Source organism: Amborella trichopoda, chromosome 4 (assembly GCF_054954075.1).
Source record: "Amborella trichopoda isolate Santa Cruz 75 chromosome 4, AtrichopodaSantaCruz75HAP2 v2.0, whole genome shotgun sequence".
In the NCBI taxonomy this organism is placed as follows: domain Eukaryota; kingdom Viridiplantae; phylum Streptophyta; class Magnoliopsida; order Amborellales; family Amborellaceae; genus Amborella; species Amborella trichopoda.
The window spans coordinates 48,018,474-48,090,562 of NC_142339.1; the positions used below are offsets into that span (position 1 = coordinate 48,018,474).

Sequence of the window (72,089 nt, forward strand, 5' to 3'; positions counted from 1 at the left end):
TCAAGGCTAACTTGAACTTAATCAATTCATGGCTCTGGATCTCATCCTGGATATCTTTGTCTGGCACTAACCTCTCTAGCACATCTAAGAACCCACCATTTATTACACGATCTGACTCAATGGATGGGTGCTTGTAGTGAAGAGATGGGTTTAGAAAATAACTAGTTGAATGGAGGTGCCTATGAAGCTGGGTATTCCATCTCTTATCAATAATTTTAAGTATAGCCTTGCGCATATTTTCTATTTTCATCATCCTTTAAAACATCTTTTATTTCAATTCTTTCCCTAGTCATTGCCTCATGTATGTAGCCCATGATGGGCTTCGCATCACCATCAACCAGTCGAAGCTCTCTTACTAAACGGCGAGCCACCTCCAATGCAAAAATTATTTGATTCCAAAAAGATGTATTCATAATATTTTTTTTAGCCTTTCTTCCATCCTTATGCTTTGACCATTTGCTTTGAATCCATTGCTCTAAAGCAAACATGGACCTCAAGGCACTTTTTTAATTGGCTAGGCTTCGAAGAGTGAGAAATGACGTGGCAAATCTAGTGATATCCGGTCTCACTAATTCTCTCTTCTTTGTAAAAGACCTCATCATGCCTAAGATTATGGTTTGATTGTAAATAAATTCAACAACAAACATAACTCTTGAAATCACTTCACTAAATAAAGATGTTGTACCCATTTCCTTAAGCATAAGATTAACACAGTGAGCTGTGCAATGAGTCCAAAACATATGCTTCCTTTTCAAAGTCAAGAAATGCCCAGCTGCAGCATAGTGGGCACCATTGTCAGTGATAATTTGTACCACATTTTGCTCCCCAGCAAAATCGACAATCTCATCCATCAAGCCACATAAGTATATACGCTCATGTGACTTGTCTGATGCATCAATAGACTTAACAAAAAAAGTACCTGTTGGGCAGTTAACCAAAAAATTAATGAATGCCCTTGATTTTCCTTTGGACCAACCATCTCACATAATAGTGGCCCCATATTTCTTCCACCCTTCTCTTAGAGAAATCAAAATTTTATTCACATCAAATACAACATCCTTCAATAAGGGTTCCCTAACCTAATGTAGTGAAGGAGGAATAAGTCTTGGGCCATATTGCCCAATTACCTGGACCATATATGCAAAACTATCCAGAGTTATAGTATTAAAAGGAACGTCAGCCATGTAAATCCACTGTGCAATCCACTTACATACCGACTTCTTTTGTTCTTTCTTATATTTATTTTCAAATGTGGTTTGTTTTGTTTTTTTTTTCTCTCCTGAATCACAATTTTGGGGCTAGGGGTGAAAAAAGAATCCATTAGCCCCTTAGAGAGAGGTGTTCTGCTCTCAGCACTACCACCAATATTTATAACCCTCTCTCTTGAGGTTGGAGTATGAGTATCCCTTTGCTTCATAGCAACTTCAGACATGTCATCATCATCATCATCATCATCATCAAATAATTGCATATCATCAAGTAATTCCTTTTTTTTTCTCTTTATCTTTTTTCAATTTATCCAAATACTCTCTAATATCTTTTTTTGTTATCATCTGTAGCTTGTGGGCATGCTCTTACATTTTCAGAAATTTCAGCTAAATGCTCTTTTTGTCGAAAAATACCACCTATATAAGTATTTCCATAGAGCAAGTATATCACACAATTTTTATCTTTCGGATTTTTTAGTTTAGCATATTTCCAAGCCGGATCCTTGTTATTAGAAGATTGGGAAGAAGACATTGCCCCAAAAATAAGTATAACAGTATTATTGTACAAGAAGGAATAAAAAGTTACAGACTCTGTGAAGTAGTGCTCGATTTCTTCACGGCCTCTAAAACCCCGAATTTCTTATCACAAATTCACCTTAACATCCCCAAATCAACAATCAAAGGCATCAAATGAACATCCAAGTATCAAACAACCGCCAAATCGAAGATTTGGATGAAAAAAAATTTTTCGCCAAATTTTTTTTTCCCTGGATTTGATGCAAAAAATGCCACAAAAGTGGCTGGAAATCTTCGTTTAGGGGGTATAATAACCCCCCAAACAGTTTCCCTAAACTTTGGAAGTTCAAAAATACCATTTTGCCCCTCTATGAGGGGCAAAATCGATAAATTTTTTCGCAGAAAACAGATGTGGCCATGATGCGGCGCATATGCTGCCGCATCTGTCAAAAGCGCATATGTGCCAGTTTGTGATGTGGATGCGAGTGCATCCCGCATGATGCGGCCGCATTTTAAAACACCGAGTTGGAGACTATTACTAATACATATCCTATTAGACTTTAAAATTTTGTATGGTTTGACATTTGAAATTTGAACAAATTTATTCCCAACATGCGATATGTCATATTTTTGTACATAAAAAAATGTTACAATATTTTCAAATGAAATAAATTCTAAAATTGACATAAATATATGTATATATACTGCATATCTATATAACTTGGACAACAGGTTGCCTAAGGTTCTGGACAACTGCCTAGGTGCCCGCCTGGGCGCCAAGCGGGCCGCCTAGCGTTTTTTGAAACCTTGGGCCAGGTAGCATACAAGTTAGACCTTGCAGACTCCAAAACTTATCTTGTTTTCCATGCATCTTGCCGCAAGAAGAAGCTGGGGCTGCATATTGAGAAGCATTAGGAATTTCCAGTAGTCTCAAAGGTGGCTATAGTACAACTTCAGCCACAAGCGATCCTTGATCAACGCATGGTATGACGCAACAATAGAGCTGTTTTATACAAGCTTCAAGAATGTTTCCAGATTTCCAACCTTGAGGGCAATGTTGGTTTGCAAGGAGGGTGTAATGTTGAGATAAAGAGGTGAAATAAGCAAGGATTTAAACTTTAAATTTAGGATAGATAGTTTGATAGTTTTCAGGAATTCAAATTTCAGATTTGATTTGTAGCGGGGAGAATAAAAATGTGTTTTGTGGGGGAGGAGCAGGTAGAGATTCTAGAGAAGAAAATTGTAGTGTTTAAAAGCACACAAGAGGACTTTCCCCCCAAAGTGGGCTGTTTGTTTTCTTTTTGCACATTTTAATTTCTTTTTTAATTTCACTCTTGACTGGTTCTTATCAATGGGTTCTTATTATCATTTATGGCTGATATTTTTTGCGATTCCGTGAGGAACCAGTGATAGCAGACACTTCTGATAAAACTACTAGAATCTCTTAAGTCAACTTTCTTTAAAAAAAAAAAAACGAGAATATCTTTAGTCTTTCCATTATTAAAAGGTGTGAAAAAAAAAAAAAACAAATGAAATCTGATCATTTCATGCTTATTATTCTCATCATTGGATAAGTTATTAGCATATAATAGTTTCCATTAATAAACTATTATATGCTTGTTATTCTTCATTTGGTGTACAAAATTTACCATAAACTATGTTGTACCAGGGATCAGTTAAGCAAATGCTAAGAGTTCAGTTAGTGTGTTTTCGAAGTATTTACTCGGGAATAGTTATGGCATGCAATCCTATCATCATCATCATCATCATCTAAGCCTTATTCCAACTATTTGGGGTCGGGCTACATGAATCTTGATTTGCCATTCTGCACATCGGTTCAGGATTCATGACAATATTTGGTAGAGTTTTGCGCTGGCTGCCTTGCCTAACCCTACCCTCCTCCTTTACCTGGGCTTGGGTCCAGCTTGGGGCTGGCTAAGGCAGAGTTATGGCATGAAATCCTATAATCTTACATTTTCTTATTGAAACATTTGTTCACCTCATTCTTGTGTGGGCACGCTCTTGAGAGATAGATGGAAGGGTTGGGCTTGAGTTGATTTGTCCACATTAGGACGCTTTCTTCGGTAGCTGAACTGTGAACTGTTGGTTGTATGACTTAAGTTGTTGCATCACTCCCCTTTGTTTTCTGGATTGTGTTTTGCTCCTGCTCTTTGAGCACCGGATGTCCTTATTGTCAGTTACAGTGTTAGGAATAGTCATTATTTTTTATATCTCTATTCCTTTTATAATTTCTTTTTTATTTTTCTTTTAATGTTCTTCCTCCTTTTTGTTCAATTCTTGCAGGTAGCTCAAGAAATAGAGACGGAGGCAAAGTTTCAGAATGATTTCATAAGCCAATTGGTAAAGTTTATTTAAAGTTTCATCCACGTAATTTGTCTTATATTTATAACGCAGTTGCGCTATGTGGAGTTAGGTCTGTTGTTTCCTTATTTTCTTCTGGTTGCAGTAAACTAAGGGGTATTTCATTATATGTTAATCCTTATTTTCAATATATGTTAATCCTGCCAGGAGGCCACTATATATTCATTCTCTTTCCTATTAGAAAAAACTTTATGAAGTGGAGTTGTAACTTTATTTGGGTAGAGACTTTAGGGGCTTTGGCTGACCATCAAAAGGAAAAGAGCGCGTATGAGCTCTCTGCAAGTGTAATGTTGAGACTAATTTTGGGCTTTCAACTAGTTTCATTTTCTATAAATATCAAAGGATTGCTACTTGACTTGACATGCATTTAAAAACACATAAGGTGTGAAGGTATTTGTATTGATGGATTATACGATTAAGGGTAAAATCTTAAGAGACCCATGCGCTAATTATCAAATATTTTCTTTAAGGTACTCATCGTCATCATCATCATCACCATCATAGCCTTTACTCAATTAATTGGGGTCTGCTACACAAATCCTGGTCCGCCTTTCTGTTCTATTAAATGCCATACCCTAAGTGAGGCCATAAGCCCTCATATCTTTCTGAACTACTTCCAACCATGTCCTTTTGGGCCTACCTTTTGCCATTTTAAGTTCTGCCACTTGAACTAACTCGTACCTCCTAATAGGTACTCGGATATTTCATATTAGAAAATAAAAAAAAAAATTCCTTAGTTAAAACAAGCTTGAACTTGTGGCTATAAAGGAAATTTGTATTTATTGTTAAAATGCAATTTTATCAAGAAAAAGAAATTGGCCCATCAATTCTAAATTTTTAGTGCAATTCGATACTGCTTCATAGACTCGTTTTTCCATCCAAAGCAAAGAATGAAGCTTGACAAAAACTTCAAATTTAGCTTGGGAAATGTATGATCAAGCTCTCAAATGCAATATTTCTAGTCGCAAAAAATAAATACTATATTTCAGGTTTTCATTTTTACAGTTTCTGTTGTCATAATTTTGTGGAATGGGTATGTCATTTTCTTGTTCATGCTGTACTGGATGAGCTTTCATGGTTTCTTGTACCTGCATCATATGGAACTCTTATTTTAAGTTTGGGAGATACTGTTGGCAGATTGCTATTGCGACTGTAGGAGTCCTCCTAAAGCGTATTATTTGCATTGCTAAATATTCTGTGGTGCCCTTTTGAGAACACCCTTTAGTTATGTTCATAACTAAAACTAGGAACTAGTGCAAGGCAGGACTTTTAGATGCCCTCAAGTCCAGGTGTTTTTTGTTCATTGTGACTGGCCTTTAGGTAAGGTGGTTGGTGTTCTAAATGAAATTAGGAACCATGTCTGCTGATACCAATAGGAAAAGTGAACCATAAGTAGCCGTTAAGTTCAGCTTTGGCAAAGGGGTTTGCTTGGTAGGCTGAGGAAAATTGTAACCTTAAAATCTTAGGGGTCTTTTCTGTTCGCAATAACAACTATGGGCAACACGTTATATTACCTTGATCAAGAACATGAGTGGTACCTTGAGCAAAAGAGACTCTTGGAGCTAGCTGAGCTTAATTTGCAACCTCATCGTTGAAGTTTGAAACGAATCCTAGAGGGTCGAATTTCTGATATTTTTTCTTTATAAGAGTTATGATGAAGAGAGTCAACCAAACAAACACTATAGCTAGAAGTATGAGTACCAAAGACGATCAAGAGTAGGATGTCCCAAGGAACGATAGATCAAATTCTATAAAGAATCTTGGATGCGGTAATCCGAGAAACCGGACTAGCACTACCAAGATGATGGAAGCAACCATATGCCTTTAGTTTTTGTGTGCAGCATTTACACCTGAGACATGGTGTGCCACTACCCAAATTTCTCTGACACATGAGTAGACTTCCGCGTACATGGAATATAATGCATTACAACAAGAATGGAGTCTGCTAATATTTTTTATTTTTTTGCATGAATTACTGTAAGTGCAGTCTGCAATATATATATATATATATATATATATATATATATATATATATATATATATATATATATATATATGTTAACTGAGTGGAGTCTGCAATTGGGGTTTGTTTGAGAAGCAAGAGTTGCCAATCAAGCGGTAGCAGCTGGGTTTTCATAGCACTACGCCTCAAGTTCCATTCCTATGTACCTTGTCCCAATTTTTTTTTTGTTTTTACTCCCTGCCCCATCTGGTTTAGATTTGTTTTTCTTTTTTAGAAATTAGAGGGAAAAGCATTTTTAACCAAAAAGATGGATGGTAAAAATGGAAAATGAGCCTGCCTAGGGGTGTATTCCTTGAAATGTGAGCATGACCAGACCTGGCATACTTATCAAGTAAAACGAGTTGTCTCAATGGCAATGAATCCATTGAGTTAATTTAAGAATTATTTTTGGAGTTGTTACTTTGCTAAGTTTTTCAAAGTAGTATTATTAATAGCTCTTACTTAATGCTGACAGTTGCTATATACTATAAGTTGGGTAGTTTAGACATCAACAATTGCTATTCTGTTTGGCTTTAAGCAACCTGGATTGTAATGTCCATGTTCTTGGTTCTTGAAAATTTGCCAATGACCTTATTAATGAATTGGGGGAATCACACTAAACCTTTTTCCTCAGCCAAATCATGCAAGTGTGTGCAGATTACACCCTTCACTAGCCCTTGATCTTTTGACCGCCTAGGCTGTACAGCCTGGATTAGGAATGTGATCAAATTTATTTCCTTTTCTAGTGATTTCTTACGTGATATTGAACTGTGTGGGAGTGACCAAGGTAGCCAATTGATTTGTTGGCTGTATAAATGGGAACACACTTGTCCCAGGCATATTATGAAACTTGTTTATCGAATTGGACCATCTCACAAAGCGGGAGAGTTCCAGTCTATGATATTTTTTTTTACCTTTCAAAAGGATATTGTTTCAACTGATGAAGGAGAAGACTTCCATCTTTTTGCTTAAGCAATTTGGAAATCGTAGTAACTCATGCATAGCTCCCAAATAAAATGTGATATTTATCAACTTATCTTTTGGACGTTTGTCTATGTATATTTTATTGAATTATCATTCCCGCTTATGCTGCATAAAAGTTACATTTATTTTCTGTTCTGTGATTTTTTAACATAGCAAACAACATTGATGAAAGCTCAAGCGGGGGTAAAGAACAACATGAGAAGATTGAACAAGAGTATTATTCAGCAAGGCTCAAACCATGTTTTCCATGTTGTTCTATTTGCATTTATATGTTTCTTTGTGTTCTATCTCTTGTCCAAATTTTCCAGGATGATGACACATGGCGAGACACTATGAGACATTGCGAGACTTGTAAGGATATATACCGATTATAATTGTTTATTTTGTATAGCCGGATGTATACCGATTATAATTTTTTATTTTGTGTAACCACTTTTGCTCAATGACTTGTAATTATCCCCATTCTGATTTATGTTTTCGCACTCATATATCTTGAATTCAAGAGTAACACGCAAGTAGGGCTGCCACCGGGGCAGCCCAAGTCTGAAAATGTTTCGGCCTGGACCAAAAAATACGGCTCAAAACGCATTAGGAAGCCTCTTATTTATTTTAATCTCGCCGATCAAGCTTTTCTTGTTTGTAGTAATCCAAAAAAAATATGCGCAAATATTTTTTAGAAACTTTTTTTGGGTTCTTAGAGAGTTTAGAGAGAAAGAGAGATTGGGTTTTTAGGGTTTTAGAGAGAAAAAGAGATTGGGTTTTTAGTGCGAGAGAAATTGGGTTTTTAGTAAGAGAATGGGTTTTTTTTAGATACAGAAAGAGAGAATGGGTTTTTAGAGAGAAGAAAAAGAGATTGGTTTTTTAGAGATAGAATGGGCTTTTTAAGAGAAAAAGATTGGGTTTTTAGAGAGAGAAAGAGATTGGGTTTTTAGAGTGAGAAAGAGAGATTGAGTTTGAAAAAGATATTGGATTTTTAGAGTGTGAAAGAAAGATTGAGTTTGTAGAGAGAATGAGTTTTTAGAGAGAGAGAGAGATTGGGTATAGAGAAAGTGGGTTTTAGAGAGAGAGATTGGGTTTTTTGATAGAATAGGTTTTTAGAGAGCGAGATTGGTTTAGAGAGAGAATGGGCTGTTAGAGAGAGAGATATTGGTTTAGAGAGAATGAGAAATTGGGTTTTTAGAAAGAATGGGTTTTTAGATAATGAAAGAGAGATCGGGAGAAAGAATGGGTTTTAGAGAGATTGGATTTATAGAGAAAATGGATTTTTAGAGAGAGATTGGATTTTTAGAGAAAATGGATTTTTAGAGAGAGATTGAGTTTTAGGATAGAATGAGTTTTAGAGAGAGAGTGGTTATTAGAAAGAGAAAGAGATTGAGTTTTAGAGAGAATAGGTTTTGAGAGAAAAAAAAAGATGGGGTTAGAGATGGGTTTTTAGATAAGGAAAAAGTATATAAGAGGTTGCATCTTTATACTATTGAAGTAAGGTGCATCTAAAAAATCCTATACTGGAGAGTGTTATGGCTTAGGAGAATCCTCTTAGTAATCATCACGACCTTGAGATGAATGGACATGAAGTAAAAAAAAAATTTCAAGTAAAAAAAATAATGTATTTTGTAACAAGTTGTTTGGACCCTCTATTTTCAAAATCACGATTTTGAAATGAATGGACATGAAGTAAAACAAAAAAAATTTCAAGTCCAAAAAATAGTGCATTTTGTAACAAGTTATCTGGACCATCTATTTTCAAGATTTTCAAATGTTTTTAGTTCGATTTATACCATTTTAAAAATTTTAAATTTTTAAATTTTATAATCGAGGATAACAAGATATTTTGAAGCCATTATAAAGTTTTCGACCCCTAAATAACATCTCCACCTAAATTTTATAGGTGCACCTTACTTGTACAGCATAAGGAGACAACCTTATACAAATCTCACCCTTTAGAGAACGAGAATTGGTTTTAAATTGTTTAAAAAATATTTTAGCATCTATTTATTTTTAAAAAAAGTATTGAATGAGATTATTTACCTTTCGTACAAGATGGTCATAATTAATCTTGACCATTAGATATAAAAGTGGGTGGCTTCACATTTATTCCAATGACAAAGGTCAAACTTCAAAAGAAATTTTCCCAAACTCTGTGACACATCCAAGCTATCAAATTTCACATTAGATGGTTGTAAGTAATTGTCACTACCTTGTATCAAAGGTAAATGATCTCATTGTATATAATCTTTTGTTTTTGGTTTACTACAAACAAAAAAAGTATGAAGAGTGAAGATTTAAAGAAAAGGCATCTCAAAGGGCCAGGCCAAAAACTCCTGGCTTAAGTTTTTGGGCCATTTTTGCTAAGCTCGATGAAGGATAATTTTTGTGGCCCGGCCAGGATTTAGGCCCGAATCCTGGCCCAGGCCATTGGCAGCCCTGCATGCAAGTGCTGATGTTATTATTCAAAACTAAAGGATTGGCTTGCGGTGTTCCTTGATAGCCTTTAGAGTCTACATGTTGATTGGAAAATGGCTCAAACAGATGTATACTAAGGGCTCGTTTGCCTCCATGGGTTAACAAACTTAGGTTTTGGATCAAAACCTTGTTATCTCAAACCTGGATTATGTTAAAACTATTTGGATAGCTTTGAATGGCACGCTGGTTACGCAAATCTCATGTTTAGATACTTTTTTGTATAACTTGGTTTGCTATTGCACATTGAGAGAGAACATATCAAACTTGAGATTTTAAAATAATTTTTCTCTTTAAAAAAATTGAGATAGTTTTTCTCTCTAAAAAATTGAAATTTCAGATAGTTGACAATTTCACTCCAAAACTTTTGAAATAGTTTCTATCGCTAAAAATATGCAAGTAGTTTCTCTCTCTAAAGTTTGATATAGTTTCTCTCACTAAAATTACAATACTTTACCTCTCTAAAACTCAAATTTTTTAGAGATAGTTTCTTTAAAACTTTTGAGATAGTTTCTCTCTCTTAATTTTTTTTTAGGTAATTTCTCTTTCTAAAATTTGATATAGTATCACTCTCTAAAATTTTAAGATACTTTCTCTTTTTAAAACTTGAAATTTGATATAGTTTATCTCTCTAAAAATTTTGAAATAGTTTTTTCTCTAAAATTTTTTAGGTAGTTTTTCTTTCTAAAATTTGATATAGTTTCACCGTCTAAAATTATAAAATACTTTTTTTTTTTTAAATTTGAAATTTGATATAGTTTTTTTCTCTAAAAATTTTGAGATAGTTCTCTCTCTAAATTTCGATATAGTTTCTCTTTCTAAACCTAAAATTTGATGCATAAGGGATGTTCTGGACACCACATGCACTGGTAATGGCGGGTGTGGCGATGCACCTACGCCGGCAACATCATATATCGTGGTGGCATGCTTCGTGCATTATGTGTACCTAAGCCACTTTCACCGTCTGGAAGTGGCACGCAGGTACCGTGGTGACATGGCTCGTGCATTTTGTGCCACTTTCACCGTGTGGGAATTTGTAGTGTTTTGAGCATGTATACGTAGTTGGACCGCCCGACTTGTAGCCCCATCATGCTGCACGGGTGGGTGGGATGTGCCCAATCACGACGTGCTTCCATGGTGAGTTTCGCTCTTGATCAGTGCTTTCTCACCCATGTTCACAACGCAAGATGCATCCGGCCGCACCGACCCCGTGCATTGCGTGGCCTCTTCCCGCACCCCACCCCGGTGCACGGGTGCCCGTCTCATCGACCCTTGTTGCCCCAAGAACTGTTCAGCCATGATGGTGCTACTACCATGACCGCCCTTAGCTGTGCTCGGCTTTCACCATGGCACCTTCGCTCCGCAATTACTCCTGCATGAGCAAGGCTCTGTGCGTGTATATATGTACATGTGGAAATAATTTTTTGAATGGCCCAGCACCTTAAAATGTAGTAGTACAGATATACCTCAAAAATCCATTAGTAAAGGTTGTTTTAATGTTGAAAAACAATCTAATTGATCATCGAGATGTATGAATACGAAAAAAGAAAAAAAAAAGATTTTGAATCTAAAAAATAGTGCATCTTGCAACACATTATCTGTATCATCCATTTTCAAGATTCTTATATGTTTAATAGATCTATTTGATTTAACCATTTTTTTAGTTTAAAATTTGATATGTACAAATAGATTTTTAGATAATCCTAAGAATTGTTTACACCAAAATTACATCTTATGACAAAGTTTGGGGTGCGCCTTAATTGGATTGTTTAATGTTGCAACCTTATAGAAACCACACCTTTTAAAGTATGGTATAGTATACAATAAGACGATCATTTACCTTTAGTACAAAGAGATCACAATTACTTATAAATACCCGATGTGAAATCTGATAGCTTGGATGAGTCGTAAAATTTGAGCAAATTCCTTTTGAACTTTGAGTTTGAGTTTGATCAATGCAATAAATACAGCCACCCAATCCACATCCAATGGTCAAGATTACTTGTGGCCACCTTATATCAATAGTAAATGGTCTCATCGTGCATTTGTATTTGAACAACATTGTGCAACTGCAGGCATGTACAAATGGTTTTTTCTTTATATATATATATATATATATATATATATATATTTATTGGGACTTATCTAGACTTGTCAAGGTATACAAACTTTAGACCATAAGCATTAGATACTCATGAAACATCCTCTAGCCTAGTCCCCCAATTTCACATGGATTCACGCATATATGATCTAGACCAATCGCCACCGTCCATTTACAATGCTTTGAATGCTCCTCGAATGTGTTTCCAAATGAGAAAAATGAACAGTATCCCATCCACATTATGTGCGTGGACGGATACAGAGGAAAGGTTGAGATTTCACAATGCCACATCCGATGGCCAAAAATCAATTTCAATATATATATATATATATTTTTTAAATATATTTCACTGAAATTTGAGGGTGGGTTTTTTTTTTGTTAAATATAACTAAATAAAAACACTAAAAGATAACTTAAATAAAAAAATAACTGAAATACTTGTAAATTTATTTTGATTAATCTTGACTAAGTTTTAATTGGATTTGGAGAATAATTTTGATTAAATTTTAATTAGATTTTGGCAGTTTGGAGAAGCCGATTATAAAAGCTACAATTTGGACTTGAAAAAACATGAGAGCTACAATTTCGACTTGGAAAAACATCTCTCTCTCTCTCTCACTACTATACCTGTTGTTCACAGAAGGTGAGACTGTGGGACGAGGCCACCCTAAAGGGCTACGCCCTTTCGACCCTTCCCTAACACCTCTCTCTCCTCCCTCCCTAAAAGCTCTTGGAGCCTCTCCTCTTTCTCTCTCTTCACCCAACAATACTCTCTCGCTCCTCCTCCCCCCATCGCCCCCACCCCATTTCTATACACAACCGCATGCACCACCCTCTCCATACTCCATCCCATCCACTCTCCCCCATAGAAGACTCTAGAACCTTCTCCACCCACGCCCCGAACCACCCCCCTGATGCTACACCACCCATCTCACCGGCCGTACAAATACCCCTCGCACGTGCCATTCGACGAACGCTCCGTCGGTGCGTGCCACGGGTTGTCGCAGTCGTAGTACGTGTCGCACACGTGCGTGAACCTGGGCAATAGAGCCGAGACACGTGGAAGTTAGCCGGGCCATGCGAGGGCGTAGGAGTTCTGTCCACCGTCGGATCTGTGGCGGCCCCTGATGCAGAGAACCCGACCGTTGGATCCCTCGATGGGAAGTGGAGAGACTCGGAACGGTGCCCCACATGTGTATCGTTCAGGGAGCTCATGAACCAGGTGTGGCCATCCATCGCTGTGTATTGGAATCTCAGGTCTTTTAAGGGAAGGAAGGTGACCGAGAAGAGGTCATCGAGGCGAGTCCTGCGTAAGGAAGCGGTCGAGTTGAGAAATAGGAGATGGGTTTTGAAGAGGAGGACGAGAGAGAAGAGGGTGTGGATTAGGGGAGGAGAGAGAGGACGGTTCCATTGCTCTTGTAAAATGTGAATGCTATCTTTCTTTCTCTTTTCTGCTGCACTCAAACGTACTGCGATCTTACACTCACATGTGCCGTGTTACGTTAATGTAAGAAGGGGAAATGGAAAGCCACAGTTCCACGAAAAGGTTGACTTCAATAAACAACTCAAATGAGAGAAAAAGACTTGCACAAAAAAACTCGGAAAAATCAGGGAAAAAAAAAAAGAGTGAAGGAGAAACGCAAAAGACGGGGCTTTTAGCCAGTGGCAGTCCGCCTGATCCACTTTGAACTTTCAAGCCTTACTCACCAACTCACCTCATTTTTATGCATTTATTTGTTAGTTTCGCTGAGGGATTGAAAAATCTACTTTCTTTCTACTTGGCCGAGTACAAACTTGTTCGCCCAGATACTCCGGCTTGGGTCTTTGTCACGCTTGAGTTGGTGTGATATTATAATTTTTGTTAAAAATTTTTTTATTGGGAATATTTTTTATGTTTTTTTTTATCATTTTGACAATGATTGGATAGTGTTTTGATCATATATACTTATTTTTACATTTTCTCATTTTTTTTGGATTGTATCAAAAATACGCTAGTCATAATTTGATTTTTTTTTTAAAATCTATTTTGTTACTACTTTTTTAATATCATTTTGAAGTTATTTGCCTAAAATTACTTTAAGGGTGTGGTTTCTGCAACCTTAAAACCTCCAAAATTTATTATAGCATGTAATTTTGGTGTAGAAAACTATTGGGATTATCTGAAAATCTATTTTTATATCTAATTATAAAAAATTTAATTCTAAAAATAGTTAAGATCAAGTATATCTATACATATATGAAAATCTTAGAAATGGACGGTCTAGATAAGGTGTTGCAAGATGCAACCTTATATAAACTTTTTTTTTACTTTAAATATATATTTTCTAATTATTTTAAATTTTTTATATTTTATAAATTAGTAATCTTTTTTTTATTGCTACAGTTCTCAAAACTAATCGGCCTAGTTACTCGGACTCGGACCGAGTAATCGGCTCAGGGTAGGACCGATTACTCGGCTCGAGTAGCACTTTCTAACATTGGTTCAGTGCATAGTTAGAAAGTTCGGGAATAAAAATATATGGGCAAATCGAAACATTCCCAAAAAAATTAGTTATATTTTAAAAATTCAAAAAAAAATGGGGTAAAAAATATAGATTGCTAAAAAATAAGATACGTTATAGAAATGTAAATATTTCGGATTTTGCTAAAAAAAACATAGCAAAAAAATTGAGTATGTAAAGATGACGTAATATAGGATTATGATAATTGTAAATCAATGTATAGGAATATTTTTCAATGAAAATAAATAAAAGTGACCCTCAATATATGATTGCAGTTAACTAAAACAAGATACCAAGGAAAATTGTTTCATGCGGGCTGGACCACATTTCTACATATACATTCCATAAAGTGTAAGCATCCATCTTAAAGATGGAGGCAAGTAGGTGTTCTATCTAAAACCAATAGAAACTAACGGTCCAAATGTTTTCTTACTAGAATTATTATTTCTAGTTTTTAATTTTTTTTTTTTTTATAGTCATGATCTCCATATTAGATATTAAATGTCCTGAAAAATTAAGTCTTAAAATATATCTCAAAAGTAGATTTATTAAAGGGCCCGCATTTCTACATATGCAAACTTGGCCGCATAGAAACAGGGTCTAAATACCAAAGACCCAAATATGCAAAATAGTGGTTCCTCCAAATGCTTCGTTGTATACACCAATATAAAAAATAAAAAATATGAAACTAATCTAGCTTCTCTTATTTATTTAAAAAGCACCAAAAATTTTAAGCAAATTCAAATCTCACTGAATTTTTTGCTGCCTCAATATAAAGTTAGGAAAGAAGTTTGTTTTTTTAAAAAGATAAATACAGGTTTTTATCTGTTACATTAAAAAAACACGATTTTTTAAACATTTTTTGAAAAACTTAGGGTCTTTAATAGATTTAAAAAAGTTAAAAAAATTTAAAAAATTATAAAAAATATACTTTAAGTTTGAGTTAATTAAAAAAATACCTCATTCTTTTCTTCACTTTTCATATTGTTCATTCTAAAATAGCTTTTACCTTTACCATACTTGAAAAAGTACGATAGTGAACTTTTAGATGTAGCACGGTACTGAACTGCCGTGATGAATAAAAGAGGTTTCACGGTACTTAAAAAAAGAAGTATAATAATCCTTGTATCCCATAAGTTGAAGAAGAGCTAGAAATCCAACAAACATAGAGAGAGAGAGAGAGAGTGAAATCGAATGGAAAGGTTACAATCGACCGAGTCGAGTGGATGGATCTTTGAGAAGTATTGCAGTTCAACGTGCGCACCCATTTGTTGCCCGGTAGATGGGTCCACTGGATCATCTCTCGCATTTGTCGCCCCCATTTAACTCTCTCTCTTCCAACCCATCTGCGCCCTCTCTCTCTCTCTCTCTCTCTCTCTCTGCCATTAACCCCACGCCATTTACGGCTCTCTTTCTCTCTCTACCATCGCATCTACGAATCCCTCTCTCTATTTTCGGAGTTGTTTCTAAAATTAGATCAAGGGATTTTATGTTGTATGAAATTACTCTTTGGGATATTACGATTACTTTACAGAGCTTAATTTTTGGTATGTGCCTCTATATCGACAAGGAGGCTGGGATCCGAGTCGTCCGCCAGTCACTTTCTCTCTCTATCTTTGTTGGATTTCTCTCTCTATCCCTCTCCTCCTCAACTCATGGCTGCATCCCACATAGACTGTTAGGGTTTTTAAATACCATGAAACCTCTCTCGGCCACCACGCACTTTTAGTACCATGACACCTCTTAAGTTTACTACTTAAGTTCATTATGGCATTTTAAGTACCATAAAGGTCAAGGCTATTTTAATTAAATAAATAAATAAATAAGGAGAAGAAAAAAAAAAAAAGTGCGGTTGAGGTTTAGAAAAGTATAATTTTTTTTTTTTTTTTCTAATTGACCGAAAATTTAGGTATATTTTCAATAATTTCTCATTTTTTTTTTAACAAAAAAAAGAAGCGTGTTTTAAGTGGAGACTTGCTAACTATAATTCAGAGAGGAATGTCCACCCGCTCAAAGTATGAATGAGATTTAAAATGTCAATGTCCTGCTACTTGGACAACCTTGTTGGATATTGTAATTATAAGTCACCCACACTAAAAAATCCCATATTATGTAGGCTTGACATTGATATTGATAAGTTTTCTAAAGGAAATAGAAATCCAATAAAATTTGGACTCTGTGATATATCTCTTTGTTATTGAGATATCTGTAACATCTATATGAATTTTTCAATTTGGTGTGGACTCTTAAACTTATATATATGGGATGAAAGTGCAGAGAGTTTGTATGCCCTATTTGGGTCACCATATGATAAATGTGACTTTCTCTAGAGAGAGAGGCAGGGGTCTCCTATGCATAAGAGGCAAGGCCTCCCCTTCAGAGAAAAGAGAGCTTCTTATGGAGAGAAACACCTCGATGTGCCTCCTATAGATTGAAAGGCTGATGTGCCTCCTATAGATTGAGAGGCTGGTTTCTTATAGTAAAGCGATTCTTATAAATATTTTGGTGGTTTTCCTTTTTAGAGAAAGAGAGCATCGGTTGATCTCAAGGTTCTTTTCTTGGACAGTGGTTTAGTTGTAGAATGAAGATTATCTCTTCTTAGATAGTGGTTTAGCTGTGAATTGGAGATGGTTTTTTCCTGGACAGTGGTTTAGTTGTGGAATGGAGATGGTCTCTTCCTGGACAATGGTTTAGCTGTGAAATAGAGATAGTAGTTTAATTGTGGAATAGAGATGAGAGATCGGCGGGTTGTGCCGATCAGGAAAATGGGTCTAAAAGGGTTTGCTCAACTGGGTTTTGTCAGGAGTTAGAGAGGCAACTCTCTGTCCCAAAATCTGTAATGTTAATTTCATTGCTACAGCAGATTCCAGTTTGTCGTACTCATGGATGTAGCATATTGGGATGAACCACATCAATCTTTGTGTTTTTGTGGCGTGCGTGTTTTATGTTTTATTTCTCATATTATGGCTCATTCTCTCACCAATTATCTTTTTAGCTGGATAAGTACACGATCTTGGTAGGATCCAATTTTTAGGATTATTGTTTCGGCATTTAAGGATGTTTTTAAATTCTAACAAGTAGTATCAGAGCGCCTGGTTCAATACAAGGCTAACGTTTGTGTATTCGGTTGAAGAAAAGCACATGATAAAAGTATGTGAGCGTTTTAATTGAGATGGAAAAATATGATAGCAAATATTATTTTTCAGCAATAATGATGAAGGGCTTTATTTGAAAAAAGGTGAAGAATTCATAAAGCTATACAATAGAAGTTGTCATGATGAGTAGGTGATTTTGATATCAAGGTGGAGATTGTTGGATATTGTGATTATCCAAAATCATGCACATAAGGAAATATCATATTATATAAGATTGAGATTGATATTGATAAATGTCCTAAAGGAAATAAAAATCCAACAAGATTAAGACTCTGGTATATATATCTTGGTTCTTGAGATATATGTAACACCTATTGGAAGTTTTCTATTTAGTGTAAACTCCTATCTTTATATATATATATATATATATATATATATATATATATATATATATATCTATAAGGAAAGTGAAAAGAATTTGTGTACCCTATTTGAGTCACCATATAGAAAAGGTGACTTCCTCTAGAGAGAGGGAGAGGCAGGGACCTCCTATGCACGAGAGGCAAGGCCTCTCCTTCAGAGAGAGGAGAGCTTCTTACGGAGAGAAACACCCCGATATGGCTCCTATAGATTAAGAGACTGGTTTCTTATAGAGAAGTGGTTCCCATAAATCTTTTAGGTAGTTTTCCCTTTTAGAGAGAGAACATCTCGGTTGCTTTTAAAGTTCTCTTCCAGGACAGTGGTTTAACTATAGAATGGAGATGGTTTCTTTTTAGACAGTGGTTTATCAGTGGAATAGAGATGAGAGATCGGCAGGTCGTGCCGATCAAGAGAACGGGTCTAAAAGGGTTTATTTGACTGGGTTTTGTCGAAAGTTAGAGAGATAACTCTTTATTCCAAAATCTGTAATATAACTTTCATTGCTATAGTAGATTTCAATTTGTCTTTTGTCGAAAGTTAGAGAGGTAACTCTCTATTCCAAAATCAACAATGTAACTTTCATTGCTATAGTAGATTTCAATTTGCCTCTTAGGGTGAACCACGTAAATCTTTGCGTTCTTATGACGTGTGTATTTCATATTTTATTTATCGTATTATGGCTCGTACACTCGTCAATTATCTTTCTAGCTGGATAAGTACATGATCTTAACAGGATCCAACTTTTGAGATTTTTGTTTCCGCATCTAAGAGGGTTCTTAAATTCTAACAAACCTATCATTGAGCCTACTTCAAAATCTGGTCACACCACGAAACCTCACTGGGAAACCCACATCTGTTGTCAACTAACCTTGTAATGGCATAATAATCCATTTCTGCATCTCAGTGTAGAATTTAAAGCTCTAAAAATAATACAGATATAGCGGATCTATGATGACCTAGATCTTCATAAAAACTGTTGTAAAAACATTGTTAGGGCTTAGGATTCATGTGCTTAAAGATTCATGCCTGTTTTCCTTTCTTTTTTATCACATGGTGGATGGGTTTCTAGTGCAAGATCTGATTTAGAATGGCGAGTTTTGAGGTGTCAATATATACAACATTGACTTTATAAAATACTTTTCCATTTAAATAAGGAAAGTCTTTCATGGAACCACTTTTTGAAGTCACACTTCAAATCTTGAAGGAAAATATAATTTTGACCTTCGAAAATCTTCAATTTGCCTATGGCCACCGCAATCATCATGTACCTAAAAGAATAGAATATGTTTTCTCCACTGTTCATTTCAAATCTTCACATGTCCACCAAATCTGCACGATTTTAAGACTTTGAATTATGAACACACGTGGAAATGGATTTACATGCCATTCGAATGGTTTCCAACTCGAGAACCCCTTTTTCTGGCGGGGTTGAGAGACAGCTTTACCCAATTTTGAAGTGTTTAAAAGCCGGTCATTATCGATCCGGATTGTTGATCCAAATGGAAATCAATCTGAGCCGAATTGGTTCTGGCATTTTTTCCTCTTCTTTCAAGCTTTTCTAATGTTTGTTAAGTTCATTTCAATCTCAACAACATAAACTCCTATTTTTATTTTTATTTTTTATCTTTGGTCTGCTTGTCCAAATCCGATCCAGATCGTTAATCCATAATCTGATACAAATTTGTGGGTGAATGATAGGTCCCACATATACAGGTTCTAGAACTCTAGATGTGGCTTTTGTCGACCTCAATTACCAAGTTGACATCCAAAGTTTCTTTGTACAGCCGTGGGCTACCATCGAATCTTGGCTTTTGTCAGCCTCAATTACCAAGTTGATATCCAAAGTTTCTTTGACCAGCCGTGGGCTACCATCAAATTTTGTTTTGAACTGCTTAAATTGGAACATGAGTTCTTCAGAGGGAGGTTCCTCATCTGCCTCTTGATTTTGTTGCTCTTGTTTTGAACTGCTTAACTTGGAACATGAGTTCTTCAGAGGGAGGTTCCTCATCTGCCTCTTGATTTTGGTGCTCTTGTTTGCCAGTGGCAGATGAGTCCTCGTCTTCCTTATTTTCTTGATCTTTGATGTCCTCAACCTGGCCGGAACTTTTATTGGGATTACTGAGGGTCTTATACCATATTTTCTACAAGAGGAAAAATTGTGCCTAGAGAAGATTGCGCAAGATGTCTGCATAGGCACCCTACTCTGACATGTTTTTTGGCATACGTATCTAAAAATGCTTCTGTAATCCCCTAAAGAATTCAATAGATAAAGGAGTGACATTCCACATATCCGCTTGCACTATTTTTAGAGTTTCAAATTTCATGTTCAAAAGGTCAAAATACATTTTCCGGCCACCATAGAAGCTTCCTATGAAAGAGATGCATTTTCTTGCAAGGTTTTGAGATGCACCTTGACTTATTGTCTGCAGTTGCCCTATAAGGGAAAGATTGTTAGTCTATAAAGTGGCAGACAAATGGCAGGGTATAAGATGAGCGAGAGAGAGAGAGAGAGAAGCAACGTGGGCTAAGAAGCTTTTCCATTCGCAACAGGCCCTCAAAGCATAAAAGCAATTGATAATATTAGGAAGACCAAACAAACACAAGCAACAGCCTATACATTCAGATTTACAAAAAGTAAAACCCAACTCTTGTTAGGTTAAAGAAGAGCCGAACAGTTGAAAGAAAGAATGCAACATCTTCAGCCCCCATTTAAAAGGAATGAGTCAGAAATTGCATCCTCCTGATTAGTCCACTTCACATATTAGCAGAGATTGTGAATGGTCATCACCGGTTAACCTTTGTCATGTGAGCCTTCCACCAAGTCATATATCATCTCTCTTGGTTATTGAGTCAGCAACCAACCTTTCAAAAAGCTGTACAGAGGTTAGTAGCTTTCATGTTAGAAGAGCATTCTTGCTCTATTGGACTGCAAACCCGGCTTCTCTTTGGTTCTGATATTCGAATGTGAGAAATGGCAGCAGCTAAAGCATCGACAATAATGCACTCTCCTTCCTCTTCTTCAGAGTCATCATTCAGGAAATTATCCAAACATGGCGGCTTAGAATCATCGAGAGAATTGCTTGATTCTCTGTCTCTCTCTGATAGCTCTTTTGGAGAGAGAACAGGGGTACGGGGCATAGGTCGTTCTGGGTTTTTAGTTTTTGACCGAACGGAGATTGGTCTAAGTGTGCGCTCTGTATAGAACAGAATCCATGGGTGCTCTGCAGAAAATCCATCAGGAACCATCAATATAGCTACAAGAAAGAGAAGAAACATTCCATCTGGTACACACAACAGATGAGAGAGCCAAGGAGAAATTAGATTTGAACTATAAATGTGCAGGTTCTGGAAAACCGGGACATGACTACTTGGAAGGGAACTCAGGTCCCCCACTCCCCCCCCCCAAATTTCCCACTGAACTGTAGGAATTCCTCGTCCCACTGTTGCATCTCTTTCCTCTTTGACAACTTCCCTCAAAAGAATTAAAAAATAAAATAAAAATAAATATATCTATATATATATATCGCATGTATTGGTGTTTGTTGCACACGTGCACAAACCAAGCCAAAATTGAAGCTTGCAAATCAATCTTAGAAAACGTTTTACTCACTTAGCACTTCATCAGCAGTTATCCTAGTCTCAACATCCCTTGTCAGCATCTTTCCAAGCAAATCACGAGCAGGCACTGACACTGAATCCCATTTGCCTACATGAAAATTGAGTTCCACCTTTTTTACAGCTTCAAAAATATCATCGACTGATTTGCCTTGAAAGGGAAGAGATCCAACTAACAGAGCATGGAGGAGGACTCCTGCACCCCAAATATCCACTTTTTCTGAGTAGCTGCCAAAGAGAACTTCTGGAGCTACATAAGCAGGGCTTCCAGCCACACCAGACAAGCTTTGACCTGAGGTAATCAACCCACACGAGAATTTAATTAAAATCTTTGTTTGGATTTCCAAATAGCATTTAATATGGTATATGTGGAAAGTAGAATGCATTTTGTGTGACAGCAGAGGATAATGAATAGGACAACATGAAAGGAAACTTAAGAAGGCAAAGCAGAAAGGATGTGAGCATGCGACACAAAAGCAGAATAAATAGAAGCCATATAAAAGCCACTCATGAAGTCATACAAGATTTGAACTAATTCCAAGTTCCAATGTCATGCATCTTGCAAAGCTAAAGTTGGATATCTCCGCCTAGATTGACTGTTGACCAAGTTTAGACAGTGAGCCTTGTGAGGGAAATGACAAATGGAGACCGTCTAAAAGCTTATAGAGAAGGCAGGCACCGCCAAATCTTAACCAGCTCAAAGTAATTGAACAAAATACACAAACATGTTTCTTTCCTATCACTGCCTATTATAGACATTTTTCTTCAACCATAGCCTAAGATCTTTTCCTTGCTAGTCATTTCACTATGATCTTATTGGCATTCTTCAAATATTTATCTTCAGTCCAACTCACTAGAGGCTAAATATTGGTCTAAACATTATCAAATGGGGACTCAGCAACATATATTAAAACGGGTGAACATTACCAACTGAAGGGGTACACATTATTGAGTAAAAAATGGGCATAGCATCACTCAAAGGGTGCACATGACTCCGGCTTCATGAAACCTTAAGCTCAATATGCCCTCCAGAGTCAAATAGTGTGATACATAGATCAAACTCCATGTCTAATCACTAACAACTTGCTTCAACTGGACTTTACAACTTGCTTCAACTGGTGTGGCCTTCCATATACAACACAAATTCAACTGCAAATAAAAGAAGGGGTAATCACCACATTCTCCTGCAGAGACAGATGTTAAAGCCCTGCAATCAATGAGTAGAATTTTAGTAGCAATCCTCGAAAAGAAGGAGAGATTCTACCAAGTGAGAGACACCAATGATATAATGGCTGGTAATTCCGGCTACGATGCTCGTTGACCTCAAACCGTTATGAGACGAAAGTTTTCAAGAAAAGTAAACCTGATTCTGAAATCCAAGCCCAATCTCTCTCAAAATAATGAACAAAATGAAACCCCAAAAGAGTACAAAAATACCCAAGACAACTGTATAAATCAGAAGAGCGTCCATCGTATCATCCCCCAAAGAGAAGGATCGCTAAACCTACGAAAATGGTATACCTCTCTTTAACCCAGTAGAAGATGGCCTCCAGAAATAGTAAGACGAGGAGAAAAAACTTAACCTAGGCAATAAAAGGTTCAAATTACAGAAACAAAAAGGGAGCTCAACGCCCAAACAGCATGGCCCATAGGAAACCAATGATCACATGCCACTCATTTGGCTCAGTGCAGTACATTTGATCCCTAGTGAATAAGGAAATAGATCAGCCTAACGGCTAGCCTCATTCATTCAGTTTCAGCCGAGCCCATAAGCGAGTTCTATGCAAACCGATTATCAAATGGAGATCTGAAAGTCATCATCAAAACTCAATTCCTTGACAACAAGTATGCCTTCACATCTTAAGAAGCCCAACATAGTTTCTGTAAAAACAATCATTTGAATAGATATACTGTTATGCTGTTTACACAAGGTTCAAGACTTTGATTCCACATTATTTTTCTGATATCAATGTTGGCCGACACTTTACAATACCCCTTGCAACTTGGGCATAGCTGGGGTCAGAGAATTATTTTGATCAAGTTATACTTGTATCACAATTATTCTTCCCTTCCCAAATCCTCCAGATGGTGGCCTAGAATGACAACCACCAACAGTCCTAATCTTGTTTACGCGTGCAGCCCAAAACTTACATTACAACAAGAACGTATGTATCCAGAAAACACTTCTGAAGTGTAGCTAAATTTGACCAAGAAATGGTCCAAATTTCCTTTACCAGGCCATTAATCTTAGTGCAGCTAAATTTGACCAAGAAATGGTCCACATTTGCTATAACCACCATGAATGAAACATGTCAGGCAAAGACAGACCTTTGATTACTAATGGTCAATGAAAAGAATTTTACTTTCAAGAGCTAACCAAGGTAAACAGGTCCAACATGGGCTTCGTTCCCCCAAAATCTAGTTTAAGAGGATGAAAATCTGGCCATTGCAGAAAGCGTTCTAGTTTTATACTCATAGATTAATTAACACACAATATACGAGTTTCAAACTCTAAACCATCGTATCAAGTTTCTACCTCTTCTCGAACAAATATATTTTGGTGGTGCCAATAGATTAACAAGTTAATCGGCCTTGGAAATCCATGCATGCCTCTTAACATCAAAAAATCCAGCCTATACCCTGCCATACTTCAACCTCCAATCTCACCTCAAATGCCATCTAAGGTTTCTCAGGTAGCATAAATACAAGCTACTCCCTTGTTTCTCTTCAATCTCCTTTACTTAGATTTATTTTGCCCTCAATCTTAAAGGGTTTCCTATAGACCTGGCTGCCTGCACCCAATATTTTTGTGATTTTTCTATCAATAATTATAATTACAGCAATGTTATCAAATTCGCTTCATTTCAGCCAAAGACACCAAAGCCTTCGGATTTTAGGTATAAATCGAAGAGAAGCGAAACCCAGGTGTTGTCGCTTCGGTGATTCAGATCGCTTCGGGCTGCTTCGGTCAAATTCGGACCGCTTTGGGTTTGCTTCGGGTATACTTCGGGTCTGCTTCGGCCAGCAAAGAAATAGCTATATAAATGTATGTTTTTAAAATTTTTTTATTTTTAATTTTTAATTTTTAGCATTATTTATATATTTTATATATAAATATCTAATTTATATTAAATTAAAAAAATCCGAAATGTTCCCCCGAATCGGCCGAAGCACCGAATTGCTTCATTTTTCTCACTAAACCAAAGAAGACTCCGAAGCGAATCTGACAACATTGGATTATAGCATTAAGCCATTGGACAAGCCCAATGCTCTAAAATTGGGTCGGGGACAGAAATTTGCCCGATACTGGTCCGACCAACACAAGCGAGTCAGAGTCGACTCACCCAAGTTCTTCCCAAGTCAACCAAAAATGCTGCAATTCCTCGAAATTTGGGAAATATTAATAATTCAGAAAAATCAGAAAAATAAAATATCATAAAAATATAAGAAGTATCCAATAATACCAGACATGGAAGATGATATGAATTTAGCTTGAACGGGCCAATACTCCAATAAGCCAACTAATTAAATTGAAAATTTGGAATTTACCCAAAAATTGGGCTGATCCTCCAAATTTAATCCTTAGTTTGAATTGAAGTTACCAGCCTTTGTCAAAGTTTCCTCACAAATTCCCCCAAATGAAAACCTCCAAACCAAATTTGGGACTTCAGATATAGGTGATCTGAGCTCGTGAAAATTTTGGGGGAATAATAGATTTGAAACAAAAATCTCCCAAACCTGAGAACTTTTAGTGTGTGTGTGTGTATATATATATATATGGAAGAGACTACAAAACGCCTATTGGCGAAAAATGAACAGTATTTTCACCCATAGGCTCGGCGCGGTCTGATTTTTTTGGACGGCGTGGATTAAAAACCGTCGCGGACATAGCATGCCCGTGGCGGTCCATCGCAGATATAGCATTGCTATGACGGAGATTTTTTTCACGCAAAATTGACGCAAAAAATATTCGGGAACCGCCACGACTCCCGTAGGACCATGGTGGTTTTCAGGTAAAACTGTCACAGACATAGCATGTCGGCAAAACACTGTAGCAATTCGCCTATAGGCGTTTTTATGACTTTTCCAATATATATATATATATATATATATATATATATATATATATATATATATATATTTATATATATATAACCCAAAAACAGTCTTAGAAGAACAAATTTCATCAAAACATTTGACCAACCGTTACAAAGATATCATAACTTTTTGAAATCGGATATCTTCCAACAAGATTAAATCCTCCTAATATCATGCAGTCCCACTCCTACCAGCAACCACAAATATTAACATGGGCACATCTACCCAAGGATAAGGTCCATCTCAAAAAATGATCCAAGATTCCAAATGACCAACCAGTGCTTGCAAAAGCGAATCGGACCGGTTAACCGAACATGGGCCTGGAAGCGGTTTAACCGGCCTAACCGGTAAACCGGCCGATTCAAGCGCTCTAACCGGGCAAGTCTCAGATGGTCAAAAAAGTGTTGAAAAAATAATAAAAAAATACAATAAAAATCTACTAAAATATGAAAAGCATATAAAGAATGATTAAAACAAAACACATTCAAATGAAGTTGAAAATTAATGAAAAAAAAGGATTTTAACCCATTTTCTATTTTTCAAGGGCTATTTTAAAAATTTTCTAAAAAAGATGGGAAAATATAAAAGTGAGTATTAATGACCAAAACAATTTTTAATCTTTACCATAATGTAAAGAATATTTAAAAACAAATCAAATTCATTATTTTTCAGAATATCTATACATTTTTTTTTAAAATACCGGTTGATCACCCTAACCGCCGAAAACCGGAATAGGCCACCCGCCAGCTTCGATCTAACCGGGCGGTTAGCGGTTAGCTCGGGCGATTTTGCGCACAATGTGACCAACATGACTTGAAAGAATACACCAACTTTGCTTTCAATTTCATCCAAGATATACCAAACGTGGCAAGGAAGTAAAGCCCAACTAGTTTATTTAACCTGCAATGTAGAACAAGATCATCAAGGGGCCCTTTGGCATTTTGAAATATGGAAGTTAGACATGAAAACCACTCATGAGGTTACCCACAATCAAAGTCCTGTCAACGGATGTGAAAAACCCAAAATCCTGGAGAAATGGAGTAGCCGAAACAAGTCAGCATCATAATTAATAAATGAGTTGTTTGGCTTCTTTCTTTCTTTCTTTTTGACAACCCCATCCCTAGTTGTTTGGCTTCTTTATATGACACCATGTAATATATTATAACTGTTGAAAAATAGTGAACAAGGTCTTTGATTGGACTCTTCAACATCTTGACATATGAATGCAAAGTTGAAGAAAACATCAGGCGGCATGTAAGCGGCTAGACAGGTGCCTTGAAATGAATATATGTGCTCCCCTAACTCACATATATGTATCTGTCCAAAACAAATGAACACGCAAGCACTAACACATGCGCACGCACACACACATATATAGGAAAAGTTCGCAATATGACAAACCATCTTTCTTTTGTACAAGATGGTTACAATCAATCATGGCCATTGGATGCAATGTTGTCGGGACCGAACATGTGAAGGCATCAATTCAGTTGGACGGGCCGAACCGGACCGGTCCATCGGTCGAACAGGTCTAGGAAATTAAATAATTGATATAAATAGTAAAATGAGGAAAACTTGGGAAAAAAAAAGAAAAATATGGAAAGAATTTTAAAAAATTTTAAAGAAATTTAAAAAATTAAAATTGGCATGATATATAAAGCAAATCAATATTATGACATATTCAAAAAAATAAAAAAAAGCAGATCAATATTGTGCATCAAAGTCCAATGCCCGTGATGGTCGCATGATGCTTTTCTTCCCAAGTTGTCCAGGGTTCAAGCCCTGCCTTGGTAGGATTCCTTTTCTAATTTTTTTCTTAAAGAAAGGCCATTGGACTATATTTGGATTGGCCAGTTCAATGCAGAACCAATGGACCGACCAGTTTAAAAGTTGGACTTATAGGTTTGTCCAGTTCATCGCTGGCTCCAAGGCCTCCCGGTTCATTAACTAGATCGAACAGGTCTTGTCGCCAGGTTCACCATGCGAACCGTCCGGTCAGATCCGATTCGATATCATTGATTGGATGTGAATTTCGACAGTTAGGGGTGTCTCATTAATGAGGTTCAAAGTCAAAATCTTTTGACTTTGAGACACACTCCAAGGTGTAGGATTTCACATGTAATGCCTATGAGTGATTGTGAACTCCTTACAATAAAGGTCAATTGTTACATATATATATATCAGTAAACCGAAGTACTCAAATAATGCCTCCATGTTAGGAAGAATACTCTAGGGTACTCACATACTGAAATACAAAACAACCACAAGTCCATAGTTCATAGACTCCATACACATTCCAAGACACTACATAGTGAAAAACAGAAAAACAAAATGATACAAAAGAAAGCAGTTAGTTTTCAATCTTCATCTTCTTTGTAATTGTTGGCTTCATCCCAAGCACCTCCATTTCAGTCTAGGCCATCATCATGAGAATCATCACCCTCTTCAACATAATGGCCTAACTCAATTCTTCCGAAGTGGCCTCCTACTCATGTATCTCTCTCCTTTGTGAACCAGGAGTAGTGGTCAAAACTTGCACTAAAGCCTCCTAAATCATATCCCAAGACAAAAGCTCACTGGGGAAGAACTCTTCAGTCGCACGTTCTTCAACCAACCACTCACTGGCAACATTCGTGTCATTAGATGCAATGGGATTCCTCTTCTCACGATAATTGAATTTTGAGAACTAGAGCAATATTGTAAATATATAATACTCATTGAGCGATTTATAACTCAAATGTCAATGTAAATTACAAACAAAGCATAAGTTATATACTTCTATAACTTATAATTTATAAACAACTAAACATATAGATGTAATGCATTATTATAAGTTCATAACCATATATCCATAACTAATAATATATTAACTTGATAATACTAGTACCATACCACCTCAAATGAACTCTAATTGCACTCGCACCCAGATGAGCTACATATTAAGCTCAATATCTAGATGCCCATCCTTTGTAAATCTGGACAACCACTCCCATGTTGGCTCCACCATTGGTTCATATAAAATCACTCTATGTCTATAACATCATATGAAACTCTAGAACTTGAAACTTGAAACAAATTATTAAAATTAGATCGATGACTTAAAATACATTTGGTCCTTTATGTCACCACCATTCCTTTCCTGATGATTTCAACTTATATCAAAACAATTATTTAGCAAGTATCTTATCGAAAAGTCTCTGAAGGCATCCATTAAAGCCATCCATAATTGCATCCTTCCCTCTCAATTTCTAGGTCAAAACAAAAGAAAACATTTGGTACAAACAGTACCTAGCTGCATGCAATGGTTGATGAAATGCCTTTCCCATTTTCCATCTTCAATCTACCATATTTCGCCACAATTGCTTTCATCATTTCCTAATGGCTCAGCCATCTCTCTCGTTGCACTACTGAATGCATCATATATACCACAGTTTCATAAAACAATATGTGGCCTGTAGGGGGCTAGCCTAGCGCCCAGGCTCTAGGAAGGTGCCTAAGGTGAAAAATTGCATGTGTCCAGTTAATTTTGCAATTTTTTGTAATTATATGTATTTTAACGAACTTTTTCATTGCAAATATATATGCATGAATGTTGAAACACATTCAAAACTTCAAATCATTAAAAATTTTGTGAAAAAAGTCAAAAACATAAACAAGTCCATGGTGTATTAACCTCCAACTATCCAATCCAAACTGAGTAAGGCATACTCCATTCTAACACATGCACACCATCACAACTAGACAAGATGAAATGCAAAAGAGGCGTATAAGCTTATGGATGAAATTCCAACAATGAAGAGTAAGGTTATGGATGCTTCTAGCAATCTAAGTTTTTTTTCTTTTTGGTTTACAGAGATCTCAAAATAAATTGATTTAGAGGCTTAGATTCCAATTTTTTTCACTTTGGGGGTTTAGGATACTCGCAATAGCCTTTTATGAAAAAATCATGGGTCAAAAATGACCCAAAGACACGTTATTCCCAAAAAAGGGGACAGGACCCAAGCGCATGCCTAGGATTGAGCGTGGGCACATGCCCAGGACTGAGAGTTGGGTGCGCACCTGGGCCGCTTGGGCGGGTGCCCATATACTAGTGCACAGGGAGGGCCACCAAGTCCTGGGCTTGAGGTCCTCCATGCACCTAGGTGCCGGGTGGATCATTTTTTGAAACAATGATAATATAAAGCCCATAACAAGGTCCACCTCACTGTCAACCTAACATCAAACAATGACCAGGGGCAAAGATACTTAGTACACTACCCAACTCAAAAAACACTTAAAAAAACTATACAATATATCTTCTTCTGCCTAGACTACTTGCATTATGCCATTTATATAAAGTGAACATAGATCTCAATTGGTTTCTTTTCTCCATTATGCTCCAAGACTTAGGAAAGAGGGGTTAAATCTCATGACCTTAGGCCGCACTAGATCCCTCTTCTTAGTATACTTACACATCATGCTACAGTATGGGTGTGATTGTAGATAAACATTTTTTTTTTTTTAATAATGTTAACCTTTTGTAGATAAACATTTTCGTGGCCTTAGCTTTACGTGTCCCCCTTGACATTTCTCCAATGGCCTCAAGCATGAGGTCAGTGCAATGTGTGGTGCATGGTGTCCAAACGATATGAGGCTGTATGGGGATTTTGGCAAAAAAATCAGCAATAGCCAGATTGGGCCCTTCAACCTTGGCGCTAAGTGGACAATTGCCTCCATCATTGAATGGAAGCTGCTCAACGAGTAGACTTAAAAGCAAAGCCCACCTGATACATCCACTAGGAAAACAGTTCACCACCATACTTACCCATATTTAAAATGGTGAACATTAATTGATTAGGGTCAATTTGAATAGCCCACTTGCTTGATGCATTTTCATCTCTCTGCCCCTTTTACTTGAAATAAGGGGAAAAGAATTTTATTGCATTTGTGTGGGACAAAGATAGCAGCCCATTTTGAGTAAGGGGAGCGGAGAAAGATGGCTTACTCCTAATTAACTGGTGCCGACCATAAATTTCCAGTAACTATGACATAGTAAGGAAATTACTCAAGTTGGTGTCCCATGCAAATTGGGCCTAAATGAGCTTTTTAACTTCATTGAATAATTTTTTTGATCTTTGTTATCATAAACTTCTCATACCATGAGATCTATTATAATTATTAGAGTTTACATGTCTACCATATAAGCATATGATCTTTCTCCAAAGGCATGTGTTTATGTTTGCCGACAAATTGTATACATGTGATAAGATAAGGCATGTTGAGGAAAGAGAAGATCTTTAGTACTTCTGAGTCTTATTCGTTAGAGTAATCCGAGTACACTAGTCGCATAATGTGTTATGTTTCCTTATGCGCATCGCCTCCACTTGCATATGCGGGAATTTGTGATGCGCCTACATATGTGGCGCATCAACGGCATATGCGTGCGCATCACATCAAGGGTGCTATCCCGCATATGTGCCTCTACTTGTGTGAAAATTTCCCCCCAAGTAGGGGCAAAATTGTAAACCCCCCCGCCCAAACAACCCCTTGAACCATACTTCCATGGTTCTAAGGTGGAGGTTGTTGAAACGCATTAATGTGGACCCTATTGTATTGGTTGAACCCGTGGGTACAAGTGGACAGTAGATCCACGCCACGATCAAATGGTGTTTGAGGGCAAGGACCTAACATGGCTTGCTGAACAAGTAGCAAGGCCTAGCACTAGATCACAAAGAAAGAGAGATGGGTCCACATCAACATTGGTTCCAGAGATTGAGGAGGGTAACTCGGAGGAGACAGAGGATAAAGAAGTGTGCGTGGGAGGAGAGTGATGATTCCCTTTCTTAAAACAATGATACTGATGATGACGACTCTTCAACCTCAGGTTTGGATGGGGGAGATGCACATGATGGATCGTCACATAACTTATTAGATTAAGACTTGACAGTTGGGCATTGGCTTATTAACTCATTGAGCTTGAGTTATATTTCTTAATTTTTATATTCTATATGTAATAGGTTTTTTATCTTTGGAGTTTTTAAGTTTTGTTTAGGCTGTGGCTGAGGTTGTGGACGTGAACTTCTAATTGGGAAGAATTTTTATTCTTTGGATGTTATATCAAATTGTTAATTCTTGTTACCATTGGGATGAAATGCATTGCTTTACATTACATGTACGACCACAAACTATGTTACTCTTCATCAAACTATGAGGCTTAGGTAACGCAAACAACTAACGTATTAGAGAGATGTACTAAATTAAAAATTCTACTATCACATAAATCACAAATTTGTGTTTTTCTATGCAGTCTTATATTTTTATGATTTTTCTAATTTTTTACATTTATTTACCACATTGCATGTGACGTGCCCGCCTCAGGACCACATCGACTCCACATCTTGCATTTGATAACATTATCACCCATAATGATATTTGACATGGCAGCAGTTGAGTAAGGTTTTGAAACATACAACTGACATAACATAAACAACATTATCATAATTTCAGTATTGGAGATCACATATGAGTTTAAAAAACAACACACTTAGAAAAAGGAAAAAAATAATCAAGGACCATTACCGGTGGTAATTCGGACAGCCAAACCAAAGTCAGCGAGCTTCATCTTCCCCGACATTGTAAGAAGAATGTTCTCGGGCTTTATGTCACGGTGCACAACCCCCATCTCATGACAATACTTGATAACCAAAACCAATTCTTTGATCAAAACTGCAGCCCTTTGCTCAGAGTAGCACCCCTTCGTCAACATTTCATCGAGCAAGCGACCACCTGAGCATAACTCCATAACGAGATGGAATGAATCTGCATCTTCATACACCGCTCTCAAAGTAACAACACTTGGGTGACCAGAAAGATGCTGCATTATCTCTACTTCTCTATGAGCAGTCTCTTCTCCTTTCTTTGGAAGAGATTTGCAAGCATACTCCACCCCACTAACTATATTCCTACACATTCTCACTGAACCAAATTTGCCTTGTCCAATTTGGGGCCCCAAGATGTATTCTTGCTCCAATTTCTTCTTCCTACCCATTTGGGTTGCCGATTCGATACACCCCAATTTCCTTTTTAGCCCTCTTCCATGAGGGTTTGAGAGAGAAATTCGATCCTTTCTACAATGTGGGACTGTGACAATTCCTGCAACTCTGCTGTTACAAGAAGTGCCATCTTCTTCTTCTGTTTGCTCCCTGCACTTCTTCGCTCGCCTTGAGATTTGTTCAAGCGATAAGTGCAATGAAGCATTATCATTCAAGGATAAAGCCCTAAGAAGGTCACCACGCTCTATAGATCCACAACCTTTCCTCTTCCTCCTTATTGACTCCATTAATTTGATACAACCCCTTCGTGCTGAATTCACTACAAGTTACAGTGAGATTAGGTCGTGATTGATGGTCACAGTAACGAGAAACCCTAACCCTGATACCAAAGAACCCAAGGAAAACTGGTTAATTGCGGTCAGTCTTTCTTGTTAGTAAATGAAAGAATTGATTAGCCTTTTCCTTGAGTTCTCATGTCAACCAGTTTTTGCAGACGAGAGAGAAGTGACCTATCTCTCACTCAATGCACCTTCTACAAGATGATCAACTTCTGCAAGCGAAAAGGAAATTAAACCTAGTCAAGATTGTGATCGATTACTTACATTGATCACTCAGATAATCATATAATTCCACAAAAATCGATTATTTAAAACTCAGAGACTCAAAACCCCTAAAGTACCAAAGCCAAAGCAATTTCACTCACCAGAGAGCGCGCACCTCTTGTTTCTCATCTTCCTGCCCATCAAGATGGCCCAAACTCCTGATCCCAAACAATCTGCATCCACCGTTAATGGAGAAAAAAATCAGTGAAAGGGCCCCCAAGACGAATAAGAAAAACAAAAACCTAATCCAAGAATAAAAAAAAAAAAAAAAGGAAAAAGGAAAAACAGAGAAACCCTAGTTTACCTCCTTCTGAGAGGGGCTACTATGGGGGCAAAAGGGGACGAATGAAGAGAAAGAGACATGGAAAAGGGAAAAGAGAAACTGCATTGCTGTGCAGTCCTGGGCAAAAAATGATGGCCGAGACAGAAAACAATGGCGAAGAAAGACAGGGTCACATGCCACACAAGTGAGAGTCTCCAACGTTTTTTTTAACACGGCAGAGGAAAATCTTTTCCTCTCTCTCTCTCTCTCTCTCTCTCTCTAGTTTACAACTAAGAAATATCAAAGCTTTGGATCTCTCTCTTATCATAAATCGTGGACAGATAAGCCGTGCCCAATCTGTCCACCTATCCTTTTCTCTCTCTAAAGCTCATGAATACAACATGCGTTTTCTTCACGGCCGTACTATCGTTACACGTGTCTTATCATGCTTGTTGCCTTCAATCGTGGAAACTTGACCCATCAGTTTCCCCCTGTCAAAGTTGAAACCATATTGAATAGGCATGTCTAAACCATATTCAATAGCGATGTTCACCAAAGTTTGTATAAATCAAGATGATTATTCGTAAAGAAGTTCGATGTCGGAAGTATATCCTGAGAGTATTTTATTTTTAATTTTTTATTCAACATAGGAGATGTATTCTTCCTTTTCTATCCGGTCCAATTTTGATCGACTGAGCCGCTCACCATTTGATCTTCGATCCGATGCCCCAAAGTATTTTATTTTTAATTTTTTAATACAAATTGTATGAATATAAATTTTGGTATGTGCCATTGGGAGGCATTTATAAAAAATATTAAAAATGATTTTTTGATAAAATATAATGACCAAAATACTACTTGAAACTTTTAGAGATATTTTGGTTATTTTATTTTATTTTACAAGAGTGAGTTTAATAGAGGATTGGATGACCAAATTTTGATGTCAAAATATTTTATATAAAAAAATTAAAAAGAAAATAGTGTAGAGACTTGTGATTGGGGCAATCTTAGCCCTCCATTCAGAATGGACGGTTCGATAAGGGGAAGCATATAAGTTTTATATTGTATGGGAAGCACAGAAAGCTTGCCCTTATATTTATAGGTTGGGAAACCAGGAACTGAAACTTAGATAATAATAAATAAATTAAATAAAATGCTTGAGAGAATTTACCATCTCTCAATGTCTGCAAGAGAATCCAATCTAAAAAGATGTTTTCATAAGATCAATTTACTATATTCCAATCTCTTTTGTTTACAAAAAGTGATATTTTTCCTTTAAATGCAACTGAAATAATAAAATAAATGAATAAAAACACATTTATCTCTCATACTAAAACTCATTTATTTTCTGGAAAAAAAAACATTACTATCTGACTTTCTAAACATTTGAACATATCATATAAGATGATCTTTCCTAGTTCTCTTTATTTAAAAGATAACTCATCATCATTATCATAGCCGTTTCTCAATTAATTGGGATCGACTACACGAATCTGGGTCTGCTATTCTGCTTTATTACAGGCCATACCATCAGTGAAGCCATAAGTTCACATATATTTTCGATTGTTTCCAACTACGCCATTTTGGGCCTAGCCCTAGTGAGGTCATAATTACCCATATCTTTCTAAACTACTATCTTTTTTAATTACCATTTTTCTGAACTACTTCCAACTGCGCTCTTTTGGCCCTACCCCTTGCCCTTTTAAGTCCTTCTACTTGAACTAATTGACACCTCCTGATAAATGTTGTTGGGTTGTGTTAGGTAGGCAACCAACGTAAAATTTTGTCAAAACTTACCAGATAGCTCCTAAAATTCTAAAATAAACATGTTTTATACTATCAAATCTCTACACCAATAAAATACAAAAATAACCCTAAATAAATTTAAAACCTAAATAATATCATATTTGACATCAAAAAAATAAAAAGAAATAAAAAAAAAAGACCCATTTTTTTATTTACAATCATTCTCCTTAGGTTGGGAGAAGCTTGACCTCGAGCTTATAGAACTCCAATATTTTAGAGGCATTCTCAAAAGTTGGTGATGCAGTCCCACCATGTGTCTTGGTACTTTTTCTTTAATAAATAAAAACATATCCAACATAATTTCTAGTGAAAGTTTGAGACATTGAACTCTAGAATATTAAACTGAATCTTGATTTCTCCTTTAGGGTCATAAGGTGGCATTTCATAAACTACAACATATACATCTTTTTTTCCACAATTGATTTTCAAAATTTCTTGCATGTTTGGGCTATCAACATTGTCTTTTGTATTAGATCTACCTCTTGATATTCTTCTTCCTCTAATTGCAAGCTATGAAGGTGATTTAGTAGATTTTGTGCTATAAATTTGCTAATACGCTCTACCAATTCTTCTTTGAGTCTCTCAAATATTTGAATTAATGGCTCCATAACTAGATATCACAAATCTCATAACTCTGATATCAACTAATGTATAGAGAAATAATAAACTTGAAAATAAAAATATAAAACAAAAAGGTTGAGAGAATATATCATCCCTCAAGGCCTGCATATGAATCCACCGCAAAAAGATATTTTTACAACATCAACCTTACTCAATTTCAATCTTAGATCTTTTTACAATATCAACTTTACTCAATTTTAATCTATTCTATTTATAAAGATAGACATTTCCCCTTCAAATACAACTGAAATAATAAAATAAATAAATAAATATACATTTATTTCTCATTCAAAACCTCATTTCTTTCTTAAAAAAAGTAACCTTTCTAACTTATCAAAAGTTTGACTTTCTATAGATTAGAACATATCATCTAATACAGTCCTTCATGTTTCTCTCTTAAAAAATAACTCCTAAAAATTTAAAATAAATATACTTAATACCCCTCCCCCCAAAAAAAAAAAAATACAAAAATAAACTAAAAACCTAAATAATATCATATCTAACATCAAGAAAATATAAAAATAAAAAATCTCTTTTTTCTGCATCAATTATGGTCCCTCCAAGTTCTGTATATCCATGTTTACTTTATACACAAAATTAACTTTGAAACATCATAGGAACAGCAACAGATTTTGAATTTGTATGTTCTGTGCATTGAAAAAGACGTACCTGGTGTAGGTGGTTGATTCGAACGCTGAGAGGAGACATCTGTTAGTCATTGATTCAATCATCTTCTGACATGGTTCTATTACTGTTGCAGATAGATTTTGAGAGAGGGAGTCCTCCTTGATACTTTTTATTGCATCAAAATATCCTTTTGAGCTGCCATCAATAAGGATTGGAAAATAAGCAATAATTTAAAAAACGGATCGGTGGCCCCGATAAGGCATTGTATAAACCGATTCGGATTGGTGAATAGGCAGTTTGGATCGCTGTTTCACCATGCGAAAAAAATAATGAACCGATGATAAAACAGGTGCAAAAATAGTGACCGGCCAAAAACCAGCCCGAATCGATGAATTGACATTTTAATTGTAACAAATCGCCTGTTCTCTTATAGATACCAACGATTTAATATATATTAATAGAATTGATACGGGGTGACCGATTCTCAAGTTGGACCGAGAGATTCCGTGCTGGTCCGGTGTTTTTTAAATCACTTAAATAAGCATATGAAAAGCACCCCTCAATCCAGATGAGCCATTGGGAAAACCCATTAGGGCTGTGATTTTCAGTAGAAATATCCAATCTACTTTGTCGCACATTTTTTCCAAGTCCAATTGCAAAATTAACGTGGGCCATTTTTGTATGATAGCACTGGATGCACTTATTGAAAATCAATACATTGTCTAGTATTTGACGATCTTTTGCAAAGGCTGATTCTAGAGCCTTAACTAATCTGTTTTAGATACTTATGAGTAAATTAAGAGTTCTCACATGTCCACTATTCCAGTGGATTTTTTCTTAAGGATCGAGGCTATGAAGGTAGAATTTATAGCTTTATTTGCTTTTTCGAACTTCTACATGAGGCTGTAATCAATATTTTGATATAGTAGAATCAGTAGTTTAAAAAATAGATTGGTGCTCTGGATCGGGCACCCCAAAAACCCATCTTGATTGGTGAATCGGCGATTCGGATCAAGAATTAGCCGAATCAGTCGGATTATGTCTTAAAAAAATCCAAAAAAAATTATTAAAATTTATTATAAATGTTGTTTTTTAGGATTCCAATAAGAAATGTGGGTACTCTATGAAGAAATTTCATTTTTTTGCATCAATATGCGAATAGTGAGATGTTCTTTCCCTATACGAACTACTGTTAACCATTAAATTTACATCACACAAAAGAAGAAGCATAGAATTATCATGGATGAAGTATATCATCATACATGAACTACAATAAAACATACAATTCGTAAAATACGACTTAATAATAAAATGAAAGATGATGTCGTTCTTCATCTTGGTCACGCTGGTGCCATTGATTGAAATCACGTGACAATTCATTGACTTGATCTATGAACAAATCATCCAAATTAGTGGGTGCTTGATTATATATTAGCTTTTACTGGCAAAAATATTTTATTTAAACAACATTATAGATAAAAATAGTCTATATCAGCCAAACCTAGAATTAAGAAAAAAAATATTTACAATGATATAGTATCAATAAAAAAAATGTTTACAATGATATAGTCATTCATAATACTACCAACTCGCCACATATCTTCTTCTTGACGATAAATTTTTAAAAAATACAAGTTTTATTGCATGATAATTATATATTAATGACATACTTAATTATGTATTAATCAAAATTGAATTATATATCTAGATTCAAGAACATACATTTTAGTGCATTAATAAAATTGACAATAAAATTAAAAAATACATATGCATGCCTAAAAATTCGAAGCTATTTTATTTATGAAACATTATAGATAAAAATAATTTATATTAGCCAAACTTAGAATCAAGAAAAAAAATATTTACAATGATATAGTATCAATAAAAAAATTTGTTTACAATGATATAGTCATTCATAATGCTACTACATGTAGACACGCCACATGTCTTATTTTTTACAATAAAATTAAAAAATATAAGTTTTATTGCATGATAATTATACATTCATGATATAATAAATTATATATCAATCAAAATTGAATTATATATCTAGATTCAAGAACATACATTCTATTGCATTAATAAAATTGACAATAAACGTAAAAAATACATATGCATACCTAAAAATTTGAAGCTATTTGATTTATGCAACATTATAGATAAAAATAGTATGTATCAGTCAAACCTAGAATCAACAAAAAAAATATTTATAATGATATAGTATCAATAAAAAAAATTATTTACAGTAATATAGTCATTCATAATGCCACTACATCTTGATGATAAAATTAAAAAATACAAATTTTTAATTTTATCTCAATCAAAATTTTAAAAATACAAGTTTTTAATTTTGCCTCATTCAAAATGCATGATAATTATACATTCATGGCATACTTAATTATGTATCAATCAAAATGATTTTAGTGCATCAATAAAATTGAAAATAAAATTAAAAAAATAGATATACCTAAAAATTCGAGCAACCTTCGATTTCTTGCAAAATCGAGGTATTAATATTGCTTAATCTCACAAAAATCTTGCAATAGCTTATGAAGATTAGGATTACGTGCAAAACCCTTTGTTTTCAACAAAAAATTCAGCTCATATCGTTTCAGATCTGAAGATTGGCGGATTTTATTTATCCGTTAACTGTTTTTCACAAAATTCCTCTGAGTTCTTGCAAAATTGACCAAATTAAGCAAAAAGGCTACAATAGTATATGAAGATCATGATTTTTAACAAAAGCCCTCTATTTTCAAGAAAAAATTCAACACATATTGATTGAGATCTCAAGATTGACGGATTTTCTTTTTCTGTCAACTGTTTTTCACGAAACCTCTGCTTTCTTAAAAAATCAACGTCCAATATTTGTGAATCACAAAAACAATAACTACAATCATATGTAGAAAACAATTTTATTCAAAACCCCTCTGATTTGAACAAAAAATAGTCAATATTTGTGACGAAATTGAAAGAATGACGGATTTAGGGGTTTTATGTGAAAAACGTAACAAAGTTTGTGATTCAATCGTATGAATTCATTGTTTTATAATGAAAAACCGAGTATTTTCTCACAATAATGCATTGTAAAAGCTGAAATTGATCAATAATTGAGAAAAAAAGCTGCAAATCTACAACAAACTCGTGATTTTATTTTGGCATTCACTGTTCATCGCGTTTTTTCCACTGACTCGGACCAGTCACGGTTGCGAATTGGACGATTCCCGTCTTTTACGCCAAAACGGTGCGTCCTGGGCAATCCTGTGTCAACTCCGGCTATTCCGGGTCGACTTGCCATTTTTTTAATCACTGAGTAGAACAATGAACTCTAGTTAGAATATAGTCTAGTGCGATTGAGTTTGGCAAATGATATTTCTCGATACTTAAACTAGGCATAATGATATGTACGTATGATAGACATATTGAAAAAGCAAATCACCATTGAAGGTGATACATGTATGCACCATAAAGTTGTGGTTTCACTAGATTGTGTGACTTTAGATTTGTCCCTAGAGGGGAACCTGTAATCCACTGGCTCACTTTAGTAGCCCAATCATGAACCCCAATAATTATTGGATCAGTTTGAGAAAGTGAGTGCATATTATAGCCATCGATAGAAAATAGAGTGCTTCATCAAAACTAATATTTTAACATAATTAAATCCAAATCCCATCAAAATATTTTAGAATTATTTATTTTGATCTTAAGTAATTTTTAGATTGATATATTAATTTTTTGAAGTCTTTAAATAATTTATTTTTATAAAATAGATTTATAAATAGGGAGAAACTGAACTTTCAGTATTTTAATATTCATAGAGAAAACTAAATTAATAATATTTTTCTAAAAGTCAATTTCTTTATTTCAAAATTAATGTTACACATGGGGCCCATTATACGCCATGGGCCCCACTATTGAGATCATGTGGGTAGTGCGTGGGGCCCACTAGGGGCCCGTGAGAGGCACACCCCACATTATGGAATTGCTTTCTAATTTGTAATGAGGCCATCGAGGCACTCGATCGAGATGAGAAAAAAAATGGAAAGTTTTGAAAATTAAGGGATTTGATTTTCAAGTTAAAACAAGTGTAAGAAGATTATGGAAAGGGAAAATATATTTTTTTATATTATTTTTATTTAATGGGATTAGGTGAAGGAGGAAAGTGATGGCCGATTTAAAGATCGTATGACTAAGATCTCTTACCCTACATATCTCCTATGATCAATGGCCCGAATCTATTATTCATAAGAATGACTAACTCAAAGAAACCCTAACTCTATAAAAGGCCTATAAATAGGTACTTATGTGGTCTCAATCACTATACCTCTCATCTATCTCTTCCTCTCAAAGGTGACACACCACCCTCTCTCTTCTTTATCTTGATATCTCATCGCTTTCTAAGTTAGAAATTTTTAGAGAGTATAAACATAGGCGCCACTCTCCACCTAGTTCTAAGAGAGGGGCACAACCTACACATTCGGGCCTAGTTGTTGTTAGCTGTTCCACCATTGCTCTCTGATTTAAAAAAGGCTGTAGCCTAGATTGTTTTTTTATTTGTAAAAGGTTATAGCTTGAGGTTTCCCACACTTTGAAAATCTAGATAGACTATTGATCTCGTGTACTATTAGAGGAGGAGATTCGGAGTGGGGTAGAGAGAGGGGCACGCCCTACACACTATTACATCGAGGCCTAGTTCTTGTTACTTATTCCACCATTTGTTCTATGATTTGAAAAGGGTTGTAGCCTAAGGTTTTATATACTTTGAAGATTTAGATAGACCATTGATCTCATGTGCCTGTGCAAAGTCCAGTCGAATAGTCTTCAATTCACTTTATGCTTTGAGGTCTTGTGTTTTTCTTGGTCCCAAGATGATGTATGGAGAAATAAAAATAAATCAAAAAATAAAAATAAAATAAAAGTTTGAGAGAATACTCCCCCTCTCAAGACCTGTCAAGGAATCTACCTCCAAAAATATCTTTTCACAAGATCAACTTTACTTAATTCCAATTTATGTTACAATGATGGAATCTTCCATTTAAGTAGATTTAGAAATAGTAAAATAAATAAATAAAACCCATTTATCTCTATCCTTCTAAAACTTATTTCGTTCCTAAAAAGGATAACTTTTTTAACTACATATTTATCAAACTTTGACTTTCTAACTAAAAGATTAACTTTCTTAAGATTAGAACATATCCTCTAAGATAGTCCTTACCATTTCTCTTTATCTAAAAAATAACTTGTAAAATTCTAAAAATAAATATCTTCTATCCCTCAAATATCTACAACAAAAAAAAACAAAATAACTCTAAATAAACGAAAAAATATGAATAATACCAAATCTAAAATTCAAGAAAATATAAAAAAAAAAAAATCTCGATTTTTTGTTTGCATCACAAGATTATTATGTGATTTTTATTTATTGAATAAAAGGAGTTGTTTATTTTGAGTTCAATGCGCGAATCTATATTTACCCCTAATTATAAAATTTTAAACTCCAAAATAGTTCACATCAAGCAGATCCACAAACCCATGAAATTATTAAAAATTGATGGTCCAAATAATTTGTTATAAGATGTACTATTCTTAGAACTTGAAATCTCTTTTCTTCTCTAAATCCATACATCTCGATGCCAAGATGATTAATCATATTTTTTTTCAATATCAAAACAACTTTTTTGGAAGGATTTTAGAGATGCACCTTAATTATGGATTTTAGATCTGGATTTTAGAGGTGCACCTTAATTCTACATTTTAAGGTGTTAGCCTTATATAAACTTTGTCCTTAAAATAAAGGGTGAGGTTTATATAAGGAGCCTTTCTTATAGAAGTAAGGCATTGAAATTTTGCTCCGATATATAATTTTGGTGTTGGAAATCATGTAATGTCTTAAAACTCTATTTTCATCCCTAGTTATGAAATTTAAATTTTAAAAATGATAGAGATCGATGAGATCTATAAATATTTAAATTTTTTAAAAATAAACCATCTAGATAACTTGTTTCGAGATCTATTATTCTTAGAAGTTAAAGGTGTTTATTTTTTCATATTCAAAATTGGGATCTTTGAAGCTTTTTCAAAACGATCACTTCTAGATAAATTTTTTTGGTGCACCTACTTTAATAATATAATATTGGCACTTTATATAGACTTTTTTCGTCAATAAAAGACACCTCTTTCCCTACATCAGACATAGCGGCGGACTGGTAAATAGTTGTCCTTCCAAATTGGCATCTTCAATAATTTCGATTCATGTTGTTGAAATTCCATGGAAAACGTGAACTTCAATGAACGAGGGTGGATCCTCGGCTTGGCAGAGTTCTATCTCAAGAGTAAAGAGTAAATAGTACGTAAAATATGATCCCCAGGGAGCCTGCTGTGTATCTACTCCCTCAGTTACAAGACATATTTAGGAGGACCTTTCATTCTTAAATTTTAGAGATGATTATTTTCAAGATAATCATCTTAACAAGATGATTATTTTCAAAAGAAAATTTTGAATTTTGAGCTTCTGACACATAGATATTGCTCTTAAAAATATTGAAAGGTATCACTTTAATCTTGTGATATAATTTTTTTTCTAATACATGTATTACAATTTTTGTTTCTAATACATGGATAGGAATGGATTTTATTTAATTTAATGGGGTTAATCTTGAATCATAGAAGTTACATCTCCAAAATTTGAAGGTCCTAAAATCATTCCTGGTTTTACTCGAGGGAGAAAGTGAACATTGTACTCCTTGGGACTATAAAAGTTTTCGGCTAAACTATAATATAAAATGAAAGGGCGAATATTTGTTTTCCTTCGTTGGATATGCAACGTTTGCACGTGCATTAAACCGGGCTGAGGAGGCGATGTAGTGGGCGACAGGATACGTCAATATGAGTCCGGGACCACATCAAGATTGAGGAGGTCAAATAAAAAAAATAAAAAAAGGGACAAAATATTTTTTGTGCTTTTATGGGAGTAGGTTGCAAATGTTCCTGGGATATAAGAAAAAGAGAAAAATCCAAATCGTTTAAAAAAAAAAATTAAATAAATAAATAAATAAATTCTCCACGGCAATAGAAACAAATAGGGAAATTTGACGGAACTGCGTTAATAAAATACAAGTAGCAGGGAATTTACAGGCTTCTTTCTAAAAAGTGGAACTTTTCAAGATGCTTAGTATAGGCCCGAGGACAAAGCTGCCAAGAAGGAAAAGCTTTTGAAAAGGATTCAAGCTTAGGAGAGAGAAATTGCAGAAAGAGAGTTGATGGCTGTAAGTTCTGTTACTATCTTAATTTTGGAGAATTGATCTGTATATTTCATTGACCCAAAAAAGATAATTATATATAACAAATATGATCATTTGACTATTGGGAGTTTTCAGGTTATATGTCATTCCTAATTGTAAATCCCTGAATTGTAGGGATTGACAATTTGAAAAATGAAATCGTCTAACAGCTTTCTTTATGAATACTTGTTTTTTTCTTTATTCTTTTTGTTTTTTAGATGTGTTGGCTTTTCAATGAATATTAGTTTTTTTTTATTCCTCTCCTTTTCTTCCTTTTCTCTCTCTTTCTTGCTGGAATCTAAAGTTTTGTAATTGGAGGTGGTTATTTTATTTATTTATATTTTATATTTATTTATTGATTTTTTTTGTTTCTTTTTCTTTCTCCGGTTTTGTTAGGCTTTGATTTTGCTTTCACCGGTAATTTTGGTGAGGAACACTTCTACAATAAAACAGACTTACGGGTAGATTTATGGCCGAAAACAAAAAGTGTATCTTTGGAAAAAGCAAGTTGATAATAAATATGCCACTTTGGAGTTTGAACAAATATTGGTTGAGAATTAGATAGTTTCTCAAAAAATATAGAAAAATGACTGTTGTTTTGATGGTGATGGTTGTATCTAGTGTTTGAAAACTCGTCGAGTCAAGCGGAATCGCCCTGTTCGATTCAGGAATCATCGGCTATCGAGCCGGTTCCACGAAAAAATCGGGAATCGCCCGTGACGAGAGAGAACCGGGCGATTCCTGGCGATTCCCACTAGTAAAATCACGATTCTTAGCGATTCCCAATAGTAAAATCGCGATTCCTGGTGATTCCCAATAGTAAAATCACGAGTCTCACGAAAAGTTTTGGGTTCACACGTGGCCGCCTCACGAGAGTGACACGTGGCTCCTACAAACCCTCAACGCGTGGCAATTCATCTAGTTCGTATGCCCCCTTCGCTTTTCTACACACGTGACTGAATGATTAGTACACAACACTTTATAGATAACAAAGGATCTCTCCTCCTTCGCTATGGGATAATTCCCACAAAAAGCCATTCAAGCAAGATGATTTAATATGTATTATAGCATTGTTGCTAATGAAACACATCAAGTGATGTGGTGGTACAACCTTGAATTTTCGGGCGAGGGTCGTCGTTTATAATACAACATTTTTTTTAAGATAAAGATAAAAAATAGTGATAAAGATAAAAACTAAAAAGCTTTTCAAGGTAATGAATAAAAAACTTGAAATAAAATAGAAAACGATAAAGATAAAAAATAGAGATAAAGATAAAAAATAAAAAGCTTTTTTCTTGTTGTAAAAAAATCTTAAAAAATAAAAAATAAACAAAGGCAGAAAATACTGTTATAAAAAATTAGAAAAAATAAAAAATAAAAGGCTTTTCAAGATAAAGATAAAAAATATAATACAACATTTTTTTATTTTTCTTGTAAAAAAAATACAAGGTAATATAATAAGCATTTCTTGCAAAAAAATAAAACAAAAGGCATAAAAAAATAAAATGTACTTTAGCAGCATCATTTTCTTTTTTTTCCTTGTAAAAAAAAAAAGAAAGTAATGCAACAAGCAAAAAAAAATGTAGTACAACGTCTTCTTCTTTTGTCAAAAAAGAAGAAGAAGATAATCAACAAGTATCATATTTTTCTTGTAAAAAAAAAAAGAAGATAACACAATAAGTATTTCTTGTCAAAGAAATAAAAGGTATTTCTTAATAAAACCTAGGAATAAATGGTCTAATTATTATTTTTATTTTTATAACATGATAGTCTTTAACATAAATTTAGTAATATTGAAATCTCTCTTTCTGCTAACAATCTTTTCTACTAATTTATTTTAGAAACCTAAAAAATTAAAGAAAATTGGTACGCATTCTAATAATTTCTATATTGATAACCAAATCTTTTATTTTATTTTATTAATTTTTGTATTATAAATCATGTAGTGTACTATTTTTCTTGCAGTTGTCAATAATATATTTTAAATTAGATGACATTATAAAATATTTTGGATTTGTTATTATTTATATAATAAAATAATTATAAAATATTATTGGTATATAATAGTACAGTTAGTTAAGTTGTAATAATTTGGGTTTTTTTAGCGGATTAGGGTTTTTCATCAATTCGAGATTTTAGTGGCCAAATTTTCATCGATTTAGTCAACTCTTTATTGTAGTCCATGTATGATTATATAATTAATCCATGATAATTCTACGATTTCTTTTGTGTGATGTAAATTTAATGGTCAACATAAGTTCATACAGGGAAAGAATATTTCAATATTCATAAATTGATGAAAACAATGAAAGTTAATAATATAGTACCCTCATTTTTTATTGGATTTCTAAAAAACAATATTTATAATGAATTTTAATATTTTTTTTGAATTTTTCCGAGGCTTAATCCAAACGATTCGGCCCTATTTTCGATCCGGATCCCCGATTTACCTATTCGAATCGGTTTTTGGGATGCTCGATCCGATTCACCAATCCGTTTTTTAAACACCGATTGTATCTGATGCTCTAAAAACCAGTTATGGATCATGTGTAGTATTCATGTGGGGAACTGACTATAGATCGGTTCATTCTGTTTCAGCCTTTCTTTGGTTGAGCATCAAAGTTTTGTTTCAAGCCAGACACTTCTCGGCCCAATTCCGAGCCTTCTTAGTTGAATCGGAAGGTGATGTCGAGCTTACAAAACATTGGCCATTCTTTGGGCTTTTATAGTTTTAGTTGAACCAGTGCGAGTAGGATTTTTCGTTCATCTTGATTGAGGAAATCCTGGTGATTTCTTTGTTTTCAGCATATATTGCTCTGCAGTTGTTTATTAACATTCTGGGCATGGGATTTTATTCTAGAAATTTGTTTTGGGGGTTGAATGGGTTTTATGATGATGATCTGAACTAATTTGTCAGTGTTCAAAGTTATCGCCTACGTTGCCAATAGAGAGGAAAGTTTTTTTGTTTTTCCTTTGTATCTTTTCAACTTTTTAGGATGGCGTTTCTCATTTGTAATATTAAGTCAGAGAAATATGTTAATGGAGAATTTGGGTTTGGTTGGAAGTAAGGTTTCAGCTGAAGGAAAGCGATTTAGACAGGAAGTGGAGCAACCAAGTACCAGATACCATTGTCATTTGTAGACAAATTAGTTTCACAGTAGAGAAATATAATAGACATTTTCTTGTAATTTTTGAGCAAACCCCAGATTTTTTTTTATTCTTTATTTTAATAATAATCAAAATTTAAAAAGGAATTGTGGAAACGTGGTAATTTTAATTTTTTTAGATCATTCCCCAAACCCACTTCATCAAAAGCGGAAGCCACCCCTGCACTTGCGCTCGCTCCTTTGTCTCGCGAGAGAGTGTAGAGAGAGAGAGAGTGAGATAGGGTAGATAGAGATAGAGAGAGAAACAAGTAGAGAGAGAAAGAGCTATTTTGTCTCGTGAGAGAGTGTAGAGAGAGAAAGAGGGAGGACGGGTAGAGGTAGAAGAACAGATAAAAGGGGAAGAAAGAGAAAAAAAGAGTAATTTTGTCTTATTGAGATTTAAATACAAGATGGAAAAAATAATGTTGAATATAAAGTAACTAAAAATTTAGATTTAAATATAAAAAAATAAATAATGTTGGATATAGAGTAAGTAAACAATTAGAGTGTATCTAAATTTTTTGGACCATCCATTTTAAAAATCCGAAAATCGCAAGCATCTACTTGGACAACCTGTCATGAATTTTAATATCGAATTATTTTTTACCTTTTTTGGCCCTACTTTCTCGGAACCACCTTCACTCTTATTCCCTCTTCCCCCTAAAAACCCTCCGCCTTCTCTCCCCCCGCCCGCCCGCCCCGCCCCGCCCCGCCCCGCCCCGCCCCCCCCCGCCCCAAAAACAAACCCTAAAAACCCTCCACCGCTTTTTCTCTCCCATTTGCAGCGGCATTGTGTTTTTCTTTGCTAGTAGAGAAACCTCATTTGCAGCTTTAGAGAGAGATACATTGGCAAAAGATATATAGAGTGGAACTGGACAAAGCCATCTCCTACAGAAAGTGTGAAAAACAGGTACAGGTAATGAAAGGACAATGGGCTTACAAGAAAAAGGAAGAGGCGCAGAAAGGAAGTTCCTGATTTATCTTTTGAGGCAAATAAGTCATCAAAGAGAAATTCCTTAAGCTCTTCATCCCCAACCACCACGATGAATCTTCTGCATCTTCAATTGAGGAGGAGCAGCTCGGCTCGGTTGCCGCGGGGATCTGGCTGCCTGAGTCCTCGGTTTCACTGGAACTCGGCATCTGAAAAACCAGCCCGGCCATGTCGAAACTGGCCATGACTGTGGTCTTTGAGTCAGAGAAGGACGGGCCGACCGACCGACCATTTCATTTTGCAGCTTTCCACTTTACCTTGATATGAACCAATTTCCCCAACTTTTGACAAAAAAAATGAAATAGACTGTAGAGAAATAGATAGAAGGAAAAAGTTCATAAAGTGCCAGACTCTAAATAATCAAATTATGCTGCATCTCAAAAATTTCACTAGAAGAGGTTGTTTCGATACCCAAATATCATCAAATTGATCATCTCGATTTCAAGATTAATGGATATGAGAAAAAAAAAGATTTCAAGTTTTAAAAATAATGCATCTTGTAAAGCAGTTTTGGACTGTCAATTTTCAAGATTTTCACATATCAGCTCGATTTACTCTTTTTTTTGAAACTTTAAATTTTGTAATCAGAGGTGAAAATATATTTCAAGGCTATCACAAAGATTTCCAATAGTAAAACCACATTTCTCGACACTGTCTCGACTCTATACAAACAGCCTATAGATAGGGTTAGAAATCGGCCTAGCAGCCTAAATTGGCCATAAAAAATTAAAGCCTATGCCATAATTTGTGGCCCAAGGGTTAGGTTTGGCTCGGCCTAGCCTTTTTTTTATTTTTATTTTTATTTTTTATTTTAAATTTATTTTTTTGTCCGTTCCGCTCCTTTTCGGTCCGGTCTTATTAGGACGCCGAGACCAAACGCTGGCCAGACCATGCAACCCTTACTTGTACCACCGTTGGGCCTTTTACCCGGTGGCAATGGGCAGAAGAAGACAAAGTTCCGTCAAAGGCATATTCTAGGAAAGGGTGCGGTTACAATGAGGTTGCAATCTTAAAAGATCTAATTAAGGTGTACTTACCTTTTAATTTTATCACAGTATAATTTTACTGTAAAACATTATTAGAATTAATTAAAAATTTATTTTTATATCTAATTATAAAAATTTAAATTTTAAAAATGATTAAAATAATATAAATTTATAAATTTTTAAAAATCTAAAAAATAGACAGTCGAAATGATACGTTTCAATTTGTATTATTTATAAAGCTCAAAAAATACATATTTTTGCTTCATATTCATATATTTAGTTGTTGAGAGGGTCAATTAGAAGGCTTTCAAACATCAAAACAACATTTTTCTACTTATTTTTGAGACGAATCTTTAATTTTACATTTGAAGGTTGCAGCCTTATGTAAACTTTTCCCTCCACACATACAGAAACACAAACCCTGAGTCATAAAGCGACGGACACGTAATTGACACGTAACATAAAGAGAAAAGGACAGCCTCCCAAAAATAGGCCCTCTTCAACTCCGTCCGTTTTCCATTGAAAAGTCGATTCGTCGGTTCAAAAGACAAAAAAATCATCGAACAGGAGGCAGAAACCAGAAAATTTCAGCGATTTTGTGTTGAGAGCTCAAGAATAGGCTTCCACTTCTTGAAAAGAAAAAAAAAATGTGTAAGGGGGAAAAGGCAGAGGCGAAGAAGAGGCTGAGAATCCTGTGCCTTCATGGATTTAGAACGAGTGCTCAGATTCTTAGACAGCAGGTCGGAAAGTGGGGAGATTCAGTGACTGATAAACTGGATTTGGTTTTCGTCGACGCCCCTTTTCCGGCAGAAGGGGCTTCTGATGTGGAGGGCATCTTCCCTCCTCCTTATTACGAGTGGTTTCAATTCGACAAGGTAAAATATATACTCTTTCTCTCTCTTGTTTTGGAGATGGTTTCTCTCATGACTTGGTTCTCTGTCGTTGAGATATCCTCCGTGATTTCATCTCTTCTAGTTTTCGACTTAGATTTCTCTTTCTATGTCAATCCTCTTCGACGTAGATATCTCTCTTTATATTGTGGATTGGTGTTGATTGCCTTTTTATTCAGGAATTTTTGGAATACCGGAATTTTGAGGAATGTTTGGCTTGCATCGAGGATTCCATGATCAAGCTTGGTCCCTTTGATGGGCTTTTAGGGTTTTCTCAGGTTTTTATCCTTTTTATCTTTTGATGCCTCGTTATTTTACAGAACTATGATTATTAGGCCGGGTACAATTAGGAAAACGAAAGCAAAAAAAAAGGAAAGGAAAAAATAAGGGCCTGCTGGGCGGCCCAGCTCCCTCCTACTAAATTTTGTGGTCCAGACTGTAGTTTTTTAAGGGCAGCGCCAACCGAGCCGGACTGGGCCATTCAGCCCATTGCGAACCTTAGTTATTGACTTCTATTGTTTTTTCCTGTTAGGTATATTTATTTGATTATTTGTTGTTTGTGGTGGTGTAGGGTGCTATACTTTCCGCTGCATTGCCAGGCCTGCAAGCAAAGGTAAGGGATTGAATTTATTTAATGTCCTTGGCATAACCTAAGATTAGTTTTTTATATGTTTTCCATTTTTGGATTTGTAGGGTTTGGCCCTTACGGAAGTTCCAAAGATCAAGTTTGTGATCATAATTGGAGGTGCCAAATTTAGATGTCCAAATGTGGCTGAGAAGGCCTACTCTTCCCCAATTACGTGTCCATCTCTTCACTTTTTAGGTATTTCTTTCTCCATTTTTTTTTGGTGCCCGAGAGCTCTTTGTTCTTTTCCTTGGCTATGGAAAAGTTTAGAAATAAAATTTTTATATATTTAAATAATAATGGGATGATATAGATAAAACTTTACATAGGAAGAAATCTTAGTAGATATATGTATTTTTTTTTTGAAAGTCCTGTTTTTTTAAGAGACTTTAAAAAAAGAAGAGTTTATTTTAGCATTTTCATTCAGGGTTTTCAGTTACCTTAAAAGGATATATGTATTGCATCTTATTTGGCAAAGTGAATCAGAGTAGGAAGAGAGCAAATACACATAAAGGAAAAGAAATAATAAAAGATTGAGAGATTATGATCTTTTTACACTTTACAGGGAAATCAACACCAATAAAGTCCCGTCACAAGTCTCAGAAAACCCAATATTATTCGCTCTCAATCTTTTATATCGATTTGTTTTCGATTGCTAGCTCCACTACTTCAAATTGTGTAACAAAGACCACTTGTATGAAATTTGTAATAATAACAAGCAAGGGTAAAATTATTTATGTTGACTTCTACTGTTAACCTGGTGGGCAAAGCATTCACTCATATGAGATTCTAGTCCTACCAAATGACAAATTTATAAGGGTTGTCTTCGTAGTTAATAAATGTTATTTTCATGATTCTTGATGTGATTTTTTTTCTTTCTTTTCTTTAGTTTGTCTAATGTTAGGTAATCGTTTGAAAGGGAACTCTGTTGGAATCAACAAAAAACTGGGTCAGGTTAGCATGGCGTATTTTAGGTGTAAAATTAATGCTTCAATCCATTTTTTTTTGTGGGTAATTCAGTCATCTTTGGTAATCAAAATTCTGTCCTTAATCTTTTGAAACTAATTATGTGCTATAATTGATTCCCAAGAAGCAAAATTTCATGATTAGGCATATATACATACCAGTGAATAGCACATGCATTGCAAGATGCTCTTGTTGAGATATTAGATGAAAATAAATTCTGAAATATCTAATAAAAAATAATCCACTCTTATTTTTTTCATTTTTAGATTCATTCAGTGTTATATTTATGGCTGTTTGATTTCTACTGTACCTTCTTCTAAGTTTTTGGATTTTGTGTTTCCAATGCTATTATAGAAATTCTATTTTATATAATTCTCCTTTTGGTTTGTTTAATTAGCATACAAATACCCTTTCTAACTTTTCTTTCAATCTTTTGTTTGCTTCTATTTTTTTATTTTATTTACCTTTTTTAATCAAGAATTGGATAAAACATGAAAGAGAGATTTAAATTGAAACGAACATGTAATTTTTGGGACGGAATATAAAGAGAGAAAGTGTGGAACAAATGTTAAGAAATTTGAAAGGGAAAATAAGAGCGGTAAGAGATTTATTGCTTGGACGGAATATACAGAGAGAAAGAGTGGAACAAATGTTAAGAAATTTGAAAGGGAAAATAAGAGCGGTAAGAGATTTAAAAGTTGCTTTTACAGATATAGATTTTTTAACAATCTATGGCCTTTGAATGATCGATGTATCCTCAATCATCTTAAGGAATTTTGACAAAAAATGGCATAGCTTTGTGGGGAATCAACGGTATTTCAGTTTTTCAACCCAAATGTTGAGGGAATTATTCTATGAAAGTTTTGTTTGATTTTTCATTGTGGGTTGACACAATTTCAAGCCATGAGTTCTAAGATGAGCTTCTTATTTGATGTTTGACAGGTGAGCATGACTTTTTGCGGCCGCATGGAGAGGTGCTTCTGAAGTCGTTTGTTGATCCTGTGGTTATCAAGCATCCAAAGGGCCACACTGTGCCTAGGCTTGGTACGTGAAAATCATTATAGCTCTTGTGGATTTTTTTTTTTAATTGTTTATATAAAACCTCTACTTTCTTTATAATTTTGTTCATTTGCTGCAGACGAAAAAGGTGCGGAGACCATGTTTAGTTTTCTAACTAGAGTAGAGAACTTCATTGCATCAGAGGCTCCCACAGAAGATATTGCAGACTGATTGCAGGATTAAGGTGAAATGGGAAAATTAAGGCCCTAAAGAATATGTATCTCCTGCTTTATTCGAATGGAACTTTCCTTTGGATCAAATGCCTATTGAAAGAGGCTGGGAAGTCCTCATGTTTCTATATGCGCTAAATTATTATTGATAAAATCCCTCTTTTTTTTCTCTCTTTTTTTTTTTGAGAATTTTTTTTTATAAAAGACCTTCAAAATTAATAATTAAGCAAAGTTTGGCCTGAAGGACACGATGCCTGTAAGAAACCATGGGGCAATTATCATCGATTGAGATGGAAACTGATGGTTTTGGTAGTTCCTAGCAGAACACACTGTTACGTATCGCATGGTGGTCTGTCATTTCATGGGGTATTGGTATATCGATGGCAACAATTTTGGTTTTAGGTTTATTGTACACTTGTGGAAAACCATGATTCATTCCACAAATCTCTTCTTTTTTTTTTTAATGTCAGTTGACACATAAGAATCAAACTAAGAATTAAGAAACGATGCATTTATTAATGGATTCAAGCAGTGGCATGAATAATATTGCAATGAAAATTTGGTCAAGATGGAATGGTGCTCAGCGCATGTAGCATGCCCCTGGGTAGTATATTGCTTTTATAATATTGCAATTAAAATTTGGTCAAGATGGAAGAATGCTCAGTGCATGTAGCATGCCCATGGGTAGCATATTGCATATTGTCCATTAACTGATGGTGGAAAGTGAGTTTTTCTAATTGAAATTTTGTGGTCTACCATAAGAATCTTCAAAATGATGTGGTTTGTATGATGTTGCAACCTTAAACTATCAAAAACTAAGACGCTCCTGCAATTTTATATTTTGTATTCTTTGTATTTATCTTTTGACAATATTATGGACTTTTATTCATCAATGATTAAGTACAATTGTCTCAAGAAAACAATACATAATATACTATAGTGGAATGTAATTCAAGTCCCTGCTCTGCAAGATCATCAGCAATATGATGAGTTTTTGAGATGCACCTTAATTCTATATGTTAAGGTTGCAACTTTATATAAACTTTTTCTTACTCAAAAACAGAAAATTATCTTTTGGATTTTGACTTTGTTCAACATATAAACCTGGTCATCCAAAAGTTGGATCCTATATCTTCAATTGTAGGATGTGATGTTTTTCAAGCATCACAGATTGCGTTTATTTCCTATACTAAGGTTAGCCACGAGGTTGAAGCGGTTACGTCCCCAAACTCTATTTGAAATAAAATAAAAAAAGGGAAAAACAAAAGCCGGTCCGGTGGTCAATTAAGAAGTTGAGAAATGAGGATTGGGTTGTGCCATACAAATAAAATAGTATACAAATAATGATGTATTTGACGAATCGATGTAATCCAATAACGGACTATATTTTAATGAAAAGTTTACTTTATATTATAAAAGTAAGGCGCACCTCAAAAACCCATCAAAATAGATTGCTTTTACGTTGCAAAATAATCCAATTGATCATCTTGACCTAGAGATATATGGATATGAAACAAATTTGATTTTGAGTCTTGAAAATGGTGCATAATGTAAGGCATTATTCAGGCCATCTATTTTCAAGATTTTCAAGTGTTTATAAAATCTATTTGATCATTATTTTTAGAGCTTTACAATTCATAATTAGGAACAAGAATGTGTTTAGGCCATCACAAAGTTTGCTGGCACAAAAACTACATCTTTTAACATAATTTGGGCCTTACTTGGACTAGTTAAGGTTGACGCCTTATACAAACCGCACTCTATTTTAATTAGTTCATAGTTGATATTAGTATTAGTTGAGAATTTTGTGAGAGATTTTTCTAAAAAGTTTCGTTGATGCCTAATCCATATCAAGTAGACCCTGTCTTTGGGAGAATTCTTAAAGGTCCTAAAAATGGTCATAGATTAGGTGTTACCTGGAAGAGTAAATGGAGAAAATGCTCCTATGACAGCATACAAACTTTTAACGGTAAAAAATGTTTATCCTAGAAATTTTGTCTAGAGCTAGATAAAAATGGACATCCATCAAAGTGTACCGTGAAAAACGAGGAATGGTCCATAGTTGACCAACAATGTTTTAAATCAAAGGAGGAGCAAAGTATACCAATATAAAAGCTTTAATGGATCAACTCAAGTTTTATAAAATCACAAATTTGGATCAAGAATCATTGCTCGACTTGATCTAGACTGTATTCAGTGATTCATGATACAGGGAGAAAAAAAAATAAAACTAAAAATAATAATAATACTAATGATAATGATCATAATAATAATAGGGGACGAGATATTATACCTCTCTCTAGTTTACCAGGGAGTTCATCCTTAAATATCTTTTCACAAGATCAAAAACACCTACTTCATTCTCCAAAACTGTTTCCAAAGAGGGGTGTAGTGCCCCGAAAGAGAGCCGAGAGGTTCGTGACCACCTCAACACCTATAAGACATTCTACAAACTGGTATAGATAAAAATAGTATTGGAAATGCGATCGCCACCCTTAGAGGAGGCCAAGGGACCTATAATTATGCTTATGCAAGTCAATAAACTTGCATATTCATAATACACATTAAAATTAAGCAAGGATTTGGGAATTCACTCAAAACAACAAATCTTAGACCGATCTTAAGATAGATTCTTAAAGGGCATAACACTTGTAGCACCTATACAGTGATTCTACACTCACTACAAAAAACTCTAAGTATCCTTTATAGAAAATTTGATCTTTGGTATTAGAAAGGGATTGCAAAAGTACTAAAGAAATGCAATATAACAATAGAGAATTGACATTTGGAGGAAAAATAGAGAGATGAAGATAAATCACTCAAAGCAATATAAAATGTTAAATAAAGAATGAATTACCTTCTACAAGCCCTAAATCATCAACTCTTTGAAGCTTTTGAAGATGCATAAATTGATCATGAATCAAGCAAGCTTTGTAGATTTCTTCTTTTCTCACAAGAATTAACATAATAATAACATAACCGCCAAAAAGTAACTTGAAATTTCATGGTAGGGCTATTTATAGCCTTTTGGAGGCCTATGAAAATTTGAGTGAAAATGAAATCCAAAGAAAAAGAGCGTGACTTCAAATGGCGCTCTGGGGCATGATTCTAAGTCGCACCCTAAAGATATGCCATGCAAAACGTGGGCCCCGTGGCTTTGACATGTGTCCAATAGGCATGGAAATAAAGACACGTGTCCCAACGATTAGTTGACTGGCTATGGCATTATTCTAAATCGTGCCATCGTTTGGCCCAAAATGGGGCGTGATTTGAAGTTACGCCCTTGGGATACTATTTCAAGTGGCGCTCTATTATGGACGTGTTGGCCTGTATGTAGAATGTGAGCCCTAGAGTGGCTCCATGTGTGATGTGAGCGGTGGAAATAAAGACACATGTCCTAGAGACTAGTTGACTGGCTGTAGCACTATTCTAAATTGTAGCATCGTTTGGCCCAAAATAAGGTGCGATTTGAAGTCGTGCCATGGAGCACTATTTCAAGTGGCGCCTTATTTTGGACAAGTTCACCTGCATGCAGAACATAGGCCCTACATGTATGATATGTGTCGCAAAAGTTATTCGAGTAATGCCACGTGCATCGACGATCGTGTAGGAGGCAAACAAGGCGCGACTTCAAATCACGCCCTGGGGAGCTATTCCAAGTAGCACCCTGAAACATGGTTCTTTTGACTGCCGTAAGAAATAGGGTGCGACTTCAAATCGCGCGTTGGGGTGCGATTTCAAACAATGCTTTGAGGAGGGCAAGGGACCTATAATTATGCTTATGCAAGTCAATAAACTTGCATATTAATAAATACAGACTAAAATTAAGTGGGGATTGTGGAATTCGCTCAAAACAAAAAATATTAGACCAACCTTAAGATAGATTCTTAAGGGCCCTAATACTTATAGTACCTATACAATGATTCTATACTCACTACAAAAAACTCCAAGAATCCCTTATAGAAAATTTGATCTTTGGTACACAAAAAGGGATTGCAAAAGCACTAAAGAAATGCAACATAACAACAGAGAATTGACATTTGGAGGAAAAAGAGAGATGAGGATACATCACTCAAAGCAATATATCAAATCAGCAACTCTTTGAAGCTTTTGAAGATGCATAAATTGATCATGAATTAAGCAATCTTTGTAGATTTTCTCTTTTCTCACAAGAATTCAGCATAATAATAACATAGCCTCCAAAAGGTAACTTTAAATTTCATGGCAGGGCTATTTATAGACTTTGGAGGGGTACCCTATGAAAATTCGAGTGAAAATGAAATCCAAGGAAAAAGAGCGGGACTTCAAATGGTGCCCTGGGGCGTGATTCTAAGTCACGCCCTAAAGATATACCATGCAAAACGTGGGCCCCGTGGCTTCGACATGTGTCCAATAAAAATAGAAATGAAGACACGCGTCCCAATGGCTAATTGATTGATCGTGGCACTATTCTAAATCGCTCCATTGTTTGGCCCAAAATAGGGCGTGATTTGAAGTCACGCCCTTGGGATGCTATTTCAAGTGGCGCTCTATTATGGATGTGTTGGCCTGCATACAGAATGTGGGTCCTAGAGTGGCGCCATGTGTGATGTGAGTGGTGGAAATGAAGACACATGTCCCAACGACTAGTTGACTGATCGTAGCACTATTCCAAATCGTGCCATCATTTGGCCCAAAATAGGGTGAGATTTGAAGTCGCGCCTTGGGGCGCTATTTCAAGTGGCGCCCTATTTTGGACATGTTGACCTGCATGCAGAATGTAGGCCCTACATGTATGACATGTGTCGCAAAGTTATTCGAGTAATGCCATGTGCATCAACAATCGTGTAGGAGGCAAACAAGGCGTGACTTCAAATCGCGCCCTAGGGCGCTATTCCAAGTAGAGCCCTGAAACATGATGCTTTTGAACGCCATAAGAAATAGGGTGCGACTTCAAATCGTGCCTTGGGGTGCGATTTCAAACCGCGTCTTGGGGCATTATTCCATGTAGCGGCCTAATTTTTGAAAGATAGAAAAACTATAAAAAAAAGGCACTGTCTCGAAGGCACCATAGCATCTTATCTCGATAAGGTACATATATGTGTCGATTGAAGTTTGAAGTTATGTAGATCTAGGTGAAGTTCATATCCTTAACACATATCTTCGGATGTCGAGTATGTACAAGGAGCCCCACATCTTTTAATACAAAAAAAAATAGAAACTAAAAAATAAAAATAAAAATCTATCACCCACATAACTACCTTTCAACTCTTCCTAATCTCTCTCAAATCATATATCTTGTAATGCATTTCCAATTCTCCTTATCTCTCTCCCTTACAAGACTCAACGAACTCTCCTCATGGAGATAACCAAGATGGGCAGAATATTATCCCACAAAAAAAAGAAAAGAAAGAAAAATTCGTGGTCCCACCATCACCTAGCCTATAAGAAAGATTATAACCAATAAAAATACAAAATAAAAATAAAAAATGTTGAATTTTTCTATTATTTTATTGTATAATTGTCTCGGGGTTGCGAGAAGCTCCACCTCGGGCTTGAAAAGTCGAACTTGAATCAAAGCGCGTCCCCTTCATGACCACGTAGGAACATTTCTGGACCTTAATTTTCTTCTTGAACTTTGTCTACTTCTTTAGTCAGGTGTATATCCGTCTTCGTTTTTTTGCATTCAGTTGTATGACATCCGTTTTCATTACACGATAACACGTAACCTTTGAGGAATTCTTTTCTTCTTCATTAAATTTTAGTGCGTGTGAAATTTCTTTCTGGGTGTATAATCGCTTATTGGTGCTCCATTGATATTTGTTTTCTACTTGTAAAGCAATTTAAAAAGCTTCACTTAAGGTCTATGACCGATGTAGAAATACCTCGTGTTTAATTATCGATTGGAGCCCGGTAACATACTAAGCAACCTTTTGTCCTTCAACCTCTTGGAGTTTGTTTGGAGCCATTAATCTATAAAATTCCATGGTATTGGCCTCAACTTTCTTTACATTCTGCTACAAATTTTGGAGATCTTGAAATAAAATTTGCTCATGATTCACATGAAGAAAATTTTATTTCAATATCTTTTTCATCTTTTGCTAGTCAAAAATTTTTGCTTTTCCACTAGGAAGTCAGGTTTGCTGAACTTACTCCTACCAGGCTGCAGCACACCCGCGGAGCTTGATTGCAATAAGTTTAACTTTTACTCATTGAGCAATTCGCTCCATTCGAAATTTTTTTTTAATCGCACTCAACAACTCAATAGAAGCCTCTATGTGGAGCTTATCAAAAAATTCATGGAGATCAACTATAATATTGAAATCTCTAGGACACTCTATAGGATGTATTTCTTGCCTGCAAATTTTCTCATTATGGTTGGATTTAGCACCCTGAGTTGGACGTGAGACTATTGGAGCCAGATCTACGTGGTTGCAAGCACATTCTTCTCGGTAAACGGTATTTTCCAATTGTTGCTACCATTGATTTACTTAGCTGATCTATCCTCGTAGTTCACACATCTCATCTTACATAGCTTTAGTTAAACCTACTATAATTTGTGGCAGGCGATCATCGATAACAAGATTATATTTCAATAGCATTGTGATTAATGGATCTTACTTGTTTTGACACCATTTGATACATGGAGAAAAAAATAAATAAGAAAATAACAATAAAAATAAGGGATGATAGTTTATACCCTCTTTTTGAGTTTGCAAAGAGTCCACGCTCACAAGATCATAACACATACTTCATTCTCCAAAACCGGATTCCAAAGAGGGACCCCATCTCTTTCAATACAAGGCAATTAAAAAAATAAAAAATAAATAAAAGAATAAAACTGTTCCCACATAACTACCTTTCAACTCTATCTTATCTCTCTATAATTAGATATCTTGTAATACCTTTTCAAGTCTCCCTTATGTCTCTCTCTAATCACGCTACTTACAAGACTGAAAGAAATCTCCTCTTGGAGATATCCGAGATGGGAAGAAAATTGTCCCATTAAGCTAGAACCCTCACGCCAAAAGAAAAAGAAAAAACAGAAAACAAAAAGAAAAATTCACACCCCACCATCAACTAGCCCATAAGAAAAAAATTGTACCCAATAAAATTAAAAAAAATGTATTCCCCCCCCCCCTTTTTTTTGCATCAATTTATTTGGCCAATCCCTCCTGGAATAAAAAATCGTCCTCAGGTTTGTTTGATGATTACAATCATCAAACATAATATGGATAGAGAAGATGGATTTACGCAACACTTTTTTTTTTTTTTTTTTTGTTGCATTATTTTTCTTTTTCAGTTGAATTGCTAATATGGGCGATTGATTGAGCCAATGCAGACCAGCTCAGTCGAAGGCAGATCCATGATTTAAAACATTGGATCCGCTATTTTGGATTACTGTTGAAAGTGATGCAACAGATGAAGTGTTTTGACGTGTTCGTGAAAATGATGAGCTTCATTACTTAGTAAAAGCACTTTAGGACTTAAAAATGATGTGGAAATTGGAATTCTCCTTCAAAAACCTTTACACTTAGGTCCCTATCAAGGAATACCACATTATGATTATGATTCCAATAGTGAGCCCACTCTCTCTACCACTATAAAACATGTACATGTGAAAACGAAGGTCTGATGATACTTGGGTGATATTGATTATAGTTGACATTTATAAAAAAAATATGACACATCGCTTGGGTGCCTTCGGACACCATTTTCAAAATAACATATCACACACGTATCATTTTTAGAATGTGGTTAGGAATACCATTCTTCAATGAAGAGTATTTTATTTTGAAAGTAAAGAAATACTTTAGAATAAAATAATAAAAAATTATCCATCTTTGCCTATATCAATTAAGGAAAAAATTTATATAAGGATGCAATCTTATACAATCTTATATAAGGATGCAATCAATCGGAAAAGGTAGTTTTAATGTTGAAAAACCCTTTGAATGATCATCTCGACATCGAGATGTATGACCATGAAAAATAAAAAATTTTTAAGTCTCATAAATAGTGCATTTTACAACATATTATCTACACTGTCCATTTTCAAAATTTTCAAAATTTACTTGATTTTAACCATTCTTGAAATTTAAAATTTTATAATTAGATATAAAATTAGATTTTGAGATAATCCTAATAACATTTTACATGAAAATTATATACCATGATAAAATTTGAAGGTGCACCTTACCCCTACAGCTACGGATGCATCCGTATGCCATCTGCACCAGTCAATTAAAGGCCCATTCTTCATAAGATATATTTTAATTTTTTATTTTTAAACTATAAAAATAAGCCCATCTTTGTTTCTTAAACAGGGACAATTGTTTGTGTTTACATGAGGAAATTTTGAAATGCCTAATTTATAAAAACTTGTCGGTGTTTACATATGAAAACAATCGGTGTTTACATAAGTCAAATTTGACAATGTCTATGTTTTTCCTTTTTAAATAAAAAATAAGTAAAAAATAAAAATATTTTTATTTTGAAATAACAATCAGCCTATTAGTTTTTAGGTTTTGTCCATATTGTTATAAAACATGAATACGTACAACCGACAGTCTGACAATGTATCGATACTTGGGTGACATTGACACTAATTGAAAAGGATACGACACCTCTACCGAATATAAATGTCATTTTTCAAATACCATTTTCAAAGTAACATATCGAACACGTCATTTTTTAGAATGTAGTGTTTCTCAATGAAGAATATTTTATTTTGAAAATAAATTTTTTTTTTTTAATATTATTTATTTTTAACTTTTATATATCATGAGTTTTAATAATTGAAAATATTATTTGGGAGTAAAAAGTCTCCATCATTTCTATCTTATAACCCTTTTGACCGTTTTTACCATAAATTTTTTACTCAAACAAACACTAAAATGGCATCCTATCTAAACTCTATCTTTTTCTCTAAAACTCCATCCCTCTCTCACATCACCGGCTCTCTCTCTCTCTCTCTCAAAACTCCATTTTTTTTCTTTAAAACCCAAATTCCATCCCTCTCTCATATCACCGTCTCTCTCTCTCAAAACTCCATTTTATTCTTTAAAACCCAAACTCCATCTCTCTCTCACATCACCGTCTCTCTCTCTAAAACCCAAATTCTATCTCTCTCACATCACTGTCTCTCTCTCTCTCAAAACTCTATATCTCTCTCTAAAACCCAAACTATATCTCTCTTTCTAAAATCAAGTCTCTGCATCTCTCTAGTTTTTTACGTTTTCTTGGCCTTGAACTTACCATCCAAAAGAACATTACTGCTCTGGTTTTCAACGCTTTCTCTACCCTGAACTCACAATTCAATTTTCTTATCCATTGATAATGGTATCACATGTAACAAAATCAGGAGCCTTCATTTTTTTAAGAAACATCCATGCCTCACAAGCACTACAAGCCCACACAACATGCCACTCTTGGCCACAGGCCAACAGGCAGCCAAGCTCCCACTCTCTCTCTACATTTTGCTTGTCAAGCCCCCTCACCTTTTGCCGGTACAATATGTTGACCATTCCGGATCCAGTCCATCGACCAAGAGAATGACATACTTGAAATCCTTGAAGGCAATCACAGTTCTCTGCATCTTTCCTCACCGCATCAAGCACTGAATCAATGAACTATGCCCCCTCTGTGTAGTGGCCTTTGGCCCAGTTGTTTTCAGCATCGAATTGACCAAACACAAAGTTATCAGACCTGAAGATTTGGTCGTAAGGACCAACGAGCACACTATCCATGGTTTCGGGCTCAAGATCCATGAGAATGGTTATGGGAACCAACTTTCCAAAATTTCAGTTCTTTTTCGTCGAGCCAGGAACCAAACCAGAAGGGGTTTCCAAAATTTCAGTTCCAAAATTTTGTAATTTTCCAAAATTTCAATTCTTTTGGGTTTGTTCATTGGCTTTTGTGGAATAGGTTTGGTAAACATGTATCAGCCATCTGATCTACAATATAATTTGCAGCAAATTTGAATGTAATATAGAGAAAACAAGAACACACTGAGCAATACGCCATATTTTTGAATATTTAATGGACCAAAATTTATTAGAATATTTCCTAGTTTAACGACTTTAATTTTGCCACGACATTCCAAATACTTTCAAGAATGTGTAAATATCAGGTGATTATGAGGGAAGAAATATTATATGCTTATATTCGAGTTGTTAGAGAGACAATTTGCTAAATTCTTCAGCAGTTTATTCATGAGAATTGTGAAAGTCAGAGACAAAATTTGAATGCTGTGTATCCAACTACCCCAATTGGGGACACTTGTGTCTGCAACAATGGAAAACCAGAGAGATGCAGGGAGAGACTTGATTTTAGAGAGAGAGATGCAGTTTGAGTTTTAGAGAGAGATGAAGTTTTGAGAGAGGGAGGGAAAGGGAGATGGTGATGTATGAGAGAGATGGAGTTTTAGAGGGATAGAGTTTGGGTTTTAAAACGAGATGGAGTTTTGAGAGAGAGAGATGGTGATGTAAGAGAGAGATGGAGTTTTAAAGCGAGATGGCGTTTGGGATTTACAGAGAGAAATGGAGTTTTGAAAGAGAGACAGTGATGTGAGAGAGGGAGGGATAGGGTTTTAGAGGGAGAGATGAAGTTTAGATAGGGTGTCATTTAAGTGTTTGTTTGGGTTAAAAATTTATGGTCAAAAGGATCTAGGGGGTTGTAAAATAGAAAAGATGGAGACCTTTAAAATACTTTAGAATAAAGATAGAGACCTTTAAAATACTTTAAAATACTTTAGAAAATATGGAGACTTTTCATAACTCTCATGAGATATGAAAGTTAAAAATAAAGGACAAAGGGGATATTTTCCCTAAATAAAATACTTTAAATAAAATAATAAAAAAATATCCATCTTTTTGTATGTCAATTAAAGGCCCATTCTTCATAAGATATTTTTTAACCTTTATTTTTAAACTATAAAAATAAGGAAAGGTTTCCATACTTCTCCTATATCATAGAAGAACTATGCTTCCCTTACCATCCAACCATCCAATTTTGATCAAAAGAGTCACTCACCGTTTGATCTTAGATCCGACATCTTAAAGTGTTTTATTTTTAGTTTTTTTTATACAAATTGTATGAATATGAAATTTGATACTTGTCATCTTCTCATTGAGGTGCACCTATAAAAAAGATTAAAAATAATTTTAGGATAAAATATAATGACCAAAATACCCCTTGAATCTTTTAGGGGTATTTTGATCATTTTATTTTATTGAAAATAATTTTTTTATATTTTTCGCTAGTGAGAGTTTAATAGAGGATTGGACATCCAAAATTTGGTGTCAAAATTGATTGTAGAAAAAAATTAAAAATAAAATAGTCTAAAGACATGACATTATGATTGGAACAATCTTAACCCTCCATTCAGAATAGACGGTTAGATAAGGAGAAATATATAAGTTCTATGCTATAGGGAAATAAGCCCATCTTTGTTTCTTAAACCGGGACAATTGTCCGTGTTTATGCCAGGCAATTTTGAAATGCCTAGTTTATGAAAAATTGTCGTTCTTTACTTATGAAAATCGTCCGTGTTTACATAAGTTAATTTTGAAAATATATATGTTTTTTCAAAATAAAAAAATAGTTTACAGTAAAAAATGAAAATATTTTAATTTGAAATAATATCAGCCTAATAGTTTTTAGCGTTTGTCCATATTTCCTAAGATGCAACCTTGAACTATAAGAAATTTAATTCAAATTCATGAAGTAACAATTTTTGGTCTCTTAAATTAATTTAATTTTTTTATGATGCTTTACTGTTGTTATGACATATGAATTATAATATTTTTAATGGTGTAGTTTGTTGAAACTTTAAAGACACCTTCAATTTTTATCCTAATTTCATATTAATTTTTTTTTAGGATGGCTTGAGAATCTATTTTTATCTCCAATTATAAAACTTTATACTAAAAAAATGGTTCAAATCAAGTAGACCTATAAACTTATAAAAATCTTGAAAATGAACGGTCCAGATAATATATTGCAAGATGCCTATTTTTAGAACGCCAAAATACATTTTTTTTTTCGTATTCATACATCTTGATGTCGAGATGATCAATTAGAGTGTTTTCGAACATCAAAACACCTTAATTCTACAGTTTCAGGTTGTAATCTTATGTGAACTTTCTCCATAATTAAATTCATATGTGAACTGCACATATATATTTTTCAACATATATGTATATATGTATGCATACACATATACTCCTGTATATTATATAAGGGTGAGGTTTCTATAGGGTTGCAACCTTAAACAATCCAATTAAGGTGCACCTCCAAATTTTATCATAACATGTAATTTTAGCGTAAAAAATTATTAAAATTATCTAAAAATCTATCTTCATATCTAATTATAAAATTTTAAACTCTAAAAATGGTTAAAATCAAGTAGATCTATAAACATATGAAAATCTTAAAAATGGATGGTCTAGATAATGTGTGGCAAGATGCCTTATTTTTGGAACTCAAAATATTTTTTTTCATATTTATATATCTTGATGTTGAAATGATCAATTAGAGAGTTTTTCAATAGTAAAACAACATTTTCCGATAGATTTTTTAGATACATCTTTAATTCTACATTTTAAGGTTGCCACTTTAAATAAACTTTTCCCATTATATAAACCTGCCATCTTTAGATGACATTTTTGAGAGATCACGTATCGGACCTTAATCACACTCATAAATACATACGTGTCAATTTCCATGTAACATAGCTATGGTCCAATCCAACCCGTTATTCGGCATATGTGGATGGATTGTCCTTGATCATGAGTAGGGGTGGCATTGGACATGACTAGACAAGAGATCCAATGGGTATACCCGACCTCAGGTCTGGATATGGATCTAAATTTTGGACCCGAATACTATTTTTTATGGGCCCAAGTCCAGCCAATCCGACAATACCCGTAGTCATAGGGATATGATAGTAATCATGTGTCTTTAAGCATGCGTTGCGTGTTTATGTTGTCACAATATTGGCAACATTTACAGCGTTGTTGACAAGAAAAACAGAAGCGCATAATCATAGGGTATGTAATGTTAGAAAAAAGGACAAAAAAAAAAAAAAAAAACCCGAAGTCATGGGGTGACAATAGATCTGACCAGGCCCGCGACATGACGGGTAGACCTGAGACACGACGGGTCTAGGTACAGGTCCAAGTTTTGGACCCAAAGAGTATTCGGGGTTCGGGTTCAGGTCCAGTTAGACCCGACCTGTTGCCACCCCTAATGATGAGGCTTATAGTAGAAGGAATAACTTTTCTTCCATTGAAACGGATGAAGCATTAATAACGCAATTTACTTAAAGGTAAAAAGTATGTTGTGGGGCACAAATTTAAAATTTATCTAATAATTTTTCTTACAAATATTGTGCTTATTATTTTGTTCTTTTAATAGATCGGTGTCAATTACAGGCCTCTTTCTCTTTTTGAAAAGAGTCAATTTTTTTTCAGTGAGAACGGAAGCCGTGACCTTTTAAACTAGAGCCCAAGTGACACATCTTGAAAAAAAAACAAAAGATGCCCAAAACCATATTCCTGCTACGTTCTTGAAAATCTTGTACAAAACACAAACAAAAAGACATGAACACATACCACGAGAGTTGTCTAGGTTTACGTCCTAGTCATGGTTGGTATTTCCTACCATCATTGAAGCAAAGTCTCTTTTGATCTCCTTTTGTGGAACTTAAGATACCTTGAGACATGATGATGGAGTATAAAACTTCATTCCTCTCTTGTTTTGGGTTTTCCCTCCCTCTAGGAGATCTCACTATCTCATAGACATGCAATCCTATAAATACCTTACTTTGGATAATGGGACCCTTAGGTACTTGTAACCCTAAACCATAGGACCCAAACCTAGTTCCCTTTACCAACTGATCTCATGCTTAGAAGCGAAAACTCGGCTTCCGCCTAACCTAAATACGTTATTCCTATCTTAAACCGAGTAAGACCATAGCAACCTAGTACTCCATAACCATATTCCATACTCCATGTAACCGAGGAAACAACCAAGAAGTCCCATAAAAGTCCCCATCATAAGGGAACCTAGACTAGAATTAACCGAACCTAAACCTTCTTAATTAACCCGACTCATTAGTAAAACCTTCCAAATTAGGGGAAACTACCCGTAAAACCTACCCAATTAAGCTTGCACACAATTAAGCAACTTCCAAATCAACCTTGAATACTAGACAAGGAACCCCTAAAGTATATTAGAGAACTAATTGCTTTTGATGCCCATAATTAAACCAAACCCTAAATTTTGGCACAAAATAATTAGAATAATAAAAATATATATTTTAGTTGGGTCATAAATCACAAAGTTTCCTAAAACTTCAATTCAAACAATAACTAGTACCGCATCACCGAAATGCCCTCTAATGACCCATACGGTAGTGGCTCAGATTGAGCCATCACTTGTGCAAGTCGATTATAATCCATTTTCTATAGGATGCAGTTGGCATACGGATGCATCCGTAGCGGTAGAAGTAAGGTGCACCTTCAAATTTTATCATGGTATATAATTTTGACATAAAATGTTGTTAGGATTATCTAAAAATCTATTTTTATATCTAATTATAAAATTTTAAATTTTAAAAATGGTTAAAATCAAATAGATCTATAAACATATTAAAATCTTGAAAATGGACGGTGTAAATAATATGTTGTAAAATGCACTACTTCTGAGACTTAAAATCTTTTTATTTTCATGGTTATATATCTCGATGTCGAGATGATCAATGAAAGGGTTTTTAAACATTAAAACTACCTTTTCCGATGGATTTTTGAAGTGCATATGTAGTTCTACATTACAAGGTTGCATCCTTATATAAACTTTTTCTTTTTATATATAAATAGGCTAGTTTTGTTTCTAAATTCTTGTAAAGACGTTCTCCTTGTTTTATAAGAATTCAGAAATTATCCATTTCAGTTATTGGGGAACTTTAGCCAACCCAACTGGTGGCCTATTGTGGACTACAATATGATGGAAACCCTTTCTCTATCCTTCTACTAATTTAGTTGACACGAAGCAGAGGAAGCTTGATCTTTATTTCCGAGTTTGGGGGTAAATAGTATGGTCCCCATTGAGCTGGTTTTTTACCTAAAACTGGTAAAAAAATAAGCCTCGAAATCCTATTTTGGAGTTGCTTTTGGGAGGCATAAACTCAACTACACAGGAAGGTCACAGGTAGCAATGCAGTGCATGTCACTGAAATCTATGAGGAGTGCATTACTATGGTCGCACTCGCGTCACAAGACCCATTTGACCTTTGAATTGAAATTTTTTGTGAATTTGTCTTCTTTTCCCGATGATTTTCTTATTCTCTGATACCCACTTTTGTTTTGAAAAAAAATTATAATAATGATAATTTTATATTTCATCAATCTTGCTTATAAAATACACATCTTAGGGTTATCTTTTCCTTGCGTGCCATAAAATAATAATAATAATAATAGGGGCAAGAAAAATATAGCGACCTTTTGAGGTCTATCATTTCAACTGTGCTAGGCTTATGTTGGAGTTATATACTTTCAAAGCCTTGACTCCACCATTTAATAACGGTTCTAGGGAACAGTAGTAGTGAACCAGAGTGTTTGACTCACCAAATCTTGGCGAACTGTGCTATTTGAGGGCCTCCTCTAGTCAAGGTCGATACGACTACAACTCATGATTGTGTGAGCCAAGGCTTGAGTATCAGCTATTTGGATCTGCGAATTTGAATTATTGGAAAAACCTATTCGAATAAGCCCCATGTAAAAAAGATGCGGCTTTGAGAGGACATGAGCAGAAATCCTTAACCTCGAGCCCTTTCACAACATGTACAGTGCTAGAGAGAGGTACCCCCCATATACAAGAGTTAATTCGGGATCGAACTATCTGTTGGTTCAACTTTGATAAGTGAAGAAGTACCCCTACCATAAAATGTGAGATATGCGTCTTGTTGGGCTAGCTTGAAAAACTGGCTTATAGTTTTGAGTTTAACCCAGTGGATTACCCAACTACCCAATTTTATTTCCTTAATGATCTTAATTTCTTTATTTATATTTTTTTCTAGATGCCAAACTTATTTATTTTGATGGAGAATGACTGAAAATGATTTTTTAAATTTTTTTTATGAATATTTTATTTGAGAAAAATGAATTTTAAAATTTACTTGGACCAAATTCCAATTAAGGAAAGGGCCCCACATGTGAGGTGGCACACAGGTGGCCAAGGTGTGCCACATGGCTGCCAAGTCATTCCATGTGGCTGACGTGGACATGATGGGGAGCCCATAGTGTGTGTGGCATGCCCCTTATGGGATGTTTGGTGGTGCATTTATTTTTGATAAGTGTAATTGGTTTTTAAAGTGCATTTGGCATTTTCTATAAATTGTAAAAAAATAGGTTTTCTATCAAATAGTGTTTTAGGTTAAAAAGCGTTTGTTATTGTGCTGATTTTTTATTGGATGCTTGTGTGAGCTATTATGAAGTTATGATACAATTGTGTGCTCTATGACAACACAAACGTATTATATGACTCCACAGTGTGAGATGTGTAAACTAAGAGAGAAAAGACCTTTTGATATTTGATTTTCAAATTAAATTTCGAGAGAGAATACAAGAGACTGGGACGCCCCACATAGAGCGCTTTCTTGAAATTGTTTTATGACCATTGATCACAAATATGAATAATGAGGATTTTGATATCTCAAATTAGGGTTTTTCAAATGCAAATGAATTTAAAATTCATTTAAGGGAAATTTAGAGATAATTTAGAATTTGTGTGGTGATTATGGTGATCAATCTCAATGCTTTTATGATAACTATGAATGGCGTTAATTAAGGCTAGAATTAAGCCTCTCTCACCCTATGGATGACCAATTATAAGGCTCCAATTTAATCACACGAAATGACCGTACAACCAACCACTATATAAAGGCACATTACCTAATTTTAAATAATTCTACCCATTAGAGGAAGGGAAAGGTCCCTTGTTCTTCATGCCTTGGCCATCCTATCTTGTGAGAGATCATATGAGAGAAATAGTGCATTAAAAGAGAAACTATCCCACAAACCTTGACGTAACTTGGAGAGAACTTTCTTCCCGACATTAGGCATCCCACTTTTTGCTATAAATCAATGCTAACAGTAAGAGAATCTTGATCCATTTGAGCTCATTTAATTTGCCCATTCTATACTAACTTTATATGCTGCCATACCTAGAGTATGCTACATGCTTTAGCATTTGAGCACTCTTCTTTATTCTTCACTTTGCTCAATTTTTCTGTGATTTAAATCAGAAATCAGTGAGTAAAAACCTTCGTTACTGTTCTAAAAAGTCATTTCCATAAGCCCACATTATGCCCAAACTGCCTTTTTCACTTCCCCAGCCATTTGCATGCTTTGATATCTCAAACTAGACACTATTTCTCTCACACACCCAAGAAATCTCATTCACTCCCACACGTGGTTAATCTAGGCCCTCTTTCATTGAGTTTATCTTGAGTTCTAGTGCCTTCAGTGCGGTTGAGATTGTCTCGGTGCATGCTTCCCTTGTGATTAAATTTGATCATTCAATCTCGCGCAATCAAGAGTGGTCATAATAAAGGGTGTAACTAAATCCCTTGGAGGTAATCCGGGAACTTAGGGTAAGTTAAATCGGCTTCTGCCTTACCCTATGAGTGCATGTTTGTTGTTTAATGTTGTGTTAGTGAGATAGAGCTTGGTTTGTTATATAATTGAAGTTATGTAACTAAAGCGAATTGTATTTTTGAGTAACACTGCATTGAGAAGTATCATACATCGTTAAGTGCTGTTCATGTAATTTTGAATCTCAATCTCATAGTTAGTTGAGTGGGAATTATCCTAGGGCTAATTGAAGTGATCCTTTTATGTCTTTGGAGTCTACGCAATTTAGTTTTTGAGGCTTATGCCTAGAGACTGTAATTTGAATGTAAGAGTTGTATTTTGAACCTTATCAGAGAAAGAATTACTGTTTTTATTATCTTGCTTGAGGCCTCTATATACTCCGATAAGTGGTAGCGAGCTTCAAGAGAGTTCTAAATCCCACCCAAATTAGTTTGTGTCCTAGGTGTGCACTAGTCTTAGTCGTGGTGATACTGGGAGCCAATTTGAAGGCATTACCCTTTGAAGTCACAGAGCAAGAAGATCTTGACTGGAATTCTAGGACTGTTTGGTGTTTTTCGAATGGTAAAACAAGCATTCTATGGTATTAACACATACAAGGGAATTTGATATTATTTTACATTTATCGCTTCTAGTTTAGGAGATTGGGTCACTCTTTGGAGTGTGCCAGTTCTGTATACCCAATTTGTAAGGAGCATGCACCTTTTGGCATCAGATTTTTGGGGTACAAAACAGTATGATCTTCAGCAGGGACCCAATTGATCTACCTTCAGAAAAGAAAAAAAAAAATAGAGAAAAACTCCTCATATATTGGAAGATATCAACATTTTATCAGAGGGTGCTCATTTTGTATTTTTTTTTTTACTGCACAATCATTTTTTAGACTCTCTAAGTCACGAGTTAGTAATCCCAATAACAAACACTCTTGGTGTCAAAACCTAAGTTTTTCTTGTGCCATTTTGAGTCTAGTTTCTACAAGAAAAGTCTCATAAAGAAATATTTCATATTTTTTAAGTTATGGCCCTAGATATGAGACGTGCTCAACCTGCAAAAACGAGGAAAGCCAAACAGGTATAACCCGTGAGGCAATCGGACTACACCCTTGTGAACTTCCATCATAGTATACTCAATCATGAGTCTCGTGGAATATTTGGTGTCTATTAGATTAGTGGGAGGTTTGTAATTTGGAAAGCAATGACTAGTCACTTTAGCTCAAAGCTTAAATTGGCTAATATACTTTTAGTATAAAATATAAGTGCTTGTGTACATTCCTTATATAAGGTGATAAGTGCAACTAAGTTTTGGCATCTTGATTCTAGATCTATGATCCTTGATTCAAAGCACAATTGGATGGGATTAGCCCATTCAAGACAATAGCATTTGTATGGGTTGTATCAGAAGCATGTATGGATGATATGTGGACTACGTGAGGAATTTGTGTGATATGACAACCTATGCGAGGATAATCAGTATGTTAGAGAAATGTCATTGACTAGTCTTTAAGGCGCTTCGTACCCTATCATATAATTTGTTTCGGGCTTTTCTAAATGCCAAGATAATGAAGTCAAGGTTTGGATTCTCACATCGTGGCAAACATTGTAATGCTAAGGTCCCGGCATATATGATTCATAGATTATGATGACGGTTGGCATATGATGATTTTTGGTTTCAAATGGGTTTTATGTTGAGATGAAATATTTCACAAACATAAAGACTTTTGCTATTATGGAAATAATCAAATCCTACACTAAAACAAATTTGCGTATGATAGGTGATGTGCGGACTAAAGGCCCAAAGATGGCAACTTTTATATATGGCAACTTCTATATATATATGAATAATGATTTTATGAGACCCTCCCACATCCATGTGTGTAGGATTTTAAAAGATCACCATTAAATTTGACACAGATCTCTAGAAAAGTTATCACATCGGTATGAAACTCGACTTTTGTAGATCTAAATCTTTAGAAGACATGCCAGACCACGCAGTAAGAATTTGATCCTAATTAG

The 72,089-nt window shown here is 35.0% G+C and overlaps 3 protein-coding genes and 2 long non-coding RNA genes across 8 annotated transcripts in view; 3 read left to right on the forward strand and 2 right to left on the reverse strand.

Annotated features, from left to right (window-relative positions):
* Positions 1–7,535, forward strand: part of LOC105420401 (bet1-like protein At4g14600) — a 10,800-nt gene extending 3,265 nt beyond the window's left edge. For both annotated transcript variants that reach the window (XR_016054622.1, XM_011623871.3), the window contains 2 exons: positions 4,029–4,085; positions 7,246–7,535. Coding sequence is in view for 1 of the 2 variants with exons in the window: in XM_011623871.3 (XP_011622173.2) it covers positions 4,029–4,085; positions 7,246–7,428 (240 nt within the window). In the remaining variant the exon portion in view is untranslated. The remainder of the gene's footprint in view (positions 1–4,028; positions 4,086–7,245) is intronic.
* A 12,683-nt stretch (positions 7,536–20,218) lies between these two features.
* Positions 20,219–33,590, reverse strand: PEPKR2 (phosphoenolpyruvate carboxylase-related kinase 2). Of its 3 annotated transcripts, XR_016054623.1 has the most exons (6): positions 33,320–33,590; positions 33,117–33,188; positions 31,941–32,963; positions 31,712–31,833; positions 21,280–21,576; positions 20,219–20,890 (listed from the first exon to the last, which is right to left on the reverse strand). XR_016054623.1 is itself a non-coding variant. In XM_006841187.4 (5 exons), exons 3-5 carry the CDS (start codon positions 32,698–32,700, stop codon positions 20,535–20,537), a joined length of 1,413 nt encoding a protein of 470 aa, XP_006841250.1. In that variant the 5' UTR covers positions 32,701–32,963; positions 33,117–33,188; positions 33,320–33,590; the 3' UTR covers positions 20,219–20,534. The 3 variants fall into 3 exon arrangements, 2 of the variants coding, with proteins under 2 accessions (XP_006841250.1, XP_088721534.1); XM_006841187.4 differs by lacking the exon at positions 31,712–31,833; XM_088865408.1 differs by lacking the exons at positions 20,219–20,890; positions 21,280–21,576; positions 31,712–31,833 and adding an exon at positions 27,577–28,003.
* LOC148782538 (uncharacterized) lies at positions 29,372–29,555 on the forward strand. The gene is made up of 2 exons (XR_016054624.1): positions 29,372–29,458; positions 29,525–29,555. It is a non-coding gene; the product is annotated as an uncharacterized LOC148782538 (long non-coding RNA).
* A 13,976-nt stretch (positions 33,591–47,566) lies between the features above and the next one.
* On the reverse strand, positions 47,567–55,541 carry LOC110006979 (uncharacterized). Its single transcript, XR_016054625.1, has 2 exons — positions 55,302–55,541; positions 47,567–48,054 (listed from the first exon to the last, which is right to left on the reverse strand). It is a non-coding gene; the product is annotated as an uncharacterized LOC110006979 (long non-coding RNA).
* On the forward strand, positions 49,301–52,613 carry LOC18431053 (uncharacterized). The gene is made up of 6 exons (XM_006841185.4): positions 49,301–49,609; positions 49,804–49,902; positions 50,196–50,237; positions 50,318–50,447; positions 52,158–52,259; positions 52,354–52,613. The coding sequence occupies exons 1-6, from the start codon at positions 49,382–49,384 to the stop codon at positions 52,443–52,445; spliced, it is 693 nt and encodes a 230-aa protein (XP_006841248.1). The 5' UTR covers positions 49,301–49,381; the 3' UTR covers positions 52,446–52,613.
* Positions 55,542–72,089: the final 16,548 nt, after the last annotated feature.

What these genes read in the sequence shown, in the direction of transcription:
- PEPKR2 (XM_006841187.4), bottom strand. Translation starts at nt 32,700, where the DNA reads ATGGAGTCAATAAGGAGGAAGAGGAAAGGTTGTGGATCTATAGAGCGT. An exon ending in GGCTGTCCGAATTACCACCG is followed by an intron (nt 21,577 to 31,940) that starts GTAATGGTCCTT and finishes TGATTACCTCAG; the next exon opens with GTCAAAGCTTGTCTGGTGTG. An exon ending in AACTGCTGATGAAGTGCTAA is followed by an intron (nt 20,891 to 21,279) that starts GTGAGTAAAACG and finishes GATTTTCTGCAG; the next exon opens with AGCACCCATGGATTCTGTTC.
- LOC18431053 (XM_006841185.4), top strand. Translation starts at nt 49,382, where the DNA reads ATGTGTAAGGGGGAAAAGGCAGAGGCGAAGAAGAGGCTGAGAATCCTG. An exon ending in AGTGGTTTCAATTCGACAAG is followed by an intron (nt 49,610 to 49,803) that starts GTAAAATATATA and finishes CTTTTTATTCAG; the next exon opens with GAATTTTTGGAATACCGGAA. An exon ending in TCCATCTCTTCACTTTTTAG is followed by an intron (nt 50,448 to 52,157) that starts GTATTTCTTTCT and finishes GATGTTTGACAG; the next exon opens with GTGAGCATGACTTTTTGCGG.